The sequence below is a fragment of the Lolium perenne genome, chromosome 4 (genome assembly GCF_019359855.2).
Source record: "Lolium perenne isolate Kyuss_39 chromosome 4, Kyuss_2.0, whole genome shotgun sequence".
NCBI lineage: Eukaryota > Viridiplantae > Streptophyta > Magnoliopsida > Poales > Poaceae > Lolium > Lolium perenne.
The window spans coordinates 74284758-74356846 of NC_067247.2; the positions used below are offsets into that span (position 1 = coordinate 74284758).

General features: G+C 42.7%; 5 protein-coding genes across 5 annotated transcripts in view; 4 read left to right on the plus strand and 1 right to left on the minus strand.

Annotated features, from left to right (window-relative positions):
* Nucleotides 1-4555: 4555 nt before the first annotated feature.
* LOC127292972 (uncharacterized) lies at nucleotides 4556-8220 on the plus strand. Its single transcript, XM_051322523.2, has 8 exons — nucleotides 4556-4887; nucleotides 5776-5856; nucleotides 5940-6028; nucleotides 6123-6197; nucleotides 6326-6429; nucleotides 6503-6763; nucleotides 6871-6936; nucleotides 7668-8220. Exons 1-8 carry the CDS (start codon nucleotides 4765-4767, stop codon nucleotides 7913-7915), a joined length of 1047 nt encoding a protein of 348 aa, XP_051178483.1. The 5' UTR covers nucleotides 4556-4764; the 3' UTR covers nucleotides 7916-8220.
* Nucleotides 8221-24253: 16033 nt separating this feature from the next.
* On the plus strand, nucleotides 24254-25897 carry LOC127292975 (putative pentatricopeptide repeat-containing protein At3g28640). The gene has a single exon (XM_051322525.1). The coding sequence runs from the start codon at nucleotides 24339-24341 to the stop codon at nucleotides 25818-25820; it is 1482 nt and encodes a 493-aa protein (XP_051178485.1). The 5' UTR covers nucleotides 24254-24338; the 3' UTR covers nucleotides 25821-25897.
* Nucleotides 25898-26179: 282 nt separating this feature from the next.
* Nucleotides 26180-31180, minus strand: LOC127292973 (WD repeat-containing protein PCN). Its single transcript, XM_051322524.1, has 11 exons — nucleotides 30863-31180; nucleotides 30642-30773; nucleotides 29977-30298; nucleotides 29842-29905; nucleotides 29539-29652; nucleotides 29298-29460; nucleotides 28898-29051; nucleotides 28232-28818; nucleotides 27490-27668; nucleotides 27133-27387; nucleotides 26180-26847 (listed from the first exon to the last, which is right to left on the minus strand). Exons 1-11 carry the CDS (start codon nucleotides 31034-31036, stop codon nucleotides 26544-26546), a joined length of 2448 nt encoding a protein of 815 aa, XP_051178484.1. The 5' UTR covers nucleotides 31037-31180; the 3' UTR covers nucleotides 26180-26543.
* A 3182-nt stretch (nucleotides 31181-34362) lies between these two features.
* LOC127292976 (glucose-1-phosphate adenylyltransferase large subunit) lies at nucleotides 34363-39008 on the plus strand. Its single transcript, XM_051322526.2, has 15 exons — nucleotides 34363-34670; nucleotides 34754-34867; nucleotides 34986-35159; nucleotides 35273-35365; nucleotides 35738-35821; nucleotides 35903-35958; nucleotides 36177-36270; nucleotides 36432-36544; nucleotides 36813-36885; nucleotides 37275-37355; nucleotides 37728-37814; nucleotides 37992-38096; nucleotides 38190-38296; nucleotides 38391-38451; nucleotides 38661-39008. The coding sequence occupies exons 1-15, from the start codon at nucleotides 34503-34505 to the stop codon at nucleotides 38760-38762; spliced, it is 1512 nt and encodes a 503-aa protein (XP_051178486.1). The 5' UTR covers nucleotides 34363-34502; the 3' UTR covers nucleotides 38763-39008.
* Nucleotides 39009-70012: 31004 nt separating this feature from the next.
* Nucleotides 70013-72089, plus strand: part of LOC127292977 (GATA transcription factor 19) — a 4981-nt gene continuing 2904 nt past the window's right edge. The window contains exon 1 of the mRNA XM_051322527.2: nucleotides 70013-70263. Within this exon, the coding sequence (XP_051178487.1) occupies nucleotides 70099-70263 (165 nt within the window). The 5' untranslated portion in view covers nucleotides 70013-70098. The remainder of the gene's footprint in view (nucleotides 70264-72089) is intronic.

The window sequence follows — 72089 nt, forward strand, 5'->3', positions numbered from 1 at the left end:
AAAGCATTTCAAATTGGGATCAAAAAGGAGCCGCTGCAGCTGAATAGCAAACTCCGAATCATTCTCGGATGAGAAGGTTGCCGCTCAATCATCAGCGCGGTCGCCTTGAGAACAACAACATATAATTCATACTAGCAGTTCGGACATGGTGGTGTTGAAAAACTGCATATAATTCCCAGGAAGTCTCATATGAGAACATGTTTATTATATTTCTCTCCGTTGATTCAATATGTCGTGCTGGCTGTACTAGTAGCTTACACTTTGGTTGTTGTAGAGCCTATGCACACTCCGACCAAAAGCTGATGTGGTGGCTCCTGGATCGTTGTGGTATTATCGGGAGAAGAGGTGTAGGTCACAACAAATACTCCCCCCATTTTGAAAAACCTAAAAAATTAAATTAAATATTTAATGTTTCTACTTGTATTTCTAGAAGAACAGAAGAACTTCGATTTACTGCAAAATAGCAACACTAGAGTAGGCAGCTTTGACTCTCACTTCCTGGCTACGCCATGCCACCTAACCATCATCTACCCCCTCCTCACAAAAATGTAAGACATTCTGGCCATTTTATGGATTCACTCACTTTTGTTTGTAAGTAGTCTACTTTTAGTATGTAGGATCACTTTTTAAGTTCGTATCTAGTCTATTTCAAAAATATCTTAAACATCTTATATTAGTGCACGGAGGGAGTAGATAAAAATGCAATTAGCCTAAGTTAGAAAATTCAATTAGCCTCAAGTCAAACTTTCCTTCTAGTAGTTCTCCGCTTATGTCATCCCCTCCTTCTGTTTTCATTTCCCTTTTTTCTAGATCAGTGGTTTTTTCCCTTTGTTTTCGATCAGTACGATTTTTCCCTTGTTTTTTTATTAGTGCGACTAAAAAACCCAGTTTTTTTTCGTGCCTCGGTAGTCTAAATAGGAATTACCTTCATGGGCCTTACAAACAAACTGTTAAAAAGACGGGCCTACATTTTCTGTCTGGTTCTGTAACAAGCTGCCAAAAAGCTTGGTTTGTTTCTGTGGCTGCTTCCCCATTACCATTTTTTTTTCTTCCTCGACGCGGGAGAGGGGGGGGGGGGGGGGGGTCACACAAAAAAGGAGGGAGAAATCCACAAGAGCAAGGAATGCACAATGGAGGGGAATGAGAACACCTACCGCAACATGAAAGAATTCGCAAATGGGCAAGTATGTGGCCTCTCTTAATTGTGTTGATTTGCACAAAAATGATCGAAAATTTTATCCCTTTAATGTGTGAAAACCTCTAATTAAGCTAACTAATGGTATTTTATACATTCATGCATGTATGAAAAGTGATGCTACTTTATCACAGCCTAGTACAAAAAATATTAGTCGATCATCTCATATTGCATCCTTGAGATCTCTAGCTTGCTTTATCACAGCAGTACCAAAGAATGTACTGATGTTAGGAAATACATGTTCAGTTTATACGATTTCTGCGAGGAAAAGAAATTCTGGAAAAAAACTCGCAAAAAGGAGAAGTCCTGATATTCCATTACTGAAATACGATACATATGACAGAGTGAAAAAAGAAATATGTAATGAAAGATTAAAGTAAAAATGAGGGTAGAGAATGATGGAGAATGTAGAGCAACCGAAAACATATGAAGTAATAGGATGCTAACATAACATAGGCAAATTATACACCACAATAGGCAATAGTTGTTTTCTGAAGATTGCCATCTTTCTAATACTACAAACTAAATTTTGTGATCGGTCGTCTGTATTTAGGGGACAAAGGGAAACACAACAACGAGATGACTAATAGCTTAACAAGTATGTTGTCCAAGAACTCCGACGACATAAAGTTAATGGCCTACAAAGCCACCAAAGTTGACGGCACGCCCAACTCTAAATTTAGCATCACAGTGGAAGACGGCATTCAACATCCACAAGGTGAAACCATGGTAAGAACTACATTTCTCCCTATTTTGTATGGACAATGGAAGACTAACTAACGTACTGTAATATATGTATTTGGTTTTACTTTGAGGCAATGATAAATCTTTTTGGCAGGATCAAGAGTTCTCGGAGAGAAGTGGTGACAAGGAGGAAGCACTACCACCTGATCCGCGAGGCGAAGCGACATAACCACACAAGCCATGGAGAACCTTCCTTGTCCCAGAAGGCCACACTTTTGTGGTGGAATGTGTTGGTGACGAGCTCAAAGTGCATGTTTGGTCGGCCTTGCATGGCGGCTTAGAGCTCAGCCCCACCAGAGACAGCAACCAACAGCTCCCTTTCACCTGCGGACATCTGCCGGAGGCGGGAACGTCATCCTTCTACGACGGTGGTTCTTACCGCATGTTGTTCTGGTCGCTGCCTGAGCCGGGCGAAGGCCTGGAACGCATCTTGCCGATACCATGGCCGCGGTGGGAGAAGCTGATGGCATCGATGCTGGAGGGCACTAGGCCCGTTAACCACCTGGTGGTAGAGGAACTTACGTCACATGGGTTTGTGACGCTCTCCATCGATGTGGCGATGTTTTACAGGTCGTTGGATGGGAAGACGAAGTTGCTCACTGTTGCAAGAGAGGATCTGGATCATATATACAACACGGAGGAACAAGGAGGTCTGGCGGTGACCTCTCTCGCGCGGTACTCTATTCTCCCACTGTATTTTGGGCCTGTAACTTCCAAAGCATTTTTTCTTGATGAAAAAGAGGATAGCTTCCGAAGCATTTTTTCTCGAAAACTAGGCCAACTTTCAAAACAGAAATGTACCTAGTAGGTAGCATCAGAAGCATTAAGATATTTTCCCCTTCAAGTGTATTTGGATAGAATCTATAATCAAACGAGGATATGCATAGAATAGAAGACAAGAGTCCAACTGGTACTTTCTTTTGCTTACTATAAGTTCTACTCCATGATGCACTTTAAATATGGTACATGATACAAATCATCCATCGATCCAATTGTTTGATCGGCGTGAAATGTTGGGCCTAATGGAAGGGTCCGGGCTTGGGCTGGATTTGGCGCTGACGAGGCTCTCGTGAGTCTGATTTGTCGCGATCGAGCACAATCCAGTGAGGTCGGTGCTCTTGTGGAAGGTTAATACTTCGCATTTTATGCTACACTGGTGTATTCACATGTTACCAACTTGTGTGCATTGTGTTGTGAACACATGAGCAATATATTGCAATTATTTGGGTGATTGCTGCCAGATGTTGTGCGAATGCTTTCGTGGGGTGCTGCAAGCCTTTTCCTACCATCTTATATACGCCATACGAGCTTTGAATTTTTTTATCGTTGTTTGCTGTGACCAATGAGGAATTTGTATGACTAGTGCGGATTCACTATATAGTCATAGTTCTTTTGATGCATTAGTGTTTTTGAATTGACGCGACGTTCATTGTATAGTTTTGATCCATTGTAGGAAAAAATGTTGAGATGATGGTGTAAGAGTGCAAAACTGTGATGCACGGATGGGGTATGATGCAAAGCTCATACGAGTGAGATTCCGCGTTTAATAAAGATATGGCAACTGGAATGTGGCCATTTTCTCCTCCAAATCTAGAGATTGACGCATATGACTATTTTTCGGATAGTCTTGTACTACCTCATGGGCCTTTGGATATTCTTATACAACATAATCAATGTTGCTTGATTTGTGCGCAAGTGCACCAACAAAATTCTTCAACTTGTAACCATTTGGCATGAGCAATATTTGATGTTGGCATTGGTGGAGGTTCACGAAAAGACCAAAGATGAAAAGATTAAGTATGTATCATGCCTAAACGGACTATGCAACAAAACAAGATATTTGGTGGAGGTTCACGAAGATAAACATTGGTATCAAATACACACCAGTAACGTGAATGTACGGTCACTCCACCCAAAATAGTCAATGCGTAGATCATTGATAAATGTGGCCCATTTCAAGTTTCAAACTCGTGTCCTTTTCTACTATAAAAGTATGGCATCCGTGCAGCAATAGAACACATAAAATACAACAAGGATCATAGTTCACTCGAGTTGTATGTCAAATTAATTCACTATGATGCGGTTGATGAGATGGTCTCACGCCGAGACGAGAAAGGCTAGAAAGTATGTGGGCGAAGAACCACCAACTTGAAGTTTATAAGCAGAAAACTAGGCTTCGGACATTTTCACCAAATGTATCATAACCATCCATAAGTTCCACCGGATATATTTTAGAACGGGCCAAGAAGAGTTGCGAGGTTGTTTATTATATATACCTACACAGGTCGCTTGCGTCTTTAGTGTTGCTTTCTTTATAGAACACCCCAGAAAGAGTTCCTCACATTGATCCGTATGATCCGTGTAATAAAGAGAAAAGAAATCACAGAGTATCCTTTTTCTTGAGAAAAAATCACACAGTTTCCTTGACCGCACAGTTGGAAGTTGTTGTTACCTATCGAGATTCTAGAACCTAGTGCCAGTCGGCAGGCCTGGAAACGGCCCAACCCGCGAGAACCACAACCCCGAAGGACCTGCGGATTTCCCAAACGATCTTTTCTTACTCTTTTTTTTTTTTCTCGTCCCTGGAAAATAAAATAGGGGCGACCCTTTGCCCGGTTTCGTGCAAGCCGAGCCCTCCCACGAGCGCGCACGTATCGTTGCCTCCGCTCCGCCTAGGGTTTTAGCCCTTCCCACCATCGTCCCACCCCGCGCCGCACCCCTCAACAAATCCCCCCGCCCCGCACACCCAATCCCCTTCCGCCCCCTACCCTACCACCACCCGCCGGGCGACCCGCGAGGCGGCGGCCGGCGCCGGGAGAGCCGAGATGGACAGGTACCAGAGGGTGGAGCGGCCGCGGCCCGAGTCCGCCATCGCCGAGAACGAGATCCGAATCACCGCACAGGGGCTTATCCGCAACTACGTCTCCTACGCCACATCCCTCCTCCAGGTCCGCTCCCCTTGGCCCCCCCTCCCCCTCCCATCCCCGTCGGTTCCGTATCTGCGTTGGTTCGAATCGGCGCGTTGTTGGTGGTTGCGGTGTGTGTTGTCCGTTTGGGTTCAGAAGAAGTGATGGCGTGATTCGCACGGCTAGGTTGGTTTGGTCTAATGGCGTGGTGAGGCTGCGTCCAACCGGTGTGTGTAGATTTGAACTAACTAGGCCGATTGACGCACCAATTCGATGTTGGTATGTTGTGTGGTGTTCGGATTAATGGGTTGATGCTTTGAGATAATACTAGGAAGGATGGGTGGAGTCTGTACGATTTAGCATTTAATAATCCATTGTAAATCTGGTCCGATGTGTGTGATATTGAGATTCCTAAGTACGCGCCACTGGGTTGATATAGTCAAGGTTAATGCGCCTCAATCTGATACGTTGGTTCGGATTATTATTGCATACAGGGGATAGAAATTTAGCAATGTGTGGCTGTTTGTATTATATATTATCTGGGGTCTTCAATTGCTAATGCCTTGGAAACATAATTTCAAGTGTCTAATGGTGATGTTACAAAGTCTGTGGTGACGGTTGACTGCAGTTGGAGATCAGTTGTAAAACGTGGTGCCAGCCTACTGTGATATGGTGCAGTGGTGTGTTTTGTTAGTTTTTCTGTCAGTTGCTTACCCCCTTGGGATGCATTCACGATATGTGGGTGGCTGTAGGATGCGTAGCAAAGGAGGTATATAATTCTATGCTGGGTTTGGATGATTCGGAATTTGATGCTGTTGCTAGTGCTGTATTCCCTGTGATACAATAGCTGGACTGGCATTGGTAGCTTTGTATATCTCTGATATTTTTTTACTGTTTGATTCTTGACTCATGTTTAATATTTTGAATCAGGATCGAAAGATTAAGGAGATTGTTCTGAAAGCCATGGGACAGGCAATCAGCAAGTCCGTTGCTGTCACAGAGATTATCAAGGTGATTCTTCAGTTTTGTTTTTCTCATGTTATTACATGTCGCATTGGCCAGAAACCATATTTGACAGCTTTCTTTGAAAACAGAAAAGGATCCCTGGGTTGTACCAAGATACCAACATCAGTTCTGTCAGCATAACTGATGTCTGGGAACCTATTGAAGAAGGCCTTGTCCCGTTGAGTCTCCTTTTCTTTCTACCATCCTACCATCACATTAACTTCTGTTGCACCGAGGATTCTAATTTATTTCAATGTTTGCTTGTTCTGCAGATTGGAGATGACTCGACATGTTTCGATGATTTCAATAACTTTGTCTCCAGTAGATCTGGACCAGAACTCTCCAGGGTAATTTTGATGAATGCCTGTTATTATCTCAGAAGTCATGATTCTGTTTCAAATTACATTTCTAATTTATAAGGTCACTGTGCATGCATCCTGTTATGGATTTGGAAGATTAATATATTTTCTTGTAGGTATCAAACCCCATCTTATGTTGAGCAACCCAGGCAACAGCAGCGCCTTCAGCAGGCGCCACCACAGCTGCGTCAACCTCGCCAGCCACCAGCTGATTATGAAGGTATAATAGTGATAATTGGCTGTGTTTTTTGTGATTCAGTTCCTCAAACTTATGGCAATCCTGTTTTTGTTAGATTCCTATGCGCGGGGTCGTGGCAGAGGAAGGGTCCGCGGACGTGGTAGGGGTTGGGGTAGAGGAGGTTATGGTGGATATGGAAATAACCAAGGTGGGTATAACCAAGGAGGGTACAACCAAGGTGGATACAATCAAGGTGGATACAACCAAGATGGTGGCTACTATGATAATGGATACAACCAAGATGGTGGGTACTATGATAATCAAGGTGGATATGGTGGTGGATATGGCTACAACCAAGGCCGAGGAAACTACCAAGGTATATAAGGGTAGCTTGTAAATTTCTATTGCTTTTTTTAGAGGAATTTCTATTGCTGATATTGCTTATTTAAGATATTTGGATGCTCAATTGATTCAATGAACCAGAAAATGGTGGATATAATCGAGGACGGGGTGGTATCCGTGGAAGAGGCAATTGGAGTTACCGTGGGGGTATGGCCTGATATAACATATTTGTGTTTCTTGATTGAGTACTTTTATGAACTCATGTTCTGATCGGGTATTCCATAATGCATTTGCTCTTGTTTAGCTCTAGCCTTCCACATTGAAATCCTGCCCTTAAAATCACAATGTGTGAACATTTAAGTAACTCATGCATCCCATTATTCTTCACATGTGGTAGTTCCTCTTCTGATTGAGGACCTGATAATGTAACTGTCATGAATATACTCCCTCCGTTTCAAAGCATAAGGTATCCTCGTTTTATGTGCTTTTTATTTGACCAATAATCATAAAGGTGAAGATTGTTTGTATGAAATTAGCATCACTAGGAAGTGCTTTTCAATACGAATCTAACGATACTAACTACATATAATATAATCAAAATTTGGTTGCTCAATTTTTATGGTCAAAGCTTGTCTTGGAATACACGTGCGCCTTATTCTTTGAAACGGAGTACCTGTTCACTGTGTAAAAGGTTCGATGTCCATTTGAATATGTTGATTTTGTTCGACACACTCTGTTTACCTGTTAGTTTGTCATGCAAACCACCTAGTATTGTCCTAAAAATAATGACCATTTGAACTTCCTTTGTGGGTAATATTAATTCTGTATCTGTTCTGTTAATTTTTCTCATGTTCCATTTCAACTAGATATGTCAAAGGTTTTTTTTTAATATTGATCTTAATTTTTCTCATGTGCCATTTCATCATATCTGCTTGCAGGATATGAACGCGGCAGAGGTGGTGGTGCTCCAGGTGGGAGGGGATATGAAGGTGGAAGGGGATATGACCAAGCTCCTGCTGGAAGGGGCTACGGAGGCGGAAGGGGATATGACCAAGCTCCTGCTGGTAGGGGTGGATATGAAGGCGGAAGGGGATATGACCAAGCTCCTGCGGGGAGGGGTGGATATGAAGGCGGAAGGGGATATGGAAGGGCACGGGGAAGAGTAGCTCGTGGGCGAGGGTACTGAGCAAAGGCAGAAAATCCATGGGCTTCTGGTTCTCTATTTAAATGCATGCTTTTATAATATCAGGGGAAAGTGAAGTTATCCGAGGAATTTGTGTTGGAAGCTGTTGGTCGTGTGGGTCTTAGTAGTTTCCCCTGAGCGCGAGATTTCGTTGTGAGCACAATGCTTTTCCCAAGTTATCCTGTAATCATCTTTCAGTGTTGCTGCTGGCGAGGTTTGCTTGTTTTCCCAATGGTTAAAGAATGCTGAGCATGCAGCTCTATGTTCATGCCCGTCGTTATCTGATGGAACTATTACCTTATTGTTTATTCTATTTGTGCAGTTGTTTTTTTGTCCATAAGTGTCTATTCATTGAAACTACGAAAACTCAAATGGTGCACGCTCTATTGTTTAGGTTTGAGATGCATTTTTTTTCCAACTTGTTAGCTTTTGACCATACTGGCATGATGGCGTGCATTTCTTCATTGCAAGATTTATGTTGTCGTTGTCACTTGGTTGGATTTTGTGTAGCTTAACACTTGATTGTTACTTGGATGGATTTTGTGTAGAGAAGTACTCCCTCTCTTCCTTTTTATAATCTTTTTATAATGCGTATAGATTTTTGGTATTTGTTTCAGAATATAAAATTGTAGCTTGGCTTTTTTTTTCATTACCCCCTCTACCGGTTAGCTTCCACACGACATGCATGAAAAAAAACCCATACAAAAGGGAAAAAATTAATTGAGATTTCTAATGCATGATCCCAACGATTCCTTAGATTTAGAAAGCATTGTTCTTCTTTTCTGAATAGTAGAACTTGACTTTGTTAATTTAGAAAGTCATCGATTTTCCTCATTTTACTCTGATCTCAAATCGTTAAGCCAGGAGATCTTATGTAAATAATACTCTTGCGCTAATTTCCGTGCCAAAAAATTATAGGCACTATAGAATGGAACGGAGAGAGTATATGTATTTATAACTGGAAAACCGTAGTGATTGTTGAAGCTTCTTTTCCCAAGCTAGATATGAGGGGGATACAGACAGGTGGATAGGTGGTCCATCAGCAGCTGAGATTGCGCCAGCCATGGTAGGAAACTAGGAATGGTGCCCACGAGAAGAATTGCCGACATGTCGTGGACGCCCTGACGGAGAAAAGTATTTCAGATTACAAAGTCTGGGGAAGTGGGGAGTACACTACAAAGAACTATGGGATGCTCTGCCAAGTGCCAACGAGGTAGACGGTGGCCACAAAACCCATCTAGAGCAGCATACAGTAGCCAGGAGCGTCTCTGAGATTTCCGGCCCCATCCCGAGCCCCTCCAGCGGCGATGCCGGCCGGAGGTGGCGGAGGGGAGGCGCCGGAGTAGTTTTCCTAGGATAGGAGTAGATCGCGGCGTTTTGCCGGTTGTTTCTGGAGGTGGAGCTCTGGTTTCCCGGCCAGATCCAGGGCTGGCGGTGTGCTGGAGGCGCTCCTTGCTGCTCCGGCGGCCGGAGTCCAAGGCGCCTCTACCTCGTTCGACCTCCACAATAAGGCTCTCGCTCCTCCTCTCAAGCTTCTCACGGCGGTTTTTCTTCCGCTCCTGGCCGGCCTTGGTGGCGAGGAGGATCGGCGGAAGTCGTCGTCGATGCTTGATCTGGAAGTGGCAGGGGCTGATTGCCTCTTGGTGCTCCGGCGCGGCACCATCTGGCGTGTCGCCGGCAGCCTCCCTCCAGATCCGTGGTGGATCTTGGATTGGAGCCTACCGACGGCAAGGCCCTTCGATAAGGCGCCTAGGAGTTGGTAGCAGAAGAAGAAGACTGCCTCCTTGCCTCTTTGGCCGGCCATGGTGGCGGTGGAGGTTGGCTTGGAGGCGGACATTTGGGTATTTCTCACCTGGCCGGCCGTGGAGGCGAGGGGGTTAGTGATGCCCAGCAGTCCATGCTTCTCCCTCTTGTTGCCGACGCAGTTCTTATCACTGCTGGCTCTCTCTCGCGTCTATCAAACCCCATGGTGGTGGCTTGATCTCGGGATTTGAATGCTGGAGGTGATGTTCGATGAGCAGCTTCTCTCCGACGTCTCAATGGAGGTTTCTTCGTCTTCACGTCGGACCCAACGACAGTAGGGTTGTCGCTCCACTGCTGCTTTGCTCTGGATGGCGGTGTTCTCCTGTGCTGCGTTTTCCAAGTGGCATGATCCCCGGAGACGCGGCTGTAGTCCGTCGTCGGAGCGCAACCTGGAAGAGGAGGAAGAATGAGGACTTGATTGCGTTTTCTAGATTTCTCTAGGGGCCTCTTTGCTTTTTCCTACATCCCTGTGTAATTCCTTGTACTCTATAGGGTCTATTAGTACTCCAGGTTCTTTAATAGCAGCTTTTCCGGGTGTTCCCACCCGAATATTGTTAAAAAAAAACCCATCTAGGGTTCCGTTCCCTTTGTCGAAGACATCGTTTCACCACTGTTGGTCTTGGGCCCTTGGAGGTGTGGCGGACCATGGCCTCTCGCCGGCTGGAAGTTTACTTTCATTTTTCAGGTTGTTTCTCGGTGTCTTTTGAGGGATGTTGAGGCGGCGGCTACATTCTGAAGTCAGAATAAGGTCTTTCTCGTTCTATCTTAGCTCCAGCAGTGCGTCTAACACTAGCGGAGGATACATGGAGCCGTGTGCCTGTCTGATCTACTGGAATCCGGTCGGTTTTCGTGTTCGTTCATCTAGTTTCATGACAGTCTCTTCCGATCTACGGTTATCATTATTGGTGATAGTTGCTTCTCTGATGCGCTGGTTCTTTGGGGTCTTAGCATGATGATTTCTCGTTCGTCTACTACAACATGTTTTACTCTGACAAACTTTGACCGACTCTAGCGGTGATGGAGGGGCGAGGACGGTGATACGTCTCCAACGTATCCATAATTTCTTATGTTCCATGCTAGTTTTATGACAATACCTACATGTTTTATTCATATTTTATATCGTTTTGATGCATTTTCCAGAACTAACCTATTAACAAGATGCCGAAGTGCCAGTTCCTATTTTCTGCTGTTTTTGGTTCCAGAAAGGCTGTTCGGGCAATATTCTCGAAATTCGACGAAACAAAAGCCAAACATCTTATTTCACCAAGACGGACCAGAACACCGAAGGGGACCCGGAGAGGAGGCCCAGGGCCCCCACACCATAAGGCGGCACGGGTGGCCCCCTGGTCGCGCCAGCCTATGGGGTGGGCCCCCAGGCACCCCCTTGCGCCGCCTCTTCGCCTATAACGTCCCTCGCGACCTAAAAACCCGATACCAATTGACGAAACTCCAGAAAGACTCCAGGGGCGCCGCCGCCATCGCGAAACTCCGTTTCGGGGGACAGAAGTCTTTGTTCCGGCACACCGCCGGGACGGGCAAGTGCCCCCGGAAGCCTTCTCCATCGACGCCACCGCCTCCATCATGCTCCGTGAGTAGTTCCCCCATGGACTACGGGTTCTAGCTGTAGCTAGTTGGTACTCTCTCTCCCATGTACTTCAATACAATGATATCATGAGCTGCCTTACATGATTGAGATCCATCTGATGTAATCGGTGTTGTTATTGTTGGGATCCGATGGATTGTTACATTATGATTAGTCTATCTATATAAGTTTGTGAAGTTATTGTTGCTGCAATCTTATTGTGTTTAATGCTTGTCACTAGTGCACGAGTGGCATGATCTTAGATTTAAGCTCTATAATTATTGTTTAGATTGTATCTACAAGTTGTTTGCACATGTCTATGTCCGGAACCCGAGGCCCCAGAGTGACAGCAACTGGGATATCTGGAGGGGAAGGCGTAGGTATGAGGATCACATGTTTTAACCAAGTGTTAATGCTTTGCTCCGGTGCTCTATTAAAAGGAGTACCTTAATTGCCAGTAGATTCCCTAGAGGCCCGGCTGCCACCGGCTGGTAGGACAAAAGATGTTATGCAAGTTTCTCATTGCGAGCAGGAATGACTATATATGGAAAACATGCCTACATAATTAATAGACTTGATGTTCTGTCTTAATGCTATTTCAATCCTATCAATTGCCCAACTGTAATTTGTTCACTCAACACTTGTCACTTGTTATTTGAGAGTTACCACTAGTGTAGATAGCTGGGAACCCTGGTCCATCTCTTATCATCATATACTCGTTCTATATGTCATTGGAAGTAGTATCAACTATTTTCTGGTGCCATTGCCTCTGTGTTACTGTTACTGCTGCTATGTTACTGTTACTATTGCTCTATTACTGCTGCTTTCACATCACCCCTGTTACTAGTGCTTTTCCAGGTGCAACTGAATTGACAACTCAGTTGTTAAGGCTTATAAGTATTCTTTACCTCCCCTTGTGTCGAATCAATAAATTTGGGTTTTACTTTCCTCGAAGACTGTTGTGATCCCCTATACTTGTGGGTTAATAGACGGCGTCGGGCTTTCCGCGCATGCTAGTGTCTTTAGTCATTGCTAGGTGGTCCGAGCATATAATAATAATTGTTATTATTCTAAAGCTATTTATACTAATCGTACTATTGTTGATTATTAATAGAACGGAGGAATTTTCGCTAAAAGAAGTACATCCACAACATTGCAAACTCAATATAGAAATCGGGAGGGAAGCAAATTTGGTGCACATGAGCACCAGTGCTCTCAGTTTTTAAAATATTTTAAAACTGTGTTTATGCATTCGAAAAAATCATCACATTTATTCCATGAATACATACACATATTCTGAATATTCATGCAAAGTTTCGGTAGAAATTGCATTGTATTTTGAGCTACAGGAAAAAAACAAATTTGTGGCTACGTATATAGGTATATATTTATCAGAAATTTGTGTTTTTTGTATAGCTTAAAATATAACATATTTTTCTTCAAAATTTCTACCGCACCTTCAGAATGTTTATATGTATGTGGGTATTTAATTTCATATTTTTTCAAATCCAAAAAATATGATTTTTAAAAATCAGGAGCACTGGTACTCATGTGCCAAATACATTTTTCGCCCCTTTGAAATGTTTCTTTTTATGGCTAGCAATCAGGTACAACATATTGTGGAGTCTGACGGAAGATTTTGGCACGGGCTGCAGAGGCATGCTTTACATGTGTGGCTGGGATGTTTACAACGTGCAGGACAACAACTTGAGGAGCCAACATCAATCTAGCGGATGCAATTGCAAGGGCTAGAGTTCAGAAAAGGGGTAGAAGGAAATTTGATATCTTGCTCATCCTCACACACGCCATGGATTTTGTGGAAACAAAGAAATGCACGATGCTTTTGCGAACACAAGGGGTCAATGCACCAACGAGGCAACGAGCACCAACGTAGCGGCTCTTATCAAGGAGAACATTGCTCAGAGGGCGTACGGCATACCCAAGATCTTGGAGATGGGATTGTAGCCTAGAATTGTTAGTTCCTCTTTTTGGCCTTTATGTCACCTGACCCGCTTGCGGATCTTCTGTAATTAAAACTCTTCTTCTATCTAATCGATTGGCAGTTCGACTGCCCGTTCCTCAAAAATAAAGAGATAAGTTCAAACTTTAGAAGTTACCGGCTTCCGAACTTCCGAAGGAAGAGAACACATAGTGCGAGAGTAGGTTTAGGTGTCAGTGGAGGCCTAGCTAAGAGCATTTCTAACCGATCCCCAAAACTAAAACGAGTGAAACACCTCCCTGTCATATATGTACTCCTCTAAAAAAAATGGTTCCTAACTGAACTCTTAAACTTAGAGGAGTAAAATGTTTTTCTCCTCATTTACAATATAATAGGTCTAAACATACGCATATATAATCATAGATTAGTAGTGCATGCAACCCGATACAACACAATACATATCGACACAACCACCCGATACAATCGGTACATAGCCATCTACCTTCGATTCAAACAGATACAATCCGATACAGTCGATACAGACAGCTAAATATGCTGTAATTTGGATACCCGACAGCTCTTTGCAGCGGGTATTCTGGAGCTCATGGATGCGGGTCATCAGTGCTTCTGTCGCCGTCTTTTCTTCTTCGGTAGCTTCTGCGTCCCAGGATCGGCGACGAAGAATTTTTGCGCTACCGTCAAAAGGAGCGATGTTGTATTCCAGCGAGTCGGCGCATTCCTCGCGGACATATAACCATCTTTTGCACCACCCTTGGACCGAGTCAGGGAATTTGACGTCAAAATACTCGACATCAGGGCGAACGCAAATACAAACACCGCCTATATTGTAGGCAATGTTGTGAGAGCCATTACGGCGGAGTAAGAAGATGCGCTTCCATAGAGCCCAATTAGGATGGACTCCAAGGAAGCACTCGCAAAGGGTAATGAAAATAGAAACATGGAGGATGGAGTTGGGAGTAAGGTGATGAAGCTGCAACCCGTACACAAAAAGAAGTCCACGGAGAAAATCGTGGATAGGAGCAGAGAGGTCGCGAATGAGATGGTCAACAAAGCTAACCCGATATTCCATGGGAGGCATCGGGTAGCTCTCCTCGCTGGGGAAGCGCACTGCATCCTTCTTCTTCGTCAGGCCAAGCTTCTTAATCAGATTCACATCTTGGCCTGAGATTTTGGATCTTTCCCACTCCAAAGTTCCCAGATCTTGCGCCGCCATGCAAGCTTCGGGAGTGCTATGCCTCGTGAGTCTTGGGCGCGGAGGCATCAACAATGGCGTTGGAAGAGGTAGAACAGGGCGTGTGCACTGGACTTTGTGGTTGCAGAGAGATTTTGGCAGAGGAGATGTGAGCGCGGCGCAGCGAAGGGGATTGACTGAGGAAGACGATGACTATTTATAGCAGGTTAAGCCCAAACGTCGAACCGTTGGATGGTATGAGAATGGATTCGATGCTTTACACGTGGCTAAAGGGGTAAAAAGTATTTTCACCGTGATGAAACTGGACAGGCGCTACAGCGCGCGTGCCAGGAAAAGCGGAGGACATGTGTCCCCCACTTGCGTAACGTGTCAAAGTGGCGCAGATTTTGGGCCCGCAGGTCAGTGACAAGATAGAACTCGCGTTTTCCCGATACAGTTGTCGTGGCTATCGTCAGCAATGATGTCACTTTATAATGGAAAAATTTCGGTTGTGGTATATGAAGACTGGCGACAACAATGGCATAATGGTAATCTCGAGAGCTTTTGACCAAACACAAGTTTTTGATCAAAATGCTCGGGGGCTACTTTAAAAACCTCGGGTATGGCAAGAAAGAATAGGCGAGAGCCTATGATCAAATGCAAGCATTTGTTCATATGCTCGGGGCTACTCTTATCAGAAGTATTGTCTATACTTCTGATAAGAGATAAACATGGACAATAAAAATATAGAGTTTTTCAGTAATGCAAGTTGAGCCTATGATGACGTGTAACTCACACGTTCGTTGGGAACCCCAAGAGGAAGGTATGATGCGCACAGCAGCAAGTTTTTCCTCAGAAAGAAACCAAGGTTTATCGAACCAGGAGGAGCCAAGAAGCACGTTGAAGGTTGATGGCGGCGGGATGTAGTGCGGCGCAACACCAGGGATTCCGGCGCCAACGTGGAACCTGCACAACACAACCAAAGTACTTTGCCCCAACGAAACAGTGAGGTTGTCAATCTCACCGGCTTGCTGTAACAAAGGATTAACCGTATTGTGTGGAAGATGATTGTTTGCAGAAAACAAGAGAACAAAGATTGCAAAGTAGATTGTATTTCAGTATAGAGAATTGGACCGGGGTCCACAGTTCACTAGAGGTGTCTCTCCCATAAGATAAACAGCATGTTGGGTGAACAAATTACAGTTGGGCAATTGACAAATAAAGAGGGCATGACCATGCACATACATATCATGATGAGTATAGTGAGATATAATTGGGCATTACGACAAAGTACATAGACCGCCATCCAACTGCATCTATGCCTAAAAAGTCCACCTTCAGGTTATCATCCGAACCCCCTCCAGTATTAAGTTGCAAAGCAACAGACAATTGCATTAAGTATGGTGCGTAATGTAATCAACAACTACATCCTTAGACATAGCATCAATGTTTTATCCCTAGTGGCAACAGCACAACACAACCTTAGAACTTTCTCACATCGTCCTGTGTCAATGCAGGCATGAACCCACTATCGAGCATAAATACTCCCTCTTGGAGTTACAAGCATCTACTTGGCCAGAGCATCTACTAGTAACGGAGAGCATGCAAGATCATAAACAACACATAGATATAACTTTGATAATCAACATAACAAGTATTCTCTATTCATCGGATCCCAACAAACGCAACATATAGAATTACAGATAGATGATCTTGATCATGTTAGGCAGCTCACAAGATCCGACAATGATAGCACAATGGGGAGAAGACAACCATCTAGCTACTGCTATGGACCCATAGTCCAGGGGTAGACTACTCACACATCACTCCGGAGGCGACCATGGCGGCGTAGAGTCCTCCGGGAGATGATTCCCTCTCTCGGGCAGGGTGCCGGAGGCGATCTCTGGATCCCCCGAGATGGGATCGGCGGCGGCGGCGTCTCGGAAGGTTTTCCGTATCGTGGCTCTCGATCGGGGGTTTCGCGACGGAGGCTTTAAGTAGGCGGAAGGGCAGGTCAGGAGGCGGCACGAGGGCCCCACACCACAGGGCCGCGCGGCCAAGGGGGGGCCGCGCCGCCCTATGGTTTGGGCACCTCGTGGCCCCACTTCGTCTCCTCTTCGGACTTCTGGAAGCTTCGTGGCAAAATAGGACCCTGGGCGTTGATTTCGTCCAATTCCGAGAATATTTCGTTACTAGGATTTCTGAAACCAAAAACAGCAGAAACAAAGAATCGGCACTTCGGCATCTTGTTAATAGGTTAGTTCCAGAAAATGCACGAATATGACATAAAGTGTGCATAAAACATGTAGATAACATCAATAATGTGGCATGGAACATAAGAAATTATCGATACGTCGGAGACGTATCAGCATCCCCAAGCTTAGTTCTCGTTTCGTCCCGAGCAGGTAAAACGATAACACGTATAATTTCGGAGTGACATGCCATCATAACCTTGATCATACTATTTGTAAAGCATATGTAGTGAATGCAGCGATCAAAACAATGTATATGACATGAGTAAACAAGTGAATCATATAGCAAAGACTTTTCATGAATAGCACTTCAAGACAAGCATCAATAAGTCTTGCATAAGAGTTAACTCATAAAGCAATAATTCAAAGTAAAAGCATTGAAGCAACACAAAGGAAGATTAAGTTTCAGCGGTTGTTTTCAACTTGTAACATGTATATCTCATGGATAATTGTCAACATAGAGTAATATAATAAGTGCAATATGCAAGTATGTAGGAATCAATGCACAGTTCACACAAGTGTTTGCTTCTTGAGGTGGAGAGAAATAGGTGAACTGACTCAACATTGAAAGTAAAAGAATGGTCCTCCATAGAGGAAAAGCATCGATTGCTATATTTGTGCTAGAGCTTTGATTTTGAAAACATGAAACAATTTTGTCAACGGTAGTAATAAAGCATATGTATCATGTAAATTATATCTTATAAGTTGCAAGCCTCATGCATAGTGTACTAATAGTGCCCGCACCTTGTCCTAATTAGCTTGGACTACCGGATCATCACAATGCACATGTTTTAACCAAGTGTCACAAAGGGGTACCTCTATGCCGCCTGTACAAAGGTCTAAGGAGAAAGCTCGCATTGGATTTCTCGCTATTGATTATTCTCAACTTAGACATCCATACCGGGACAACATAGACAACAGATAATGGACTCCTCTTTTATGCATAAGCATGTAACAACAATTAATAATTTTCTCATATGAGATTGAGGATATTTGTCCAAAACTGAAACTTCCACCATGGATCATGGCTTTAGTTAGCGGCCCAATGTTCTTCTCTAACAATATGCATGCTTAACCATAAGGTGGTAGATCTCTCTTACTTCAGACAAGACGAACATGCATAGCAACTCACATGAAATTCAACAAAGAGTAGTTGATGGCGTCCCCAGTGAACATGGTTATCGCACAACAAGCAACTTAATAAGAGATAAAGTGGATAATTACATATTCAATACCACAATAGTTTTTAAGCTATTTGTCCCATGAGCTATATATTGCAAAGGTGAATGATGGAATTTTAAAGGTAGCACTCAAGCAATTTACTTTAGAATGGCGGAAAATACCATGTAGTAGGTAGGTATGGTGGACACAAATGGCATAGTGGTTGGCTCAAGTATTTGGATGCATGAGAAGTATTCCCTCTCGATACTAGGTTTAGGCTAGCAAGGCTTATTTGAAACAAACACAAGGATGAACCGGTGCAGCAAAACTCACATAAAATACATATTGAAAACATTATAAGACTCTACACCGTCTTCCCTGTTGTTCAAACTCAATACTAGAAATTATCTAGACCTTAGAGAAACCAAATATGCAAACCAAATTTTAGCATGCTCTATGTATTTCTTCATTGATAGGTGCAAAGTATATGATGCAAGAGCTTAAACATGAGCACAACAATTGCCAAGTATCACATTACCCAAGACATTTATAGCAATTACTACATGTATCATTTTCCAATTCCAACCATATAACAATTTAACGAAGAAGAAACTTCGCCATGAATACTATGAGTAGAAACTAAGGACATACTTGTCCATATGCTACAGCGGAGCGTGTCTCTCTCCCATAAAGTGAATGCTAGGATCTATTTTATTCAAACAAAACAAAAAAACAAAAACAAATCGACGCTCCAAGAAAAGCACATAAGATGTGATGGAATAAAAATATAGTTTCAGGGGAGGAACCTGATAATGTTGTCGATGAAGAAGGGGATGCCTTGGGCATCCCCAAGCTTAGACGCTTGAGTCTTCTTGATATATGCAGAGGTGAACCACCGGGGCATCCCCAAGCTTAGAGCTTTCACTCTCCTTGATCATGTTGCATCATACTCCTCTCTTGATCCTTGAAAACTTCCTCCACACCAAACTTAGAACAACTCATTAGAGGGTTAGTGACAATAAAAATTAACATATTCAGAGGTGACACAATCATTCTTAACACTTCTGGACATTGCATAAAGCTACTGGACATTAATGGATCAAAGAAATTCATCCAACATAGCAAAAGAGGCAACGTGAAATAAAAGGCAGAATCTGTCAAAACAGAACAGTTCGTATTGACGAATTTTATTAGGCCACCAGACTTGCTCAAATGAAAATGCTCAAATTGAATGAAAGTTGCGTACATATCTGAGGATCATGCACGTAAATTGGATTAATTTTCTGAGCTACCTACAGGGAGGTAGACCCAGATTCGTGACAGCAAAGAAATCTGGAACTGCGCAGTAATCCAAATCTAGTACTTACTTTTCTATCAACGGCTTTACTTGGCACAACAAAACACTAAACTAAGATAAGGAGAGGTTGCTACAGTAGTAAACAACTTCCAAGACACAAAATAAAAACAAAGTACTGTAGGTAAAAACATGGGTTGTCTCCCACAAGCGCTTTTCTTTAACGCCTTTCAGCTAGGCGCAGAAAGTATGTATCAAGTATTATCAAGAGATGGTGTGTCAACCTTACCTTGGGCTTTACCCTTACCTTTCTTATTGTTTTTCTTTCCCTTTGATTTAGGAAATATATGATTTCCCCCCGGTATAGAGGTGAATTTCAGAGTGCCTGCTCCCACATCAATGACTGCTCCCAATAGTTTCAGCAGGGATCTTCCGAGTGTGATTTTTCCTGTCCCTACACATTCAATAACAAGATAATCAATGGATATTGTTCTTCCAAGAATGGTTGTATGCACACCTGCAGCTATTCCCTTAGGAATTATAACAGAGTTATCAATGAAAGTTATTTCTTCTCCTCCTTCCTCGACTCCCCAAAGTTTCAAAGATTTATAAATGCTCTCAGGCATAAGGCAAAATTCAGACATAATATCACAGTAGGCATGAAGAGTTCGATCACCGATAACAATTTTAACAGTAGGATCCCACAATGAAAGTTTAGAGTTCACTAAAACTTGTTCAAGACGATTACGAACATGGCAATAGTTATCATCCAAGCGAGATGTACTTATCTCGAGATTGTTTAATCTATTATATATGCTAGTGAGGGCTGAATCAAAGTTATTAGCTGAATCATGTGATGCAACCAACTTCTTTATGGCATTAAAAGCTTGATCTCCATTGCAATGAAGGAAATCTCCTCCCACTAAAGTATCCAAAGCATATCTATAGCGAACCATAAGACCAAAATAAAAATTACTAAGGAGCAAACTTAGAGTCATTTGAGGTTCAGTTTTACGATAAGAAGTAAAAATTCTAGACCAAGCATCCTTAAAACTCTCCTCATCCCCTTGTTTAAAAGTGAAGACTAATTCTTCAGGCGAAGAAGTAACAGGTTCAGAGCTAGACATGGTAACAAAAGTAACTAATTTTTTTGTATTTTTTTAATATAGAGTGCAAGACAATAAATAAAGCAAACTAGATAAAGTAAATGCAAGTAACTAATTTCTTTGTGTTTTTGATATAGCAAACAAGATAGCAAATAAAGTAAAACTAGCAACTAATTTTTTTGTATTTTGATTTAGTGCAGCAAACAAAGTAGTAAATAAAACTAAGCAAGACGAAAACAAAGTAAAGAGATTGAGAAGTGGAGACTCCCCTTGCAGCGTGTCTTGATCTCCCCGGCAACGGCGCCAGAAAAAGAGCTTGATGGCGTGTAACTCACACGTTCGTTGGGAACCCCAAGAGGAAGGTATGATGCGCACAGCAGCAAGTTTTCCCTCAGAAAGAAACCAAGATTTATCGAACCAGGAGGAGCCAAGAAGCACGTTGAAGGTTGATGGCGGCGGGATGTAGTGCGGCGCAACACCAGGGATTCCGGCGCCAACGTGGAACCTGCACAACACAACCAAAGTACTTTGCCCCAACGAAACAGTGAGGTTGTCAATCTCACCGGCTTGCTGTAACAAAGGATTAACCGTATTGTGTGGAAGATGATTGTTTGCGTAAAAACAAGAGAACAAAGATTGCATGTAGATTGTATTTCAGTATAGAGAATTGGACTGGGGTCCACAGTTCACTAGAGGTGTCTCTCCCATAAGATAAACAGCATGTTGGGTGCATAAGTTACAGTTGGGCAATTGACAAATAAAGAGGGCATGACCATGCACATACATATCATGATGAGTATAGTGAGATTTAATTGGGCATTACGACAAAGTACATAGACCGCCATCCAACTGCATCTATGCCTAAAAAGTCCACCTTCAGGTTATCATCCGTACCCCCTCCAGTATTAAGTTGCAAAGCAACAGACAATTGCATTAAGTATGGTGCGTAATGTAATCAACAACTACATCCTTAGACATAGCATCAATGTTTTATCCCTAGTGGCAACAGCACAACACAACCTTAGAACTTTCTCACATCGTCCTGTGTCAATGCGAGCATGAACCCACTATCGAGCATAAATACTCCCTCTTGGAGTTACAAGCATCTACTTGGCCAGAGCATCTACTAGTAACGGAGAGCATGCAAGATCATAAACAACACATAGATATAACTTTGATAATCAACATAACAAGTATTCTCTATTCATCGGATCCCAACAAACGCAACATATAGAATTACAGATAGATGATCTTGATCATGTTAGGCAGCTCACAAGATCCGACAATGATAGCACAATGGGGAGAAGACAACCATCTAGCTACTGCTATGGACCCATAGTCCAGGGGTAGACTACTCACACATCACTCCGGAGGCGACCATGGCGGCGTAGAGTCCTCCGGGAGATGATTCCCCTCTCCGGCAGGGTGCCGGAGGCGATCTCCTGGATCCCCCGGGATGGGATCGGCGGCGGCGGCGTCTCTGGAAGGTTTTCCGTATCGGGGCTCTCGGTACTGGGGGTTTCGCGACGGAGGCTTTAAGTAGGCGGAAGGGCAGGTCAGGAGGCGGCACGAGGGCCCCACACCACAGGGCCGCGTGGCCAAGGGGGGGGGGGGCGTGCCGCCCTATGGTTTGGGCACCTCGTGGCCCCACTTCGTCTCCTCTTCGGACTTCTGGAAGCTTCGTGGCAAAATAGGACCCTGGGCGTTGATTTCGTCCAATTCCGAGAATATTTCGTTACTAGGATTTCTGAAACCAAAAACAGCAGAAAACAGCAACTGGCACTTCGGCATCTTGTTAATAGGTTAGTTCCAGAAAATGCACGAATATGACATAAAGTGTGCATAAAACATGTAGATAACATCAATAATGTGGCATGAAACATAAAAAATTATCGATACGTCGGAGACGTATCAGCCTACAGTCAAGTATAAATACTTGACTGTAGCCTCGGGGGCTACTCCCATTGGGAGCGCTGGTCGCGCACCCGATAAAGATGGAAGAATTCGAGAAGAAGACAAAATGTGACAAAGATGTTACAAGGTGAGCCTACAACCAAGTACGAGCACTTGGCTGTAGCCTCGGGGGCTACTCCCATCGGGAACGCTGTTCGCGTGCCCGATGAATTTAGAAACGGCATGATGAGTATATTTCGAGTTATACAAATAACTCTTCATATATTCCCATCGGGAGAACAAGATAAAAATATACAAGTCATTCGTTGACTCGAATAAATGAGCTATTCCATCAGCCGAAAAAGGCACTCGACAATATATTCTCAGAACGCCTCAGTCGCGAATAATCTCTGAATGCCGCAAAACTTTGCGAAGGTAAGTCCCCGGATCCGTCCTGTGCGGTGTGGCACCGTCTCTGACGACGGTTTGTACTTTTTCCGTATCAACAGATACGAAGAAAAATCCTAACGGACGCGTTAGGTACCCGATAAAAACATGACCGGAACTCGGCATCTGGTAAGACCTTAAGCGGCGCATGTCGAGTTACGCCAGTATCCCGAGATCGTGTCCAGGGACGTGATCTTGAAGTAGGTTTTTGCGGATTGCCACAAGAGCAGTTAACTAGTACCTGATCCGTTAGATGAACTAGCCCCAATTACCGTTATCCCTGTACAATATATGTTTGTTTTATTAAAGATATGAGTTAACTCGAAGAAGTTATATGGTAATTGTTAAGTTGGAGATTTTTCCTGATTCTCCGACTCAAGCAAAATCTCGGGGGTTACTGACATATGCATTCCCAATGGGCCTGCCGAAGATGGTACCCGGTGTTTACTGAAGGCCCATGAAGTCGAAGAATATGAAGATCGGAAGTCCAATTAGTTGATAAGGAAAGATAGAGTTGTATTACGAATAAAGAGATTTGTAACTTTACGGGTTGGACTCAAAGAGTCTCCCGGAATCTGTAAACTTGTGTAATACGAAACCCTCGGCTCCGCCTCCTATATAAGGGGGAGTCGAGGGACAAATAGAGAATCGAATCATTGTTCACGCAACCCTAGTTTTTATAAGCAGTCGAGTACTTTTTCCAGCTGAAACCCTCGAGATCTACTTGCCCTCTACTTCCAACAAAACCCTAGTCTACAACTTGTAGGCATTGACAAGTCGATACCTTGTCACATAGTATTCAAGTTATGCATTAGAACGCATAACAAGAATGTGCCATCTATTCATGATCGACGATATCGATCTACCTTCTCCGCTTGTCTTTTCATCGAAATTCTCATGTTTTTTCCCTAAAATTGTAGGAATGGTTGATAAATGCCACTCTCTTCATATATTGCTTTCGAAAGTCCTTGATGGTGCCATGCAAAATACAACTCTTTGTCCTCGTCCCTCGGCCCACTTAGGGTTTCCATTACTTCATTTGTAAACAAAAGGTCCAATAAGCCACAACTTCTACTACATTCTACAAAAAGAAAAAAGGATGAAAATTACCTTTTTCCCAAATGTGTAGCGGTGTCGGTGCTCCATCGCCAGAGCTACCTCCTCCAACTCTGGCCAAAGATCCCGCGCACAGAGGCCAGTTCCAGGTGGAAGTACCGGCGATCCAACGACTGGCAAAGCCAGCCATAGGCCGCACGGGATCTGCGGTGAGCGAGGAGAAGGGGGCGAGCTTCCACGTGGCATCGGTAGTGGGTAGGAGAACCGCCAAACCGCAAAGGCGAACGACTCTAAATTGGAACAAATCGATGCGGTGGCGTGGGCGGAGCTACAACTCGATTCCGGAGATTTGGCTCACCGCCGGCAAGCGACTAGGAGTTGGGCAGGAGGGTGTCGTCTGCGAAGATGCAGGTCGATCGGGAGAGTTCAGCGACGCAGGGTGGGGTTAGGTTTTTCTAGTGAAAGCGGAGGTTGATTATTTAGGGATCAGCGGAGCGCGGGAGCCGAAGATTGAAAGTTTTTCTTGGCTAAGGGTTTTAAGAGTTGGGCTAGATCCGGTTGAAGAAACGACGAAACCGAACTTTGTTAGAGATGCCCTAATCCAATGTGTTTGATCAGCCACTCAGCCCTTTTGAAGAGGCTGAGGAAGTATCCCATTCCCGCTGCTTCCTCCAGCTCCAGCGAAACCAAACCAGACGAGGATGCGCCCCTACATCCCCAAGACAACCTTCGCCTTCTGCCACTCCCTCCTCTCCTCCCGCTTCCGGCCATCCGCCGCCGGCCCCGCCGCGCCGCTGCTCCCCGTCCAGGCCCTCCTCACCACGGCCGGACTCTCCCCGCGCCACCCCGACCTCTCCCTCGTCTCCCTCAACTCCCTCCTCCGCATCCTCTCCCGGGGCGCCTCCTCGCCGGCCCACCCGCTCCTCGCCCTCCGCCTCCTCCTCCTCATGCTCTCCCCCTCCTCGCCGCTCCCCTCCCCGGACCACCTCTCCTTCCCCTTCGCCCTCTCCGCCGCCGCCGCCGCAGCTCCCATCACCCCGCCCCCGGGGCCGCAGCTCCAGGCCCTCCTCCTCAAGAACGCGCTCTTCCCCTCCGACCACTACGTCACCACCGCGCTGCTCCAGCTCCACGCGCCCCGCCCGGCCGACGCGCGGAGGGTGTTCGACGAGCTGCCGAGGCGGGAGGCCATCCACTACGACCTGCTGATCGGCGCCTACGCGCGCGCCGGGATGGCCGCCGAGGGGCTGGCGCTGTTCCGGGCCATGTTCGCGGACGGGGTGGCCCCGGACGCCGTCGTCCTCACGACGGCGATCGCCGCGTGCGCCCAGTCCGGCGCGCTCGAGTGCGGGGAGTGGGCGCACCGCTACGTGGAGCGCAACGCGCCCGCGCTGCTCGCGGACGCGTTCGTCGGGTCGGCGCTGGTGAGCATGTACGCCAAGTGCGGGTGCCTGCGGGAGGCCGTGAGGGTGTTCGAGGGAATGCCGGAGCGGAACGAGTTCGTCTGGGGCACCATGGTCGGCGCGTTCGCGGTGCACGGCATGGCGCGGGAGGCGGTGGCGTGCCTCGAGAGGATGGCGGGGGAGGACGGCGTGCGCCCGGACGGCGTGGCGGTGCTTGGGGCGCTGTCTGCGTGCGCGCACGCCGGGAAGGTCGAAGACGGGCTCGGCCTTCTGAAGGAGATGCGCCGGCGGTACGGCGTCGCTCCGGGGCACGAGCATTACAGCTGCACCGTCGACATGCTGTGCCGGGTCGGGCGGCTGGAGGAAGCGGTGGAGCTGATCGGGAGGATGCCGATGGCCCCGCTCGCATCCGTGTGGGGATCTCTCCTGGCAGGCTGCCGAATGCACGGCAACGTCGAGTTGGCAGAGGTGGCAGCCAGTGAGCTCGAGAAGCTAGGAGCCGGTGCCGACCAGGGCGTCCACGTCCAGCTCTCCAACATTTATCTCGATGCCAACCGCAAGGACGATGCGCGGAGGGTCCGAAAACTGATCGGCAGCCGGGGACTCAAGAAGGTCCCGGCGTATAGCGAGGTGGAGGTTGATGGCGAGTTAAGCTCGTTCGTCGCTGACGACCAGGCGCATCCACAGCGCTTCGAGATATGGGACGTGCTTGGGCTGCTCGCAGAGCAGATGGGGCCGAGTCCAGAGGAGGAGGAAGGAACAACCTTGGTTACGCTCTTGTAAGTTGTAAGTTGTAACAGGAAATCGAAACAATGTTGCAATACAAGCGTTGATACTGAGCAGTAAACGGTATTTATTCATTAACTGGCCAGGATATAAATATGAAGGTAATAACAGAAAAGAATTCAGCTCAAGTTCGAGCTCATGCGCCTCAAAGCAGGCTGTACGCGCTGATTTACGGAGGCACTTTATTTGAGCTTCGGTTCAATACAGCTGTGATAAATCGTGGTTAAGAACACATGTACACATAACAAGGGTGTAATACAGTTCCAACTCTGCAATTAGCATATTAGTTTCTGTTTTGGTGTAGAGCAATCAAAGTTCTGCCATGTGCTCGCTTACACGCAGCACAACAGAAGGCATAGACAAACGGCAGTAGTGACATAACAGTAGTACTGATACATTGTTTACATGTGACAAAATTTGCGCACTTTCACACAGTAGAACTTGTGCGGTGAGAAGTCCACTAAAGTACTTAATACTCAACTGAAGAAGAAGAATACAAAGAGGCTACTCAAGAAACACAAGCCACTAGCAAAAAATTTAACCCAGCCTACTTCCTATCATCAGATGATACCAGCGCACATTATGTACTGCTACATCTTGGGGGTCACCGAGTGTCATATCAGATAGCTTGCTTGGGGATGGGAACATTTCATGGCTTCAACGAAAAAGAAAGAATTGGCTGCCTGTTACGAGTGCCACAAGTCCAGACGCTACTGTGGATCATGTCCCATAGATGTCTCTATGAACCGGTGCGCCGAATCCTTTGACAACATCCATCCACCGCTTCTCTATTAATAGAACTGAACTGTCCAATAGGTGACCAAGAAACAGCACCGGATCTTTGAAAGCAACGAATTCAAAATTATTCCATTTCTCCTGTTTCAAATCTTCGTCACGATCTTTTCGCTTAACCTTTGTTTTTGTGGCCTTATGTAGGCCTGACTTTTCTGCCGATACAACTGAACCATGTGGCAATTGGCCATCCTGACCAATTGGCAATCGAAAATCAATAAAGCACATTGCCCTGCGAAAGTAAAGAAAATTATGATCAGTATCATGTTGATGGCAGTCTCCTAGCAACAGATCAAAAGCTAGCACAGAATACTTATCCACACATACTCAGAATTTCTGAAAAATGAATACAGAAGGCAACATGGCCTGCGGAGTAGTGGGGTCACGACATCAAAACACAGACAGCAAATGCAAAGTAGCAAAAACAATTCAGCAATAGAAAATAGTTACACTCGTCAAAACACTTTAGCTATAGACCATACTAAATTAGCGGAACACTTGAGCAGTAGAAGATTACCTTGTACTGTAGACCACAACTGAAGATGAACATAGCGGCGGAAACGACAGGCCAATGACCTCTCCTGGAAATTCCTGGAAACTTCTGGGTAAGTGATGTGTATGGCGCTTGGACCATTCACCTAGTTGTTTTGCTTCTACATCAAATACATAAACCTCATTTTTGGAGGTAGTTATGACAAGGGCATTGTTCTTGGGACAAAAGCCACCAGATGTAACCGAACCCTCATTCATTCTGGGTATGAACCAGTGTTGCCTGCAGACAGTAGAAAAAGTTCAGGTATGGTACAAAATGCATAAGTATGATAATTAAATCACAAGCAAAAGGACGGCAAAATTACACTATCATGAAGCATACCTCTGAACCTCCAGGTTAAATACGTAGATATCCCCAAAGCAGTTAACTGCTGCCACCCACTGCCCATCTGCGCTCAGAAACATTTTTGTCACAGGTGGTTCTTTGGAAGGTTGTGTTCCATCCATCGTTCTCGTAGGTTGAAATTCAATTGAAAATTTTCCTGCTGCAATATCAAAAACCTGATTTGTGCAGCAAGAAAGAAGTTAAAAGACATAAAATAACATAGAAATGAGAAGACACACAAAAAAACATTACTGTGGACTCAACAGTCAAGATCTATACTGATAAAATATGCATTTCTAACAAATCGGTCAAAAGATTGAGGGTGACATCTCATTATACAGCATACGTCCGAATTCAAAACCTGGTGATTTCACCATACATGCTAAATTCAACAGTAGCCAAGGGACAATTCGAGAGAAGTGAACCTCGCATCAATTTGCACAATCAGTTTAGTTAGCCATGTATGATAATAACTAGGTCCAACATCTGATAGTACTATACTGAGTGTACAGAACTTAAAATGTAATTTTCTCTAACTGTATATCTTTAATTTACAAAAATAGGTTCTTGTGAGCTAGAGCAAAAATAGTCTTCAGGCGCAAAGCAGCCGCAACAACAGTAACAGAAACACACTACTTACGTGAAGCAAACTTACATTGCAGAGAAACAATGGAAATCATCTAATCATCATCTCCTACGACTGTAAAAGTGGCGAGAGCGAGATCAAAGAAAAACTTACGTATATTTTTCCATCATGGCAAGATAGTATCAGACTGGACGAGTCAGCAGTAAACATCATACTCTGAGCACAACGGATTTTCTTCTCCAAATTTATTTTATCTAGGGAGTACTTCTTTCCACCCTTCTGTTTTAGTGAGAAAAGGCGAGGCTTCACACAGTCCGAATAGGCAAAGAGTGTTCCACTGGGGGAGATAGCACTAGAAATGATTTTACGGGACCCGTCGCTTTTGAGATGAACAACTTGACGTCGTATTTTAGCATCTCCTCTGGACGATGTACTTGGAATCAGTTTGTTCTGAACTGACACAAGTACAACATCCAAGCAGGCCGCAGACTGGACAAGCATCAGATAATCCCCATCAACTGTGCTATCTCTTGCCAGATTTATCAATGGGCGCTGAGGTGCAGGACAGAAGTTATGAGGTGCAAATTGAGTAAACTCCCGTGCTGAATAAGCAAACAGCTTGGTGTCGTCCCCACCAGAAATGAGCATTGGTACACCCAGATGTGCCCACTTGTGGTAACTGAATTCAATGGGCTTTTCGCGCCGGCGACTCTTTACTGCCTTTTCCTCTGGTAAATCATCTACAGAATACAAGAACAGATATATCAGTGTTAGCCCAGTTGGAGGTAAGACTATTACAGTATAAAAGAAAGCACAAACCTTCTTTGCAAACTGGTACGGCCATAGTCAATGCCCTTACATCATGAGAATGGGCTCTGACATATCCCACATAGACCCACTTGTGGGATTGCTCTTCGGCAACCTTCTGATTGTGAGCACTGAACTCATCCTTTGATGCTTTGTACAAAATTACCTAGAGATCCACCATCAAATTAGAAAGAGGGAAAACAGTAGGTATATGCTTGACTCAAAGATTTTTGAATTGCAATAAAATGAAACACCCTATTTAACTGCCAAGTCTATTTCCAATGCATATGTGTTGTATCTACTGCACCTATATCATTTTAAGTGTTCGAAGGCAAAACACAAACTGAGAAAGACAGAAGTTTTCGCAAGTGTAGTTAATCCACCTAACAGCTGTTTCAGCAATGCTACCAACCTGCCCATCAGATCCTGCAGAAAATACCCGGTTCTGACTAGGCACAGTTGCTAGTGCATTCACATCACCCTTATGGTAAGTGTGAGCTTGCAAAAGAGTTCCATGGCGGCTATCCCAAAATTGTACGCTCCCAGAACTGTCTCCACTAACAAGGGTTCCACACCTGCATAGCAACAGAAATAATCAACAAAAGCTAGTTGAGGGATAAGAAGATTGAACCTAAGGATACGTTTTATCTCACCTCAGAATTAGCAACGATAATATACAAAGATCACGTCCACTACCAACCCCTCCTAATCCGGCAGTGATGCGATACTTTTCATGGAATAATGCTGAATCCCAGCATCTGATTAACCTGCCAAAGATAATACAAGAGAATATCACAAATAAACCCAAGGTGATTACACTCTCGCATACATGTGATGACCCAGAACTGAGAATTATCTATAGAACAGAAGGGAAGATGCTGAACAGTCCACTTATATACACAAGGAATGAATCACCCAATCAATCATAAAAAGGAAAACAGTTGAGGTTAACATACCCATCGCTGCTTCCAGAAAATATGAATTTGGCATCATTACTCCATGTCACACTCAAAACTCGTCCTGTAAGGAAGCACAAAAATAATGACCAAAGTTGAAATAACTAGCAGAACAGGGAGATGACAGACACATACCGCTCACTCCTGGAAGAGATCTGTAGTAAGTCAATGCACCAGATTCAGGCACATTATACAAGCGCACAGAGCCATCGTCACATGCCAGGGCCAAACGCTGAAACTCATTCACACGGTACGAAGAGCTAGTCTTGGCAGAGTCGTCTTCATCATCAGAACTGTCCCCATCATCAACATAGCTTAACTCAGAGTCGGCGCGGCCATTCTGATTTGCGTGGCCATTTGCGGCGCATTCTGAGCTTTTACTTCCAGGAAACAGTTGATCGTATCCAGGCTCCATGGCCATCTGCCAGACCGCTCCTCTGAGAGTGTCTAGTACAGTCTACAAAGGAGGACAGTAAAACCATCATGAGACATCCACAGACTTACAAGGACTACTGGAAATATATACACGTGCAAACAGCTAATGGAATTTACGCCGATAGACAACTAGGAAGCTGCATTTGCTGCGCCAAATACGGTAGAAGACCCTGGTATTTTGACAATACAATCACATGCTTACGGCTGCTATTATGGATAAACATCAACTTCAGGTCATTGCTACATATTCGCAGCAAAGCAAGTTGGAAGCAAATCCCCCCATGTTTGTAAGACGGCAAGTGCATTTGAATTGGAACTGAAATTGAAATGTAGGATAAGCATGGTATATTCAGCAGCAGTGGCACCTTTTGCTTTAGGTTGAAGAGATCCCATTCTGCCACCGACCCATCGACGCTGGAAGAGAGCAGCCGGCCCCCCGCGCCGGTTGGGACCCAGACAAGCGACGTGACCCTCGGCTCCGTGCTCCCCTGTATAGTCTGCGGCCACAGAAACCCCAAAATCAGGTCACAGCGAATTTTCCCAGGTTGCTCGAACGGCGGGGCGTTGAGGGTGAGGGGATGCGTACGAGCTGGTGGTGCCAGCCGACGGAGCCGGGGGAGACGAGCCAGAGCTCGAGGGAGCCGTCCTCCCGCGCGGCGGCCACCTGGGAGGCGCAGGGGGAGGTGGCCAGCGCCACGACGGGGGACGGCGTCCAGGCGACCGCGCCGCCGCCGAGGCGGTGGACGCGGTGCTTCTCCATGGGCGATCCGCGCGGTGTGGAAGGTTCCGGGAGGGAGGCCGCCGCGGAGTGGGATGGTGGTGGTGAGGGATGGAGAGAGAGGCGGCTCGCCGCACCGCTCGTTTAGGGTTTTGCGGAGGAGAGGTGAAGTAGGGTTGGCTTTGGGAGACGCAAAGCAAAGCGTGAGGGCCACGGGAGATGACGGCCATTTTAAGCGGCGGGACGGCTTAGTGGGCTTTGACGTGTCCACGACCTGGTTTTGGGCTTCCCAACCGTTCCAAACTTCCCAACAGGAAAATGTGTCTCGGCACGAACGGGAAAAAAACGTTCTCAAAACAAAAAAAACGAACGGAGAAAAAACGGGATTAACGATCGAGAGTTTGAGACTATGGAGTCGCCGGTTAATGCTAAACGGCATTGTACTCCATCATTGCCAAATGTAGCACATATAAGTTTCCTCAAAAGTAAAACAACGCAAAGTTTTGATCAAGAGCTCAGAAAAAGTACTTGTCAACATCTAGAATAGCAAATTGATACTATTACATTTATCAGAATGTGTATTTTTAAATGGTATACATTCGATATTCTAGACATAGATAATTTTATCCACAAACTTGGTCAAAAAATCATACTTTCACTATTAAAAAATAATATGCACTACAATGTGGTAAGGAGGGATCATTAAATTTAGAGAAAAAATATTTACGGAAATATAACCACTGAAGCAAAAAAAAATGTTCGTTGGCCAAGAAAATTTAATTTCGGTGATGGGAGTACAGTTTCTATTTCGTTGATCATGAAAAATGGTACAAGAAACTGCTCGGTACTTACATAAAGAATAAGCTAAGACCCTCGAGCCAAATTGTAGATATAGATAAATTTCTTCATAAACTTGGTCAAAAAATCCTCCTTCCACTATTAACAAAAATATGCACTACAATTTGTCGAGTCATGGTTTCCCTTGCTATTTCGTTGATCATGAAAAATATGGTACAAGAAACTGGTCGGTACTTATATGGTTACAACTAATATGTGTTACAAAAGAGACAAATTCGTTTAGCTGGGCTAGTGTTTCCCAACATGGTATGTTTGGATCAGTAGGCAGTGAGAAATGCCCATGACAGGGAGAGAGGGAAATGTCTACCATACTATTTGCCTAGTACTACAATAATCCGAAAGTTGATGGTGCATAGGCAGTTGGTCAAAAAAATACTCAATGGATGACCCTGCATTAGAACCTCCCTAACCGATAAGGTAGGCCATGTACAAGTCCTTAGAGAAGTGCTTACTAAAATAAATCAAGGATCGGTCAAACCATATTTCGAGATTCATGACTAAAAACCATGACGACACCACCACCAACTTCTTGGGCCCATTCCCTAAAATTGGAGGCATTGAGCCGGTGGCAATTGTAGAGGTTTCTAGCTAGGACACTCGCTGCTTTCAAGTGATGGATCAACCATCTCATTTTTATAGGATTCGATGGTACCAAATATATCTTTATCTTCAACTATTCTTTCTAATGGGTCATACATGATTTCTTTTCAACTGGATGAATCTCTCCTCGTCGATTTTTCATTAACCATGACAACACCAACACCAAGTTCTTGAGCTTGTTCCTCAAAAGTGGAGGCATTGAGTCGGTAAAAACTGTAGAGATTTCTAGCTAGGCCACTCACCGCGTCAAAGTGGTTGATCGACTATTCCATTTTTATTGGATGCATGTAATTAATATCTCGATGGTACCAAATACATCTTCATCTTCAACTATTCTTTCTAACGGGTCATACATAATTTTTTTAACTAGATGAATATCTCCTCGTCGATTTTTCATCAACCATGACGACACCAACACCAACTTCTTGAGCTTGTTCCTCAAAATTGGAGACATTGAGTCGGTGGGAACTGTAGAGGTTTCTGGCTAGGGTGCTCACTGCCTTCAAGTGGTGGATCGACTATTTCATTTTTTATAGGCTGCATGTGATTAATATCTCTATGGTGTCAAATATATCTTCATCCTCGACCGTCCTTTCTAATGGTTCATACGTGATTTGTTTAGACTAGATGAATCTCTCCTCGTCGATTTTTCATTAATGAAATTGCCATTGCTTTATAAAAAATAAACAATAAACAAAAACAACTCATGTAGTTCACATATTTTGAAGCGTGGAATTATGGCATGTATTACATTGTATAATGTGGATTCAGAATTACAAATTGTAATGTGCAATCAAGTAGTTACCATATTTTGAAGTATCGAAATATTTGCATACCAAGACAAAAATTGTAGAAAAATATGTGCAACCTTTGGCTTACAAATAGGAAACTAGCAAATCGAGCTTTCTCATTTAATCAAAACCGCGTAATAATTATATGCACATTTTGACTCAATGATATATAAATTGCCAAATTACATATTTCTAACACTAGGCAAGGTTCTTGTGTTACTCTACCCCTTTTTTCACATTATGCCCTAGTCTAGTTTAGGACACCAACTCTAAAAATGGTCACAATTCACCTCAAAACTTCCGATATTGTGGTTTCGTTCTTACGTGGCATGGCAGTGAACAAGCCTAAGCCGATGGGGCATTTTAGTCGGTATAAAATAAAAATAAAAAATAAAAATACTACTGGAAACATGCCGATCCCGCATGTCATCCTAAACCAACTCTAAAAATAGTCACAATTCATCTCCAAACTTCTGATACCGTGGTTTCGTTCTTACGTGGCATGGTAGTGAACAAGCCTTAGCTGATGTGGCATTTCAGTCGGTATAAAATAAAAATAAAACAAAGAGAAAATACTACTGGCGCCATGCTGGCCCCCGCATGTCATCCTAAACCACCTCTTCCTCTCATGTGGCTCATGACTGATGAGTCACCATTGCCCCCACCCATTGTCTCACCATCACAACCCAGCATGCAAGCTTCCAAACTCCAAACCCACAAAGATCTCGAGCAGATGTCTCCAAAAGAAATTTGCGCACGAAGATCTGGAATATGCCACCCAGGCCTGAAGAAAGGCCAGACCCATTTCGTGGCTGCCGGCTGCCGTGCCGTTGCAGGCAGTGGGCCCACGTCCTCATGAGGCACGAGAGCTCGAAAAACTACAGCAAACTGGATCGGCAGAGGCTTGCTGGGAGAGCCGACGTGTGGACGCCAGGCCCTCGCGCCGGATAGCGTGGCTACGCCGAGCCGAACCTCACGACACGCTCAGCTACCCGCACGCCAACTGACAGGGGACGCCCCACGGCTCATATGGCCCACATGTCATTGGCCGCATCACGACGGAGCTGTAGGTGAGAAAGGGTTTAAAGCGTCGTCTAGCTTCCTATTCCACCATTCCCATGCTGCCGCCGAGCACTGGAAAGGTTTGAGACTCACGAGGAGCGTGGTAGGATTGGACGCGCCCACCGCCCACCTCCGTGGCATTCTCGAGGGGAGGCTCCCGGCCGGCTGGATCGATCCTCGGCGGCCGCGCGCGCTCCATGGACCTGCGCGTCGCTGCCCCCGCCTCCGTGGCCGCGGCCGCGCGCCGGGGCGTGCTCGGCGGCGGATGCGCGAGCCTCCGGGCGCTCGGCGGCCGCCGGCGCAGCCTCTCCGTGCGGACGTCCGTCGCGACCACGGAGCCCGCCGCCACCGCCGCCGTGGGCGCCGTCAGTAACACATCTTCCGCACCCTGTTTCAGTCCGTCACTAGCTCTGTTCTTAACTGTTTGTGCGGGCGGGGGTTTCTGCAGACGGAGGATGAGGACGTGGACACGAGGAACCCGAGGACGGTGGTGGCGGTCATCCTCGGCGGCGGCGCCGGGACCAGGCTCTTCCCGCTCACCAAGCGCAGGGCCAAGCCCGCGGTCAGTACTCGCCCGATCAAGCCTCTCCGGCGGGTCGATGCCTTCCTCTGCGGCAAATGCGAATAGATTAATCTCATGGCTGTTGAATTGTTGCTACGTTCCCTCCCTGTCCCTGCAGGTGCCGATAGGGGGCGCGTACAGGCTGATCGACGTGCCCATGAGCAACTGCATCAACAGCGGGATCAACAAGGTGTACGTCCTCACCCAGTTCAACTCGGCCTCCCTCAACCGGCACCTCTCCAGGGCCTACAATTTCAGCAATGGCGTCGGCTTCGGAGACGGTTTCGTCGAGGTGTGAAATTCTCGAATTCAGACCACGTATACCTGTACTATGGACACCACTGCTGCAATGAATTTTTTTGGGTGTTAATTTGATCAGCTGAAATGGGGATAACTGTCTTTCAGGTGCTGGCTGCAACTCAGAGGCCGGGGTTGGAGGGGAAGAGGTGGTTTCAGGGCACCGCCGACGCGGTGCGGCAGTTTGATTGGCTTTTCGATGTACGTTTTCTATTGGTGTGTGGGATATATGCAAGGTGTTTAGCTTTTCAGCAATGTGGTTGGTACAGAAAAATGAGCGTGGTTTCATTGTAGTGTCAAATGCACAATGCCTTTTACCTTTTTTTTTTTTTGAAAAACACAAAGCCACCTAGACACGGACACTTGTGTTTGGTAAATTTAGTCCGTTGAATACTCATGTGATGAGCATTGCTTGTGCCCCTATTACGATGATTCAGTTCGAGAATCAAGAGACTGTTTGTGTTCAGATGTACTTTTCGATTCCTTGTTTTGTTTTATACTATTAGTATTCTACTGAAAATCCTCATGCTGCCACTTACATGGCGGTAACACCGTGTGTTTTTGCTTTTTTAGGATGCCAAATCTAAGGACATAGAGGATGTGCTGATTCTTTCTGGTGATCACCTCTACCGTATGGACTACATGGATTTTGTTCAGGTAATTACTGCATATGGATTATTTTTCGCAGTTGTCTGTCAAAGTGCATGGTTAAATTGTTCTTGCCATTTTGATATGCAGAGTCATCGGCAGAGAGACGCAGGCATCAGCATCTGTTGCTTGCCTATTGATGATAGGTGATTTCCTTTCCATCTCAGTAGTTAATGGCCTAATGTACAAGAAGTCGCAAGTGGCCATCCAGCATCCATACAAAATGAAGTTTGCAATTCAATAATTGTCCTTGCTTTGTTCAGGCAAAAGTTTGATTTTGAGCATATAGTAAACTATTTGATGTAATACTCTGTTAGTTAGTTCCCTGCGGATGCAGAACGGATAATTCTTTTTTCCATGTCAGCCGGGCTTCTGATTTTGGTCTAATGAAGATAGACGACACAGGAAGAGTTATTTCATTTAGTGAAAAACCAAAAGGAGCTGATTTAAAGGCAATGGTAAGCTGTATTGGTTTCTTCATGCAACTCACCTCTCCTGTCTAAATTATAATGGTATTCTAGATGGCCAAATGCACAATGTTTCAGTTTGTTCACACTTGAAAATGAGCATTCAAATAAAACAAAACCGAAGTTCATGATGCATTCTCTTTTTTTGGCAGCAAGTTGACACCACTATTCTAGGCTTACCCAAGGAGGAAGCAGAAAAGAAACCATACATAGCTTCAATGGGGGTATACTTATTTAAGAAAGAGCTACTTCTAAATCTTTTAAGGTATGTCAATTCAACTTACTAGACCTCAAATTAATTTCAATTGAATATTTAATTCTATTCTTCCTGGAAGAAAAGTTTATTATATTCTCTTAATAAAAGGTGAACTTCCAAAGTTCTAGTGAAATGCCATTTGACATTTAAAGTACCAATAAAGCTGTTTAATGTTTAGATAATATCTTATGTTGCGGTAAGGACGTAAGGTGCATTTTCCATAGAACAACTTAATCACAAGTAGATCTTAATATCTAGTGCATTGTTGTTAGGTCAGATGGCGTTTTCCCACTGCAAATGATTTTGGGTCTGAAATAATTCCTGCTGCAGCGAAAGAGATCAATGTAAAGGTACGTCAACATTATAAGTGCCATCACTACTAGGCATGCTGTGTAAGCTTGTTTCACTAGTTCAAGAACATAATATTTGTCACTAGTTCATTCATGTTTCTGTTATTGCCTGTAAAAGATTAACATACCGCATACCTAGCATGTGTTGTTGTCAGCAACTCAGCATGATATACAGATCCATTGTTCTATTGCAGCCAGACACCTAAAACTGCACAACGGAAAAAATAAATTGAATGATGTTATTACCAGAGTATTGGCATTATAATTCTCTGTTACTGCACTAGTTATTTAAGTTTCAAAAATGTTAATACTGTGTCTTTACGCTATAACATTTCATTAAACCTTAACTTCCATATGATGTCACTGGTATCTAATATTCAACTCTTCAGGCATATCTATTCAACGATTACTGGGAAGATATTGGAACTATCAAATCCTTCTTTGAAGCAAATCTTGCCCTCGCTGAACAGGTATGCCTAGTCTGTGCAAATTAATAGAAAGCTGTCTCTTTACTTATTAAATATTTTATCAGTTCTAGCCCTTCTTCTTTTCCTTCACCTACTCTTCTACATTCTCGGTCTTGATATTAGTGTTATTCAATCTGTGGTCTAATAGTAGCTGTTATGCAATATGATTGTCAATTGCTATGGCCCAATGGGGCAGTACATATATAGTCTGTACAAGATGGAAGAATTGCAAAGAGCACTCTACAACCGAGTAAATTCAATGTACTAACACAAATAATAAGCATCAAGCAATGAACTTTATTTTTTTTGCAAGAAGTCAAGTAAAAACTTGGAAGCTTCTGTAACATGTGATCATCTTTTGATTAAACTATGCAGCCTCCAGGGTTCAGCTTCTATGATGCTAGCAAACCGATGTACACATCACGGAGAAACCTACCACCATCTATGATCAGCAGTAGTAAGGTTATATAGTATGACTCCCATTCTGCAGTCCTTTTTTTCTTGAAATTCTGTCTCTACTATTTTAGTAGCAAATATTTGCAATTCATCATCATTAGCATGGTACTTTCCCTTCACGTTCTTAATAATATAGAAATATTTGGCTCCCCTGCCATCTGACATTTAGGAGGACCATTGCAGATCACAGATTCAATCATTTCCCATGGATGTTTCTTGGACAGCTGCAGGGTAGAGCACAGTGTCGTTGGTGTCCGTTCTCGAGTAGGCTCCAACGTGCACCTCAAGGTCAGACCACTTACTTGCATAAAGCATAGAAAACCACTACAATCAAATATAGTCTTCCACAATAACAGCAAATGTGGCGTTTCATTTCTGCAGGATACGGTAATGCTCGGCGCTGACTTCTACGAAACTGACGGGGAAAGAGGCGACCAGCTGGCAGAAGGAAAGGTTCCGATCGGGATCGGGGAGAACACATCGATTCAGTATGCACGCATATTTACTTCCTAGCTCATCCCGCGCCACATTAGACATCGTGGTGTATCATGACTCTAAATATCTACATCTTGTTCTGCACAGAAAATGCATTATTGACAAGAATGCGAGGATAGGGAAGAATGTGACAATCGCTAACGCTGAGGTATGCCTGATGATATCTGTCACCTTGTTTCTTGAACAAGAGTGGCATAGTGATCTGACTACATGTCTACATACTAACTATGATTTCCACAATGTCACTCTCGCCATAAGCTGAAAATATCAATTTCTAGTGCACCACTCTTCAGAGTTTGTGCCATCAGAATATGTACTGGACTACTGAACCTGTGGTTCGTTGTTTTGTTTTTGCAGGGTGTAGAGGAGTCAGACAGGACATCGGAAGGGTTCTACATCCGATCCGGCATCACGGTGGTACTGAAGAACTCAGTGATTGCGGACGGATTAGTCATCTGAGCTGAAGAACAGGTGCTCCAGTTCAGCGAGAGAAGCCTGACACAAGGATTCGCGACCGGAATAGAACAATCATTAGAATCCGTTGTACTCTTCCAATAAGATGTGTAGCAGTCGTGAGCTGTTCCTTGTGCATACAATATCATTTGTCTCACAAATTCATGTGTCTCGCGATACTGCTGTCAAACTAGAACATCGTTGTGAAACATGACATCAATAATGCTGAAAAACCTCAGCCTTTCAGTTTTATGGGTTATTGCTAGTTGAACAATGTGCATTAGAAGCTTTAGTCAATTTTATGTTCTGAATATTTCTTAAATAGAAATCTCTAGTTACGGTGGCAGAGGTTATGGGTAGCACACTTCTGAATATTGAATGTTGCCTTTAGGACGTCAGCTTGGCTCCATTTGGTTGAATGGTTAATGTCAGTCCACCTATCTAAAGAACATGATAGCTTCATGCGGAAATTACATGTTAGCGGGGTCTTTTCGGTTCCTAGCTTCATACAAGAATTATGCAACGGAGGGACTACTTGAACATGACAAATGAAAATCTTTTTTTTTTTTTTGCAAAAAAATTATTTGGAAACTTAGGGCACCTCAGAAAATAAAGATTTTGTCTGGTTCCTTTGGAAAAGAGTGGTTCTTACTAAGGACAATCTAGCTAAGCGTAGTTGGAATGGGAGCATGAAGTGTGGTTTTTGTGATGTGGATGAAACAATATGACAGTCTGTTTCTCAATTGTTTTTATTTTATTTTTGTGCCCCGCTTTCATTAGTACTACTCAGTTATGCTCACCATGTAGCTTTCCTCACTTTTCCCTCCAGACTCCATACTAGCCTCACGAAATGCCCACGGAACGGTACTTTGTCGAGTCAAGGGCCCTTTGATTGTTACTTGGTTGTTTTCCTGACATGAGTGAGACCTTAAATCATTGTTCAAAAAATCGGCTGAGATACCGATTTATATTTATCGTGAATCGGAGGGTAACCGATAAGATTTTGGCATATCGGCTGATTTATCATGGTGTCATATTGTAAGTTTGGTATTTTTCATGACAACTAAGCCACTTATAAGAACTCCATACGAATGTATTACATTTGTATTTTATTTTTTATTTTTTGTTATTTATTTAAAATGGGGTCAAATTGTTGGCATGTCCATTCATAGTAAGGGGTTGAGTCTGGCTACTTCCAAATCCTATTAGGGTACTTATTTTGACAGTCTTAGGAACAAATTGAAGCACGCTTGTAGTTTAAATTTAAACTAATTTTAGAAAATTTACAAAACTCATTTAAATGGGCAAACGTAGCCGTAAATTGAGAAAAAATCATCACATGCGAAGTAAAATTGGAATGATGCTATTTTGCATCATGTTCTTTGCATTTGGTTTACAAAAAAAACTTGCATTTGGTTTACTGTGACAAACATTTTTTGGAAACTTAGGGCACCTCTGAAAATAAAGATTTTGTCTAGTTCCTTTGGAAAACAGTGGTTCTTATTAAGGACAATCTAGCTAAGCGTAGTTGGAATGGGAGCATGAAGTGTGGTTTTTGTGATGTGGATGAAACATGTAGGGATTCGTTGCATAGAAAACAAAAAATTTCCTACCGCGTACACGCAATCCAAGCCAAGATGCAATCTAGAAGACGGTATCAACGAGGGGTTTATCGAGTCTTACCCTTGAAGAGATTCCAAAGCCTACAAGAGTAGGCTCTTGTTGCTACGGTAGACGTTCACTTGCCGCTTGCAAAAGCGCGTAGAAGATCTTGATCACGATCGCTTCCGGCGCCACGAACGGGCAGCACCTCCGTACTCGGTCACACGTTCGGTTGTTGATGAAGACGACGTCCACCTCCCCGTTCCAGCGGGCAGCGGAAGTAGTAGCTCCTCTTGAATCCGACAGCACGACGGCGTGGTGTCGGTGGTGGTGGAGAAGTCCGGCGGAGCTTCGCTAAGCGTGCGGGAAGTGGAGGAGCGGGGCGGCTAGGGTTTGGGGAGAGGGGGGCGCCGGCCACTATGGGGTGCGGCCACCTTGGTGGTGTTTGAGGTGGCCGGCCCCCTCCCCCTTGGCCCTCATTATATAGGTGGAACCCCAAGAGTTGGTCTCCAAGTCTTCGAATAAGACCCGAACCAAAAACCTTCCATATGGAGGGGAAACCTAGCCAAGCTAGGACTCCCACTAGAGGTGGGAGTTCCACCTCCCATATGGGGGGGTGGCCGGCCCCCTAAGGGGGAGTCCACTTGGGACTCCTCCCCCACTAGGGTTGGCCGGCCATGGAGGTGGAGTCCCATGTGGACTCCACCTTCCTTGGTGGTTTCTTCCAGACTTTTCTAGAACCTTCTAGAACCTTCCATAGAACCTTCCGCGACATTTTAATTCACATAAAATGACATCCTATATATGAATCTTATTCTCCGACCATTCGGAACTCCTCGTGATGTCCGGGATCTCATCCGGGACTCCGAACAAATATTCGAACTCCATTCCATATTCAAGTTCTACCATTTCAACATCCAACTTTAAGTGTGTCACCCTACGGTTCGTGAACTATGCGGACATGGTTGAGTACTCACTCCGACCAATAACCAATAGCGGGATCTGGAGATCCATAATGGCTCCCACATATTCAACGATGACTTTAGTGATCGAATGAACCATTCACATACGATACCAATTCCCTTTGTCACGCGATATTTTACTTGTCCGAGGTTTGATCTTCGGTATCACTCTATACCTTGTTCAACCTCGTCTCCTGACAAGTACTCTTTACTCGTACCGTGGTATGTGGTCTCTTATGAACTTATTCATATGCTTGCAAGACATTAGACGACATCCCACCGAGAGGGCCCAGAGTATATCTATCTGTCATCGGGATGGACAAATCCCACTGTTGATCCATATGCCTCAACTCATACTTTCCGGATACTTAATCCCACCTTTATAACCACCCATTTACGCAGTGGCGTTTGGTGTAATCAAATTACCTTTCCGGTATAAGTGATTTACATGATCTCATGGTCATAAGGACTAGGTAACTATGTATCGAAAGCTTATAGCAAATAACTTAATGACGAGATCTTATGCTACGCTTAATTGGGTGTGTCCATTACATCATTCATATAATGATATAACCTTGTTATTAATAACATCCAATGTTCATGATTATGAAACTAATCATCCATTAATCAACAAGCTAGTTAAGAGGCATACTAGGGACTCTTTGTTGTCTACATATCACACATGTACTAATGTTTCGGTTAATACAATTATAGCATGACATATAAACATTTATCATAAACATAAAGATATATAATAACCACTTTTATTATTGCCTCTTGGGCATATCTCCTTCAGTCTCCCACTTGCACTAGAGTCAATAATCTAGATTACATTGTAAAGATATAACACCTTGGCCTTCTGGTGCTTTATCATGTTTTGCTCACGGGAGAGGTTTTAGTCAACGGATCTGACATGCTCAGAACCGTATGTATTTTGTAATTCATTTGCGTCTCAACGCATCACTCATTTCCAAATGAGTTGGCATTAAATATGTTTGATCTTCTGGTGGAACCTTAATTCCGCGGTCTGAAATAAGTCACTAATATTGTCACATACAATATAGCTCCAAAATTCTGACACTATCGGAACTACACCAAGTTCTCAAAGAACTTCTTGACTTAACATCCTCAGTCATTGTCAAAACAATGACATACTCGCCTTTTCGTTTGTAGAATCCGTCACAATATTTAGAACTCTTCTAAATCTAACATAGACAACTTCTAGCTCATTGTGCTACCTTTAAAACAACACTTCGTCTAATTTGAGATTGAAATTCTATTTTTATATGTGACAAAACAAATATCGGTGTAATCACATTACAGCGATTTGTTTGTCATTTCTCCATACAAAACTATATATATATCCTTGGTTCTTCTAAAGTACTCAAGGATACTCTTACTGTCGTCCAATGATCATCTCATGAATCATTCTGGTATATGCTCATAACATTTTAGCGCACAGGACATCTGATTGTGTACATATTATTCGTGATCCATAATCACTCATGTGTTTTTACTCATTGAGTATCAGATACACTCAAGTCTTGTTAAAACTTCACATGACAAGAACATTTTCTTAATATTTCTATATTGAACTATTTCAATATCCATTCTATGTACTTTGACTTAAACTTATTTTGTGTTTCAACCTATCTTCATAGATCTTGACACTAGATATGTTTTAGTCCATATCCTTTCATTGAAATTAATTTCTCAATGAAATCTTTTAATCAAGTATATAATTACATCATTTATAACCAACTATATGTCACCTACATAAAGTATTATAAATGTGTCTTAGCGCTCCCACTTAATTTCTTGCAAATGCAAGCCTCTTCATCGTCTCTGATGAAATCAAAAACTCTTTGACTATTTCATCTGGTGAAGATTCCAACTCCGTGATACTTACTTCATCCAATTTGAAGTTCGTATACCTATCTAGTATTCCACGGACCAGCAAAACTCTTGGTTGTATCTTGTATACACCTTTAATACACACTTCTGATAAGTAATGTATTTTGCCATCCTACTAACATATCTCATAAAAGAAATATGTAGTGAATACTAGAATAATCCACATAGACTATAAGCATTGCTACGGAAGATCTAATCTTATCGTAGTCAACTCTTTGAACTTTGTTGTAAACAACTTTTCAACAAGTCAAGCTTTCATCAATTTTTATAGATCCATTTACTTTCAAAAAGTATTTATCTATCTTGGATTTCATGACATATAGCCATTTTAACAGAGTCAGGGCCCATCATAACTTCTTTGTTTGTAGTTGGTTTATCATTGTTCAAAATCAATCCTTTGTTCACAAATCATTTATTTGATCACAAAGTAAACCATACCTACAAGGTCCAATATGTACTTCGATCTCCATGACTAAAACACTTTGTAGTCATGGGAGCCATGATCGTTGTGGCCGCTTCCGAAACCAATTCCGATGATGCGTTACTCTGATAATTATGCTCAGGTTCATAAACCTTATCAAATTATATTGTCCTCCCACTCAAATACTTCACTAGAAACAATTTCTCGAAATAAGAAACATTGACAAACACTTTTGTCTTTGTCTTGTGGGAAGAATTCCCAATTAAATCTCTGGGATAACCAACAAAGACATTCATCCGATTTTGGTTGTAAACTCTTAGACCAAAATTTAAAGAAAGGACTATTAGGGTTTATACCCATGCCATAACTCGTATGGTGTCATTTCTACGGATCATGATGATGCTCTATTCAGTGTAAAAGCGGTAGTCACTAAAGCATAATCCACAAAATTATAATGGCATCAATATTTTATCTCATCATTAATCCAACAAGGTTTGGATACATCTCTCGGATACCATATCTTCATTATGATACTCCAAGAAATGTGAGTTGTAGAACAATTTCATGACTCTCTTAGATGTTCGCTAAAAATCGTAATTCAAATATTTTCATCATGATCCAATCATAGATATTTGACTTTTGTATTACAATGATTTTCACTTCATGCTGAAATTTATTTGAATCCATTCAAATGTTTCAAACTTCTTCCTTATTGAATATATCCACATATATACTCAATTCATTGTTGAAAGTTTTCATGAAGTAGAAGAATCTCCCGCACACAACTATGCTCAGTGAACCACATACATCATTATGTATTTTTCACTAAGTTTGTTGCCCGTTCAACTCTTGGCCTATGAACGGTATTTTAATCATTCTCTTTAGAAAAGATTTGCAAGCGCCAAATGATTCAAAAATCAAATGACTCCAAAAATCCATTTGCATGGAGTTCCTTCATGCGTTCCTTTCTAACATGACCTAAATGGCGGTTCCACAAATAAGTGGAATTCAAATCATTTGCCTTATGACATTTTAGCGTCAGTTTTATGTACGTGTGTTTCACAATTAAGATTTATAATAACTTATCCATCGTACATGGAGTAATGTCATAATTTGAACAACTCATTGTTTTCATTTGACCAGAGCAAAATAACAATTATTAAGTTCTTTATTATAAATTCTAAGGGCTAGATAGAATGCCAACGACGAACATAATAACACTTTATTTTGTTCCAGACGTGCATTCCTATCATATTCCTTGTCAGTCACTGATACGTCTCCGACGTATCGATAATTTCTTATGTTCCATGCCACATTATTGATGATATCTACATGTTTTATGCACACTTTATGTCATATTCGTGCATTTTCTGGAACTAACCTATTAACAAGATGCCGAAGTGCCGATTCTTTGTTTCTGCTGTTTTTGGTTTCGTAAATCCTAGTAACGAAATATTCTCGGAATCGGACGAAATCAACGCCCAGGTTCCTATTTTGCCCGGAAGCATCCAGAACACACGAGAACCGCCAGAGAGGGGGCACAGGGCCACCAGACCCTAGGCCGGCGCGGCCAAGGGGGGGCCGCGCCCCCTATAGTGTGGGCCCCCCAGAAGTCCACCGACCTTGCCCTTCCGCCTATTTAAAGCCTCCGTCGCGAAAACCCTGATACGTTCGACGAAAAAGCCACGGTACGAGAAACCTTCCAGAGCCGCCGCCATCGCGAAGCCAAGATCTGGGGGACAGGAGTCTCTGTTCCGGCACGCCGCCGGGACGGGGAAGTGCCCCCGGAAGGCTTCTCCATCGACACCGCTGCCATCTCCACTGCCATCTTCATCACCGCTGCTGTCTCCCATGAGGAGGGAGTAGTTCTCCATCAAGGCTCGGGGCTGTACCGGTAGCTATGTGGTTAATCTCTCTCCTATGTACTTCAATACAATGATCTCATGAGCTGCTTTACATGATTGAGATCCATATGATGAGCTTTGTATCGCTACTAGTTGTGTGCTACTCATGTGATGTTATTAAAGTAGTCTATTCCTCCTGCATGGTGTAAAGGTGACTAGTGTGTGCACCATGTGGTTCTTGTCATAGGCTATGATCATGATCTCTTGTAGATTGTGGAGTTAATTATCATTATGATAGTATTGATGTGATCTATTCCTCCTTCATAGTGTAATGTGGACAGTGTGTGCACTATGTTAGTTCTTGGTTTATTTTGCAATGATCTATTATGCTCTAAGGTTATTTAAATATGAACATTGAATTGTGGAGCTTGTTAACTCCGGCATTGAGGGTTCGTGTAATCCTACGCAATGTGTTCATCATCCAACAAAAGAGTGTATGTAGCACATATGAGAAAGAGTTATTTATTATGCGATCAATGTTGAGAGTGTCCACTAGTGAAAGTGTAATCCCTAGGCTTTGTTCCTAAATACTGCTATCGCTGCTTGTTTACTGTTTTACTGCGTTACTACTGCTGCGTTACTACTGCTTGTTTACTGTCCTGGGCAAAGCACTTTTCTGGTGCCGTTGCTACTGCTTATTTATACCACCTGTATTTCACTATCTCTTCGCCGAACTAGTGCACCTATTAGGTGTGTTGGGGACACAAGAGACTTCTTACTTTGTGGTTGCAGGGTTGCATGAGAGGGATATCTTTGACCTCTTCCTCCCTGAGTTCGATAAACCTTGGGTGATCCACTTAAGGGAAACTTGCTGCTATTCTACAAACCTCTGCTCTTGGAGGCCCAACACTGTCTACAGGAAAAGGAGGGGGCGTAGACATCAAGCTATTTTCTGGTGCCGTTGCCGGGGAGGAAAGGTAAAAGGTACTCACACTCCGGATCTCGGCTACTAAGCTATTTTCTGGCGCCGTAAGTACTCGAAGCTATTTCCTTTAGATCCTGCAATTGCAACTTTTTGTTTCTTGTTTACACTAGTTAGGCATAATGGAAAACAACAAAAATATGAGAGATCTTTATGAACTTTATCTTGAATTAGGACATGATGTGTTTGAAGAGAGAATTAAAAAACCCATGGAACTTTATATGCATGCTAATGGGAATGTTATTAATATGAATGCTTTGAACACTATTGTTGCTAATGCTATGGAAAATTCTAAGCTTGGGGAAGCTGGTTTTGATGAGCTTGATCTTTTTAGTCCCCCAAGAATTGAGGAGAAAATTTACTTTGATGATACTTTGCCTCCTATTTATGATGATTATAATGATAGTAGTCTTTTGTTACCACCTGTTATGGGGGATGAATTTGATTATGATTACAATATGCCTCCTATATTTGATGATGAGAATAATAATGATAGCTACTTTGTTGAATTTGCTCCCACTAGTACTAATAAAATTGATTATGCTTATGTGGAGAGTAATAATTTTATGCATGAGACTCATGATAAGAATGGTTATATTGTTGAGTTTTCTCATGACACTACTGAAAGTTATTATGAGAGAGGAAAATATGGTGGTAGAAATTTTCATGTTACTAAAACACCTCTCTATATGCTTAAAATCTTGAAGTTGAGCTTGTCTAGTTTTTCTATGCTTGTTGCATTATGCTTCTTGAATTTGTTTATTTACAAGATTCCTTTGCATAGGAAGCATGTTATACTTAAATTTGTTTTGAATTTGCCTCTTGATGCTCTCTTTTGCTTCACATACTATTTCCCGCGAGTGCATCATTAAAACTGCTGAGCCCATCTTAATGGCTATAAAGAAAGAACTTCTTGGGAGATAACCCATGTGTTATTTTGCTATAGTACTTTGTTTTATATTTGTGTCTTGGAAGTTGTTTACTACTGTAGCAACCTCTCCTTATCTTAGTTTAGTGTTTTGTCGTGCCAAGTAAAGTCGTTGATAGTAAGGTTCATACTAGATTTGGATTACTGCGCAGAAACTGTTTTCTTGCTGTCACGAATCTGGGCCTAATTCTCTGTAGGTAACTCAGAAAATTATGCCAATTTACGTGAGTGATCCTCAGATATGTACGCAACTTTCATTCAATTTGAGCATTTTCATCTGAGCAAGTCTGGTACCATTTTAAAATTCGTCTTTACGGACTGTTCTGTTTTGACAGATTCTGCCTTTTATTTCGCATTGCCTCTTTTGCTATGTGGGATGGATTTCTTTGTTCCATTAACTTCCAGTAGCTTTGGGTAATGTACAGAAGTGTTAAGAATGATTGTGTCACCTCTAAACATGTGAGTTTTTGATTATGCACTAACCCTCTAATGAGTTGTTCTAAGTTTGGTGTGGAGGAAGTTTTCAAGGGTCAAGAGAGGAGGATGATATACTACGATCAAGAAGAGTGAAAAGTCTAAGCTTGGGGATGCCCCGGTGGTTCACCCCTGCATATATCAAGAAGACTCAAGCGTCTAAGCTTGGGGATGCCCAAGGCATCCCCTTCTTCATCGACAACATTATCAGGTTCCTCCCTTGAAACTATATTTTTATTCGGTCACATCTTATGTACTTTTCTTGGAGCGTCGGTTTGTTTTTTGTTTTGTTTTGTTTGAATAAAATGGATCCTAGCATTCTTTGTGTGGGAGAGAGACACGCTCCGCTGTTTCATATGGACAAGTATGTCCTTAGTTTCTACTCATAGTATTCATGGCGAAGTTTCTTCTTCGTTAAATTGTTATATGGTTGGAATTGGAAAATAATACATGTAGTAAATTGCTATAATGTCTTGGATAATGTGATACTTGGCAATTGTTGTGCTCATGTTTAAGCTCTTGCATCATATACTTTGCACCCATTAATGAAGAAATACATAGAGCATGCTAAAATTTGGTTTGCATATTTGGTTTCTCTAAGGTCTAGATAATTTCTAGTATTGAGTTTGAACAACAAGGAAGACGGTGTAGAATCTTATAATGTTTATAATGTGTCTTTTATGTGAGTTTTGCTGCACCGCTTCATCCTTGTGTTTGTTTCAAATAGCCTTGCTAGCCTAAACCTTGTATCGAGAGGGAATACTTCTCATGCATCCAAAATACTTGAGCCAACCACTATGCCATTTGTGTCCACCATACCTACCTACTACATGGTATTTCTCCGCCATTCCAAAGTAAATTGCTTGAGTGATACCTTTAAATTTCCATCATTCGCCTTTGCAATATATAGCTCATGGGACAAAATAGCCTTAAAAACTATTGTGGTATTGAATATGTACTTATGCACTTTATCTCTTATTAAGTTGCTCGTTGTGCGATAACCATGTTTCTGGGGACGCCATCAACTATTCTTTGTTGAATATCATGTGAGTTGCTATGCATGTTCGTCTTGTCTGAAGTAAGAGAGATCTACCACCTTATGGTTAAGCATGCATATTGTTAGAGAAGAACATTGGGCCGCTAACTAAAGCCATGATCCATGGTGGAAGTTTCAGTTTTGGACATATATCCTCAATCTCATATGAGAAAATTATTAATTGTTGTTACATGCTTATGCATAAAAGAGGAGTCCATTATCTGTTGTCTATGTTGTCCCGGTATGGATGTCTAAGTTGAGAATAATCAATAGCGAGAAATCCGATGCGAGCTTTCTCCTTAGACCTTTGTACAGGCGGCATAGAGGTACCCCTTTGTGACACTTGGTTAAAACATGTGCATTGCGATGATCCGGTAGTCCAAGCTAATTAGGACAAGGTACGGGCACTATTAGTATACTATGCATGGGGCTTGCAACTTGTAAGATATAATTTACATGATACATATGCTTTATTACTACCGTTGACAAAATTGTTTCATGTTTTCAAAATCAAAGCTCTAGCACAAATATAGCAATCGATGCTTTCCTCTTTGAAGGACCATTCTTTTACTTTTAATGTTGAGTCAGTTCACCTATCTCTCTCCACCTCAAGAAGCAAACACTTGTGTGAACTGTGCATTGATTCCTACATACTTGCATATTGCACTTATTATATTACTCTATGTTGACAATTATCCATGAGATATACATGTTATAAGTTGAAAGCAACCGCTGAAACTTAATCTTCCTTTGTGTTGCTTCAATACCTTTACTTTGATTTATTGCTTTATGAGTTAACTCTTATGCAAGACTTATTGATGCTTGTCTTGAAGTACTATTCATGAAAAGTCTTTGCTATATGATTCAGTTGTTCACTCATGTCATTACCATTGTCTTGGATTGCTGCATTCATTACATATGTTTATAATATGATCAAGTTTATGATGGCATGTCACTCCAGAAATTATCTTTGTTTATCGTTTACCTGCTCGGGACGAGCAGAAACTAAGCTTGGGGATGCTGATACGTCTCCGACGTATCGATAATTTCTTATGTTCCATGCCACATTATTGATGATATCTACATGTTTTATGCACACTTTATGTCATATTCGTGCATTTTCTAGAACTAACCTATTAACAAGATGCCGAAGTGCCAGTTGTTGTTTTCTGCTGTTTTTGGATTCAGAAATCCTAGTAACGAAATATTCTCGGAATCGGACGAAATCAACGCCCAGGTTCCTATTTTGCCCGGAAGCATCCAGAACACACGAGAACCGCCAGAGAGAGGGGGCACAGTGCCACCAAACCCTAGGCCGGCGCGGCCAAGGGGGGGCCGCGCCCCCCTATAGTGTGGGCCCCCCAGAAGTCCACCGACCTTGCCCTTCCGCCTATTTAAAGCCTCCGTCGCGAAAACCCTGATACGTTTGACGAAAAAGCCACGGTACGAGAAACCTTCCAGAGCCGCCGCCATCGCGAAGCCAAGATCTGGGGGACAGGAGTCTCTGTTTCGGCACGCCGCCGGGACGGGGAAGTGCCCCCGGAAGGCTTCTCCATCGACACCGCTGCCATCTCCACCGCCATCTTCATCACCGCTGCTGTCTCCCATGAGGAGGGAGTAGTTCTCCATCGAGGCTCGGGGCTGTACCGGTAGCTATGTGGTTAATCTCTCTCCTATGTACTTCAATACAATGATCTCATGAGCTGCTTTACATGATTGAGATCCATATGATGAGCTTTGTATCGCTACTAGTTGTGTGCTACTCATGTGATGTTATTAAAGTAGTCTATTCCTCCTGCATGGTGTAAAGGTGACTAGTGTGTGCACCATGTGGTTCTTGTCATAGGCTATGATCATGATCTCTTGTAGATTGTGGAGTTAATTATCATTATGATAGTATTGATGTGATCTATTCCTCCTTCATAGTGTAATGTGGACAGTGTGTGCACTATGTTAGTTCTTGGTTTATTTTGCAATGATCTATTATGCTCTAAGGTTATTTAAATATGAACATTGAATTGTGGAGCTTGTTAACTCCGGCATTGAGGGTTCATGTAATCCTACGCAGTGTGTTCATCATCCAACAAAAGAGTGTATGTAGCACATATGAGAAAGAGTTATTTATTATGCGATCAATGTTGAGAGTGTCCACTAGTGAAAGTGTAATCCCTAGGCTTTGTTCCTAAATACTGCTATCGCTGCTTGTTTCTTGTTTCTTTGCGTTACTACTGCTGCGTTACTACTGCTTGTTTACTGTCCTGGGCAAAGCACTTTTCTGGTGCCGTTGCTACTGCTTATTTATACCACCTGTATTTCACTATCTCTTCGCCGAACTAGTGCACCTATTAGGTGTGTTGGGGACACAAGAGACTTCTTGCTTTGTGGTTGCAGGGTTGCATGAGAGGGATATCTTTGACCTCTTCCTCCCTGAGTTCGATAAACCTTGGGTGATCCACTTAAGGGAAACTTGCTGCTGTTCTACAAACCTCTGCTCTTGGAGGCCCAACACTGTCTACAGGAAAAGGAGGGGGCGTAGACATCAGTCACTTAGGCCATTGTATTCTTGTATTGCGTTGTTTTGTATGACACTTCATACCAACCAATATGGTACTAATACCCAAGAATTTCATTGTGTGACTTAACTAGGAATACAACCATAACATGTATATCATTTATATACACCTGAGCTAGAATTTCTAGTCTTTTCTTTTCTTTTTGCCAAAATATCTTTTGCAGTTTCTCTTTTAGCTTTCCTCATTATTCAGAAAAACACTTCAACATTAATAACTTCTAGGTTTGTTGGTCAAATACCAATAACCTTGAGGTTCTTACTTTGAAGTTGATCATCATATGACAAGTGTTCCAGATTTCACTATTAGTAACTTTGTAATATGATGAACAATTTCACTCATAATTTTATCCATCATATCATGACGACTTTCCGAGACCGTGTCTGTACATGCTAGGCTCGTAAAGTTTTAACCTTGGTATTTGCATGTGCAAATCTAGCTTGCACCCGTTGTATGCACACGTAGAATCTATCACACCCGATCATCACGTGATGCTTCGAAACGACGAGTTTTAGTAACGGTGCATATTAAGGATGGTCACTTCATGGATATGCGAATATCGTTAGTGCCCCAATAGTTGGAGGATTGTGACGCCTTGCGTCTTCAACCTTCGTACATTCCCATAAAACTTATGAGTTCATGTAGTCTCACCAAATTATATTCTATCATCTTGCAATAAGGTCTTAGATATCACATATATCTCATACCTTGATTATTTCTGAAAACTAAATTTTCAGCTCCTTACTTTTCAAACAGATTTGAACTTCAAGTTTCACGGAGACAAGATAACTTTAGGTACTAATTGAAACCATAGCTCTTTGAATCAACAATGTGAGGTTTACTAAAAGTTTGCAATGGGACTTAATCAATTCTTGATTCTTTAACAATACGGTACCAATCCGTAAAGTTTCTTGTCAGATTTTAACAGTATTTCTATCTCAATTATAAGACTAGCGCATAGTAGTAAACGGATGCCAATACTACAAAATTAATTCAAAATACTACTCAGACTATGTTTATGATAATTAGTTCATGTTTTAATCTAATTACTAATGAACTCCCACTTAATACAACATCCCTCATAGTTGTTAAGTAGTACACGATCCAAATTCACTACACCAAAAACCGATCATCACGTGAGATGATGTAGCTTCAATGGTGAACATCAACATGTTGATCATATCATCCATATGACTCGTGTTCAACCTTTCGGTTTCCGTTGTCCCGAGGCCATGTCTCAGACATGCTAGGCTCGTCAAGCAAACCCAAGTATTCCGCGTGTGCAACATGGCTTACACCCGTTGTATGTGAATCATTGAATCTATCACATCCGATCATCACGAGATGCTTTGAAACGCATTTAACTGTTACAACGGTGCATACGAGGGGAGAACACTTTATTATCTTGATATTAATGTGAGGGATCATCTTATAATGCTACCGTCGCGTTCTAAGCAAAATAAGATGCTTAAAGGATTAACATCACATGCAGTTCATATGTGATATGATATGGCCCTTTTGTCTTTGCGCCTTCGATCTTCATCTCCAAAGCACGGACATGATCTTCATCATCAACGGGCATGATCTCCATCATCGTCAGAAGCGTCAAGGTTCATGGCGCCGTCTTCATGGTTGTTCACCTCATGTAGCAACTATTACAACTACTTTGAAATACTACTCAACATGAAATTTAAAGACAACCATAAGGCTCCTGCCGGTTGCCACAATACAATAATGATCATCTCATACATATTCATCATCATATTATGGCCATATCACATCACCAAACCCTGCAAAAACAAGTTAGACGTCTCTAATTTGGTTTGCATATTTTACGTGGTTTAGGGTTTTCGAGTAAGATCTAATCTACCTACGAACATGAATCACAACGGTGATACTAGTGTTGTCAATAGAAGAGTAAATTGAATCTTCACTATAGTAGGAGAGACAGACACCCGCAAAGCCTCTTATGCAATACAAGTTGCATGTCAAACGAGGAACAAGTCTCATGAACGCGGTCATGTAAAGTTAGTCCGAGCCGCTTCATCCCACTATGCCACAAAGATGCAAAGTACTCAAACTAAAGACAACAAGAGCATCAACGCCCACAAAACCATTGTGTTCTACTCATGCAACCATCTATGCATAGACACGGCTCTGATACCACTGTAGGGATTCGTTGCATAGAAAACAAAAATTTTCCTACCGCGTACACGCAATCCAAGCCAAGATGCAATCTAGAAGACGGTAGCAACGAGGGGTTTATCGAGTCTTACCCTTGAAGAGATTCCAAAGCCTATAAGAGTAGGCTCTTGTTGCTGCGGTAGACGTTCACTTGCCGCTTGCAAAAGCGCGTAGAAGATCTTGATCACGATCGCTTCTGGCGCCACGAACGGGCAGCACCTCCGTACTCGGTCACACGTTCGGTTGTTGATGAAGACGACGTCCACCTCCCCGTTCCAGCGGGCAGAGGAAGTAGTAGCTCCTCTTGAATCCGACAGCACGACGGTGTGGTGTCGGTGGTGGTGGAGAAGTACGGTGGAGCTTCGCTAAGCGTGCGGGAAGTGGAGGAGCGGGGCGGCTAGGGTTTGGGGAGAGGGGGGCGCCGGCCACTATGGGGTGCGGCCACCTTGGTGGTGTTTGAGGTGGCCGGCCCCCTCCCCCTTGGCCCTCATTATATAGGTGGAACCCCAAGAGTTGGTCTCCAAGTCTTCGAATAAGACCCGAACCAAAAACCTTCCATATGGAGGGGAAACCTAGCCAAGCTAGGACTCCCACTAGAGGTGGGAGTTCCACCTCCCATATGGGGGGTGGCCCCCCTAAGGGGGAGTCCACTTGGGACTCCTCCCCCACTAGGGTTGGCCGGCCATGGAGGTGGAGTCCCATGTGGACTCCACCTTCCTTGGTGGTTTCTTCTGGACTTTTCTAGAACCTTCTAGAACCTTCCATAGAACCTTCTGCGACATTTTAATTCACATAAAATGACATCCTATATATGAATCTTATTCTCCGGACCATTCCGGAACTCCTCGTGATGTCCGGGATCTCATCCGGGACTCCGAACAAATATTCGAACTCCATTCCATATTCAAGTTCTACCATTTCAACATCCAACTTTAAGTGTGTCACCCTACGGTTCGTGAACTATGCGGACATGGTTGAGTACTCACTCCGACCAATAACCAATAGCGGGATCTGGAGATCCATAATGGCTCCCACATATTCAACGATGACTTTAGTGATCGAATGAACCATTCACATACGATACCAATTCCCTTTGTCACGCGATATTTTACTTGTCCGAGGTTTGATCTTCGGTATCACTCTATACCTTGTTCAACCTCGTCTCCTGACAAGTACTCTTTACTCGTACCGTGGTATGTGGTCTCTTATGAACTTATTCATATGCTTGCAAGACATTAGACGACATCCCACCGAGAGGGCCCAGAGTATATCTATCCGTCATCGGGATGGACAAATCCCACTGTTGATCCATATGCCTCAACTCATACTTTCCGGATAATTAATCCCACCTTTATAACCACCCATTTACGCAGTGGCGTTTGGTGTAATCAAAGTACCTTTCCGGTATAAGTGATTTACATGATCTCATGGTCATAAGGACTAGGTAACTATGTATCGAAAGCTTATAGCAAATAACTTAATGACGAGATCTTATGCTACTCTTAATTGGGTGTGTCCATTACATCATTCATATAATGATATAACCTTGTTATTAATAACATCCAATGTTCATGATTATGAAACTAATCATCCATTAATCAACAAGCTAGTTAAGAGGCATACTAGGGACTCTTTGTTGTCTACATATCACACATGTACTAATGTTTCGGTTAATACAATTATAGCATGACATATAAACATTTATCATAAACATAAAGATATATAATAACCACTTTTATTATTGCCTCTTGGGCATATCTCCTTCAAAACAATACACAGTCTGTTTCTCAATTGTTTTTATTTTATTTTTGTGCCCCGCTTTCATTAGTACTACTCAGTTATGCTCATCATGGATAGCTTTCCTCACTTTTCCCTACAGACTCCATACTAGCCTCACGAAATGCCCACGGGACGGTACTTTGTCGAGTCAAGGGCCCTTTGATTGTTACTTGGTTGTTTTCCTGACATGAGTGAGACCTTAAATCATTGTTCAAAAAATCGCTGAGATACCGATTTATATTTATCGTGAATTGGATGGTAACCGATAAGATTTAGGCATATCAACTGATTTATCATGGTGTCATATTGTAAGTTTGGTTTTTTTCATGACAACTAAGCCACTTATAAGAACTCCATGCGAATGTATTTCATTTGTATTTTATTTTTTATTTTTTGTTATTTATTCAAAATGGGGTCAAATTGTTGGCATGTCCATTCATAGTAAGGGGCTGAGTCTGGCTACTTCCAAATCCTATTAGGGTACTTTAAAATTATTTTGACAGTCTTAGGGACAAATTGAAGCACGCTTGTAGTTTAAATTTAAACTAATTTTAGATAATTTACAAAACTCATTTAAATGGGGAAACGTAGCCGTAAATTGAGAAAAATCATCACATGCGAAGTAAAATTGGAATGATGCTATTTTGCATCATGTTCTTTGTATTTAGTTTACAAAAAAAAACCCAGCTTTGGCACTAACAAAATGGGAACTTATTTTAGGGGGTAATGGAAACACATTTTACTGTGACAAAAATTAGAACCTCATTTTTAAACTTTTATTTACCATGCTAAGATGCACCTCTCTGCCAAATAAAGGCACGATGTCATAAACTACACCATGGACATGGTTCTCCCCGTGGTCATTTGTCTTGAAAGTCAAGATAGCAATACATTTTGAGACCACCTTTTTTTTGAAAACAATTTATATCGTAAGTTTGATATTTTTCTTCGCAACTCTGGCACGTAAAAGGACCCTATGCGAAAGGATTTTACGAATTTTACTTCATTTTGTTAAAATGGGGCCAAAATTATCAGCATGGTCATTCATAGCAAGAGGCTGGATCTTCCAACTTCATTTGTGGCTAATGTATAGAATCTTACTTGGGTACCTTAAACTGAATTTGGTAAATTTTATGACCAAAGTAGATCACACTTCTAGTTCAAATTTTGAGTTAATTTTTAAAAATGTCCAAAAACTCATTCTAATGGAAAATATCTAGAAATCGAGAAAAAAATAATATATGGAAATTGGCCATCGCATATGGTCTAGTTTTCATGAAAATTAGAAGAGTTTCATTTTGCACCATATTATTTGCATTTGCTTCATAGAAAAAATGGACTCTCATTTTTGTGACAAAAATTTGAAAAATCCTTCAAGTTTTTTGTTTGCTATGCCAAGATACACCTCTCTACAAAATATGTGCACATTATCATGAAGGATATGTGAAAGGACACGGATGTCGCCTAGAGGGGGGGGGTGAATAGGCGATTTAAAACTTTTACGAGATGGGCTTAACAAATGCGGAATAAAACTAGCGTTTACTTTGTCAAGCCCAAAGCCTATATACTATGGTTCACCTATGTGCACCAACAACTTATTCTAAGCAAGAGTTCACCTATGTGCACCAACAACTTATGCTAAGCAATACAAGCAAGTATGTGATAGCAAGATATATATAACTTCAAGCACGATGGCTATCACAAGGCAAAGTGCATAAGTAAAGAGCTCGGGTATAGAGATAACCGAGGCACGCGGGAGACGATGATTTATCCCGGAGTTCACACTCTTGCGAGTGCTAATCTCCGGTGGAGAGGTGCGGTTGCTTAGTGCTCCCGAACGCCACAAGAGGCTCACCTTGAGGTGTGGTTGCTCAATGCACACCAACGCCACAAAGGCCTCACCCCAAGATGCGGTACTCACACCACACACCGAACGCCACGAAGGCGCCTCACCTAAATCTCCGGTGACCCTCGCCACAAAGGCCTAGGTCACGGTTCCACTAAGGGATTTCCTTCAAGGCGGAAACCGGGCCTTACACAAAGATTGGGGCACACATCCACAACTTAATTGGAGGCTCCCAACAAATCGCCACAAAGGCCTAGAATCCGTCTAGGGTTCCAAGAACCCAAGAGTAACAACTTTCTTGCTTTCACCTCCACGAATCACCGTGGAGAACTCAAACCGATGCACCAAATGCAATGGCAAGAACACCACAAAGATGCTCAAGTCCTTCTCTCTCAAATTCCAACAAAGCTACAAAAGCTATTGGGGGAATAAGAGAGGAAGAACAAAGGAATTCACAAAGAACACCAAGATCAAGATCTAGAGAGTTCCACTCACAAAGAGATGGATTTGATTGGTAGAAATGTAGATCTAGATCTCCTCTTCCTTTTCCCTCAAATGGATTCAAGAATCATTGGAGAAGTAGAGGGATGTGGAAAGCTCTCAAGGTCAGCAATGGTGGAGAGCCAAAGGAGGAAGAAGAAGTGAGGAGGAAGAGGAGGAAGAAGGCCTTAAATAGGGGCCTCAGATTTCTGCCCGTTGGGGCAAAAATCGCGACAGGCCGGCAGTGCCGGCCTTGTGCCACCGGCAGTGCCGGGGTGGCCGGCAGTGCTGGCCATTTTCCACCGGCAGTGCCGGGGTGGCCGGCAGTGCAGGCCTTGCGCCACCGGCAGTGCCGGGGTGCTCCCGGCGGCAGTTCCGGCGGCAGTTCCGGCCCCCCAGTTTTTGCCAAACACCCGATACGAAAACCTCAAGAACTTTTGCATCCGGACTCCGATTTTGATGATCTTGGGCTCGTTTCGAAGCTAGTAACAAGCTCTACAAGATCATGCAGGGAACCATCATAGTCCAGTAAGGTAGGATATAAATAAAAGACGAAAGGTTTGACCTATCTAAAAAAGACATACCGGTAAAACCTCCAATCTTGAAAATGCAACAAGTTGCCCGTGCAAAAACCATTCTTGATGAACTAGAGCTTGTCATGAGAATAAGCACAAGCTCTAAATCATCACATGGATAAGATCCAAATAATAACCAAGAAAGATGATGAACCAAACTCGAAAACGCAACAAGTGATCTATGCAAAATCCGTTTTCGATGAACTAGAGCTTGTCATGAGAATAAGCACAAGCTCTAAAACATCACATGGATAAGGTCCAAATAACAACCAAGAAAGATGATGCAAGGATGCAAAGGTTTGAGCTCTCTCCGAACGATACGATCGAGTTACTCACTCGAGAGCCCTCTTGATAGTACGGCAACTAAACTATAAACCGGTCTCCAACTACACTATGAGACCGGTGAGAAAGAAACCCTATCAAGAGCAAACCTTATACTTGCGCATTCCACTTGAGCTTGATGACGACGATCTTGAACTCAACAAGATGGAACGCCTTTCTTGCTTGTGCTTGCTTGACGAAGTCTTGTAGATTGCTCCCCCATAAACCACCATGGGAGAGCTACTTCTTCGGCGCATCTTCACATAACCATGACCACCATGTGGATGGCAAGACTCAAGCAAAGGATCTCTTCGAGATGGCTCATCTTGAACTTGCACTTCATTTCTTCATTCTTCATCATGTTGATGTCTTGAAGTAACTTGAGGGCTCAATTCATCTTCATCTTCAAGACATACTTGACACTTGATATCCTTCATCAATTTCTTCTTATTGCAACCTTGAAGCCAACATATGGTTCAAGAATTGCCTATGGACAACTCCTACAAATATAACTCAATGCAAACATTAGTCCATAGGGATTGTCATTAATTACCAAAACCACACATGGGGGCTCCATACACTTTCAATCTCCCCCATTTTGGTAATTGATGACAATCTCTTTGAGAGGGTTTATATAAGGAATTTAAGTAACAAATAAGTTGAATATATAGAGCAAACTCCCCCATAATATATGCATGTGTGAATGATCTTGACTTTCATTGCATATATTGGCATTCAAAGCCTAGTGGAGTTTCCTCTAAATATTGAACTATGCAAAGCAACAAGATGCAATGCAATAAAGGCACATGCTTAAGCACAAAGCAAAGACATAACCAAATTCCCTTAAACCCTCCAAACTTCTCCCCCATTGGCACCAATTGCCGAAATGGGTGAAAAATTTAGAAGGCCAATATAGTGAGAGTTCCTCCATAGCGTGTGCATTTCTCATAATTTGAGTGGAATCAAATGCACATATCCAATGACGAATATTCGGAAGGAATCACACTATAGATAGGATCAAAGATTGCAAAAAGATAACAAAGTCAAGAAGCTTCAACAAATGAAGCAAGCAACCAAATGAACCACAAAGAGGATACCAAAAGAAAGATAGATATTATGATAAGATCAAGAAGATTGCTCTGAATAATATGAGGAAGCTCCCCAAGGTTTGTGCACAAAACTAGACAATTTGCATTAGAGTATAAAGTGCACAAACATGGAATCACCACTCCCATAATATCATTCAAAAACAAAAGATACCAAGTGAATCAAACTCTAATGATCGCTACAAGATAGTGCTCTAAATCAAATGAGGAAGCTCCCCAAGGTACATGCATAAATTAAAATGTTGTATTTGAATACAATATGCATAACATGGAATCCTCACTCCCTCATTTAAAACACAAACATTTGTAATAGATCATAGATAGAAAAGTAAGCTAAACACTTGCAACAAACAGATAGTTGAGCAACAAGTAAGAGGCACCATAATAAAAAGGCTCAACCAAGAGGATATGTGAAAGGCATGATAAAGCATATTATAAGACTATTACAAGGATGAGCAAAAAGCATCATCATAGTCTCCAAAGAATTATATTGCTTAGCATGACCAATCAACACGCAATAATAAATAAGATATCAAACGGAGATGTATCATCTCTTATGTGTATAAGTTTCTCTAAGTGGGCAATATCACAAAGATATTTATCCACAAAGAAACATGCACACATAAAATAGATACGCAAGAAAAATAGTATGATATCCAAGACGAAGTCATGCAATATACCAATAAGAATTTTTGCTTAATAGCATGGCCAAAGGCTCAATTTTATCTTATTGTACATTCATGAACTTCAACCACAAACAACTAAAATACATTCACAAATATCAACAAGGGATAGAAGATAGTTGGGATGCATTTGAGAAAGGCAACAAGTATCACAAACGGGGATACCAAAAGAAGTAACTAAATTTGCACTTTCATCTATATTGCACATGTGAGAGCCTTGAGGAATTGATATGCAACAAAATTGCTAGATAGGCATAGTTGGGATGGATGAATTAAGAGCATAATTTAAAATACTTCCCAATAAATGCACTCATCTCAAATTACTCACATTCACAATAAAGAGGTTTCATTAAGACTTTTGCAAAAAGCACAACATTTGCAAATCAAGAGATTCATGCCAAGATGCAACCATAAGGTTGGATACAAGAAAAGTATGCATGAGAAGATACTTGTTACCAAGATAGCATTGGTGTGGATGTAGTAGATATGTGTTCGTTGACCATCCTAGCTTGCCTCAAGTTACCATTGAGTCACCACTTCTTTCCAAGAGTGAGACAAGCATTCAATGCATATCCATTGTACCTAACACAAAGGTAAGTACAAAATGGTCCCCAAACTAATTGGGTCCGAAGTAGTTAGACACACTACAACATATAGGACAAACTCCACAATTCTATGTTCATATAGATATGAAATTGAATTTCATGCACATCTTAGCCAAATTAGGATTTGATGGAGTTTACCCTATATATTGGATCAAAGAAAGTGACACATGCCATAAGATATACATATATTAAATATGCATGCACAATACTTTCAAGAACCAAAGGAAGATACAATTTGGACAAAACACCAAATAAACCAAGAGACAATGGTTGTCCAAATTATATCAAAGAATCAAATCAACACAAGATTGACTCCAAAGACTTATCTCATTATAAGAAGCTAATTAAACCTAAACACAAAGGAATGAGATAACCAACTCCCAAGAGAGCAAGGTTCCAACAAATAAACCAAACCCTCGAAACTTTTTATGATGGCACAAAGTACCAAAAAGAAAATTTTATGTCTCCCAAAACCAAATTTTTGATAAAGATCAAGAGATGTTAAGCATTCTAATAATATAGAAGAGCTCCCCCAAGTTTGGTGCATTATCTAGGATTTTTTATATGAATACAAAATGCACAAAACTAGGATCATCACGCTACCTATATCTTCTAACAATGCTAAGAAAGTTTGAATAGACAACTTAGATCCATAAGATGCAAGGAAGACACATGGGAGTCAAAGCACAACAAATTCATGGCAATAAATAAGGAAATATAAATACAAGAGCCGATGTAGATATGATCAATAAATATCTACCTCATAATTGATTACCAATTGTCCTAGGACAAGAGGTATTAGGAAATATTTAACTTTGGAAGTTTGTTAGTATACATAAGATCATATTTACAACGAACAAAGCATATGGTAAAAGATAAGAGTTAACCATCATGCAAAGATAGTTTCTTGATAGCTTCATTTAGTCATACCAACATGCAAGGCAATTAATAGTATTCATACCAACATGCAAAGCAATTAATATTATTCATACCAACATGCAAAGCAATTAATAGTATGACTTGAAGCACATGGTTTTCCAAAAATGTATTGAGGGACACGTTGGGAAAAACCATGCCAAGAAAAACTTTCACAAATAAGATCCACAAAGATATTAGCAATGAAGCCATTTAAGCAAATTGGAGCTTGTTTGAGCAAACATGCCACATAGGAGAGAGATAATTTACGGTATCAATTCTATGTGACACAACCTCAAATGTTCACATTTTCTAGGCTTGTAATATGCACAAAGCTTATTACTCCCCCATAATGTGATAAGGAATTTATTTTCACAAGAGGCAAATAAGATCCAACTAGAGATATTAATGAACATTAGAATTTGAATTTCTCATGAAGATGACATACCACATAGAGACTAGATAATCTTGCAATATCAATTCTATGTGATATTCCTCATGTACACACATTGTTAGGATTGTGAAATTCCTAAAGGAATATCACTCCCCCAAAATGTTATAGTCCATTAATCTCTCATAAGAGCCATATAAGATACAACAAGATGCAAAGAGGCTCCAACACAAACACAAATACATGGTGTGCAACCCAACATGCATAGACTTGATTTCTCAAGAAAAAGCAAGTAGGAAGCACAACATATACAAACACATGTTAGGAACAAAACTAACACATGCAAAGGGGCGAGTAACTTTCAATATAAATGAGTTGAGCACATGTTACCGTAAGGAGGAACATTGAATATATGATAGAAGCAAGATAACCAAGACTTGGCTTGAGATAATATAAATGATGAAGATCCCTTAATTCTTCATGATGTAGCCAAGTCTCCAATGCCCTCCAAAAAGCACCTATTGATCAAGTTTTGGATTGTTGGTCCCCAACTAAGTTGGGTCCAAAGAGGTTAGTCACAATAGGCTTGGCAACCCAAATGGTTCTTTTCTTGACACCACTTTGAGCACCAACATATTTGGCAAACACATTGCCACCCTCATCCTTACAAAGAGAATAAACATCATCAATGGAGATAGAGTTGGATGAGGTACCAATAGTGCAAAAAGAGGAGATGTGGCCCTTCTCACGGCATATGTAGCAAGTTCTTTTCTTCTCCTTCTTCTCACTAGATTTCTCCACAATGGGAGCATTGGCTTGATTCTTCTTGGGAAGTGGAATTTCTTCAACTTGAGGTTGAATATGAGTTTGAGCTTGAGGCCGCTTCCCTTTTTGCTTCTTCTTCAAAGGGCAAGATCTAACATGGTGCCCTTCAATTTTGCACTTGAAGCAAACAATCTTGGCCGGGTCTTTGACTTGTACTTGGCCCTTCTTGTTGTTGTTGTTCTTGGACTTGTTCTTGTTGTTGGATTTGAATCCAAGTCCACTCTTGTCATTGGGGGATTGTTGCATACTCAACATCGTGTCAAGTTTGCATTTCCCTTCATGACCCTTTACCAAGTCATTCTTCAAAGAAGTGACTTGGGCCTTGAGCTCTTTGATTTCCTCTACATGGTTAGTAACAACACAAGTACTAGAGGAAGTAGAACCTTCATTGTTAGAGAAACAAGGCAAGGAAGATAATTCATCACAAGATTTAGCAATACTATGAGTGGATGAATTACAAGGACTAGCACATGGCAATATAGCATTTTGAGTAGTAGTGCTAGTATCCACATGAGGCTCACAAGGTGTTGCCTTAGATATGATAGCCTCATGAGCTAACTTTAGCCTATCATGAGAGGCTAGAAGATCCTCATGGGAGCTAGAAAGCTTTCCATGATTTTCTTCCAATTTCCCATAATTGCAAGTTAGCAAATCAAGTTGAGCCCTTAGCTCAACATTCTCCTTCATGATAGATGCTTCACAAGAAGTAGAGTTAGTAGCACAAGCATCATCACAAGACATATCAAGAAGAGAGGGTAACATAGCATGCTCTTTTAAATATGAAGCTTGTAGTTGCTCATATGACTTGGTGAGGATAGAGTGTTCGCTCTCCAAGGCCTTGTGGGCCTTGTCTAGATCATCTAGATCCTTAACAAGTTTATCATGGCCAACACCAACTTTGAACTTTTCATTTTTAAGCAATTTTAATTTAGCTTTAGCATGGTCTCTTTCTTTAGTGAGTTTAGCAAATATTTCATTTTGAGACACCTCAAGGGTTTGAAGTTGCTCCTCAAGAGAGGCTACCGTCTCTTGTTCTTCTTCAAGATCATTCTTTAAAGATGCTACATCATCGGCATACTCTCGTTCAAGAGCACCCTTTTTATCAATGGTGTTCTCATGCATCCAAATAAGTTTTTGGCTCTCAATAGCGGTAGTCAAGATTTCAAAGAAGTGAGAGCTAGCAATTTTATCTTTGTAAAGAACCTTGAATACACTCTCACCTTTATCACGTAGAGAGACAACCCAATCCTCTTCTTCATATTCATCCTCATTCTTATCACCACGAGACATATTAGGTTCCATGGTAGGAGGTACCGTGGAACCCTTGGCCATAAGGCATATATGAGGACCATGAAATAAAGATGAGGAGTTACTTGAGGCTCCTTTCAAGATCTTGTCTTGACCAATAGAATCTTTGGTTTCCTCTACATTGTTAGACACACAACAACTAGAGGAAATAGAATCATTTTTATCATGGCCACAAGACAATGCAAGCATATCATCATTAGATTTTTTCAAGCAACTTACACATGATATGCAAGGACTATCAACACAAGCATGTAAATCATTTCTAGTGCTAGATGTGTTTAAGTCCAAAGATGAACCATTGCAATGAGATATAGATGAAGGATCATCAATAGTAAGCTCAATACCAACATTGCAATTTCCATCACCACTCACCATATCATTACCTTGTGTCTTGAAACACTTTGGTGAAGTGGATGAAGATGAGAACTCATCACGGCCGGAAGTGGAAGCAATACAATCATCCTCAATGATATTGGACACATCATATTTATCTCGAAGCTTTGTCCATAATTCATGAGCGCTCCCAAAAGGCATGATTGAAGAAGTAACTACATTGCTCACAACAATGGAAAACACATGAGAAGCAAGAGCATCGAGACAAGAGTTTTTCTTCTCCTCATAAGATAAATTTTGGGGATCCTTAGGAGAAGAAAAACCCATGTCAAGAAATCGCTCCATGTTCGGGAAATACCCCGCAAAATATTAAGCACATAAATTTTCCATAGATCATAATTTGTGCCATCAAATATAAACAAGTTATTGTGATCTAATCCCCTAACCGACATCTTTACTCTCAAGGCGGTGAAGCCTAAGAATGAGAGACCTTGCTCGATACCAATTGAAAGGACACGGATGTCGCCTAGAGGGGGTGAATAGGCGATTTAAAACTTTTACGAGATGGGCTTAACAAATGCGGAATAAAACTAGCGTTTACTTTGTCAAGCCCAAAGCCTATATACTATGGTTCACCTATGTGCACCAACAACTTATTCTAAGCAAGAGTTCACCTATGTGCACCAACAACTTATGCTAAGCAATACAAGCAAGTATGTGATAGCAAGATATATATAACTTCAAGCACGATGGCTATCACAAGGCAAAGTGCATAAGTAAAGAGCTCGGGTATAGAGATAACCGAGGCACGCGGGAGACGATGATTTATCCCGGAGTTCACACTCTTGCGAGTGCTAATCTCCGGTGGAGAGGTGCGGTTGCTTAGTGCTCCCGAACGCCACAAGAGGCTCACCTTGAGGTGTGGTTGCTCAATGCACACCAACGCCACAAAGGCCTCACCCCAAGATGCGGTACTCACACCACACACCGAACGCCACGAAGGCGCCTCACCTAAATCTCCGGTGACCCTCGCCACAAAGGCCTAGGTCACGGTTCCACTAAGGGATTTCCTTCAAGGCGGAAACCGGGCCTTACACAAAGATTGGGGCACACATCCACAACTTAATTGGAGGCTCCCAACAAATCGCCACAAAGGCCTAGAATCCGTCTAGGGTTCCAAGAACCCAAGAGTAACAACTTTCTTGCTTTCACCTCCACGAATCACCGTGGAGAACTCAAACCGATGCACCAAATGCAATGGCAAGAACACCACAAAGATGCTCAAGTCCTTCTCTCTCAAATTCCAACAAAGCTACAAAAGCTATTGGGGGAATAAGAGAGGAAGAACAAAGGAATTCACAAAGAACACCAAGATCAAGATCTAGAGAGTTCCACTCACAAAGAGATGGATTTGATTGGTAGAAATGTAGATCTAGATCTCCTCTTCCTTTTCCCTCAAATGGATTCAAGAATCATTGGAGAAGTAGAGGGATGTGGAAAGCTCTCAAGGTCAGCAATGGTGGAGAGCCAAAGGAGGAAGAAGAAGTGAGGAGGAAGAGGAGGAAGAAGGCCTTAAATAGGGGCCTCAGATTTCTGCCCGTTGGGGCAAAAATCGCGACAGCCGGCAGCTGCCGGCCTTGTGCCACCGGGCAGTGCCGGGGTGGCCGGCAGTGCTGGCCATTTTCCACCGGCAGTGCCGGGGTGGCCGGCAGTGCAGGCCTTGCGCCACCGGCAGTGCCGGGGTGCTCCTGCGGCAGTTCCGGCGGCAGTTCCGGCCCCCCAGTTTTTGCCAAACACCCGATACGAAAACCTCAAGAACTTTTGCATCCGGACTCCGATTTTGATGATCTTGGGCTCGTTTCGAAGCTAGTAACAAGCTCTACAAGATCATGCAGGGAACCATCATAGTCCAGTAAGGTAGGATATAAATAAAAGACGAAAGGTTTGACCTATCTAAAAAAGACATACCGGTAAAACCTCCAATCTTGAAAATGCAACAAGTTGCCCGTGCAAAAACCATTCTTGATGAACTAGAGCTTGTCATGAGAATAAGCACAAGCTCTAAATCATCACATGGATAAGATCCAAATAATAACCAAGAAAGATGATGAACCAAACTCGAAAACGCAACAAGTGATCTATGCAAAATCCGTTTTCGATGAACTAGAGCTTGTCATGAGAATAAGCACAAGCTCTAAAACATCACATGGATAAGGTCCAAATAACAACCAAGAAAGATGATGCAAGGATGCAAAGGTTTGAGCTCTCTCCGAACGATACGATCGAGTTACTCACTCGAGAGCCCTCTTGATAGTACGGCAACTAAACTATAAACCGGTCTCCAACTACACTATGAGACCGGTGAGAAAGAAACCCTATCAAGAGCAAACCTTATACTTGCGCATTCCACTTGAGCTTGATGACGACGATCTTGAACTCAACAAGATGGAACGCCTTTCTTGCTTGTGCTTGCTTGACGAAGTCTTGTAGATTGCTCCCCCATAAACCACCATGGGAGAGCTACTTCTTCGGCGCATCTTCACATAACCATGACCACCATGTGGATGGCAAGACTCAAGCAAAGGATCTCTTCGAGATGGCTCATCTTGAACTTGCACTTCATTTCTTCATTCTTCATCATGTTGATGTCTTGAAGTAACTTGAGGGCTCAATTCATCTTCATCTTCAAGACATACTTGACACTTGATATCCTTCATCAATTTCTTCTTATTGCAACCTTGAAGCCAACATATGGTTCAAGAATTGCCTATGGACAACTCCTACAAATATAACTCAATGCAAACATTAGTCCATAGGGATTGTCATTAATTACCAAAACCACACATGGGGGCTCCATACACTTTCAATATGGCCATCCACTTTCTCATTTGACTAGAAACCAAATATAAGTCATACATGATAGCCCATTTTGAGAACACTTTCTTAAGAAAAATCGTATTGCAAGTTCGCTATTTTTCATGGCAATTAGGTTTTCACATAAAATGATTCCATGCAAAATGATTACTTTTTTCTAGTTTTCTTCATTTTTGTGTTATTTATTAAAAATGGGGACAAAATTGTGGCATGTCTATTCATAAAAAGGGATTGAATCTTTCACCTTACTTTGTGCATAGTGCATAGAATCCTACCTGGGCACCTTAAATAGTTTTTTATGACCAAACTAGAGCACACTTGTAGTTGAAATTGAACTGATTTAGAAAAAAATATTGCAATTCATTTTATCAATGGAATATAGCCAAAAACTCAAAAAATTGTAATATTTTGCCAGTAGGACTCCAATGGGTCTACTTTGTGTGAAAATGTTAATCATATCATTTTGCATCTTATTTGTGGCACTTGCTTCACAAAACCCCATTTTTTACACTTAGAAAATGGAAAATCATTTTTTTGTGACAAAAGAGTTGAGAACTCCGTTTGCCCTATTGTTTCTGATCCAATGTGCACCTATTTCACATGACTCTGGCCTAATATGGGGACATAATAATGAACTCTGCAGTTGCCATGCCTTGCGTGCGAGACAAAACAGACCCACCCGAGGCCGGACACATCTTCGATTTGTCATGGCGCCAGAGCTCCTCCGGGAAGTACTTACTCTACCATGCTAGGGATGGATAGCCCCGATTTGGGTAGGACGATGCCAACGAGCTCTAGTTTGGGGAGGACGATGTTGAGGATTTGAGAGGCTAGGCTTTGAGTGAGAGGTAGGAATAAGGAATTTTACGATGCAATTATTTATTTGGCATCATATATATACATGTTTTCAATGAGGCAATGTTCACAACTAGCCAAGTGGGCCCAACTCAAGGTAACAGTTGTAAATGACGATGCATGTCCAACTAGAACAAACAATTCCACTATCAACATTTGGTGTGTCCCACCTTGAATAATCGATCCAACTTTCAACAATTTTATGGTCCACCCATGTCCGTATCTCATGCTCACACATGTCAACATTTTATTGTCCCACTAATAAGGTCAAAGGGCATTGACTTGCCGGAAATGCTACATCTCATCAGTCATGAGGCTAGCTTGGAGGGAGGAGCGCAAAAATGAGGAAATATATCCGCAATGGGCAAAACTGAGTAGTGCTAAGTAACTAGGGGCACAAAAACAGATAACCATTTTTAATTAATTGTCCTTTTTTGCACGATTATCATGGTGTATGATGTTTGTTGCATATAATTTTCCATATCCAACTAGTGTTGAAATATGCTCAAAAATCTGTTGGTATGTATTAGCCAAAAAATTAAGCACAAGTCCGGGTGGGCATATGTGTTTTATGTTGGGATATTTGGGATGATTGGAATGATATCATCTTTAGCAACAAAATTTCCATTTTCTTATTGGCTATCCACACAAGTATCTATTGGATCCATATGTGATCCTTCTTCATCATTTTTGGAGTGGGATATTCGGTGCAACCGTATGGAGATGGTCCTTGTATCCTTTGGAAACTTTTTACACTAGGTAATATTGAATATATGTGTACTAGTCGGTGTAGAGGTCGGGAGCTTCCTTCCATTTTGAAAACAAATCCATTAAATAGTGCACATAACTCAATCGTCCACAACAAGAACATATACATGAACAATCGGGTAGTTTTCCATCCACATGTATCAATTCTCCCCCCCCCCCCCCCCTCCTCTCATCCTGATTTTCCTAAGGCAAGATGTACAATATTTTTTAATACTAAGGCAAGCTACATAGGTGATTAAAGCACGTTCCAAAAAATCATAGAATTATGATAATGTTAAAGCATATTAAACTACATACATTGTAATTTTGATATATTCTAAACCAATATCTTAAATTTGTGATGTTTAAAATGACAATTGAATTTTTCATGTGAAGTGGCACCCCTATCATGTAGTCCTAGATCCGCCACGGGCTACAAGCAAATGCAAGTTTAAGCCATAGTTCATGCCCTTTAAATACTTATAGAATTAGTGTAAAACTTGTAAAAAAAATGCCCTAAAATACTTACGAAAGTCCCTCCGAAGGTTATTGAGGTAATCAAAAGCGGTATTCAGTGTTTCACCATCTCATCCCCAGAAACCGCTATCCAGCTTTAGAAACGGAAACCCGAAATACGTAGCCCTTGGGCACACGGGCAGACACGTAAATGCGGTACATAATCCATCCATCACACGTGCGCGCTCCTGCCCATCCCCCACACGTGTGCGCCCGGCCCCTCTCTCCCGGGTCCCGGCCCATCCCGACCGTCCGATCCCCAGCCGATGGCGGCGGAGCCCGCGGCGGACGGCCGCGATCCCCCGGCGACCGCGGCTCCCGGCGACGACGACGCCGCCGCGGCGGAGGCGCTCCTTAGCGCGGCGTCGGAGCAGCTGACCCTGGTGTACCAGGGGGAGGTCTACGTCTTCGACCCCGTCCCGCCCCAAAAGGTCGCGCCTTCTGCACCGTTCGCTTCACTTTCTTTTTTCCGTTGGTGCCGTCGTTGAACCGTGTTGACTTTGTCTGGGATTGGCGAGCGCGGGCGCCGAATTGCGCTCAGTTGATATACCTTTATTGTTAGAACTCGATCGTTCCATCAATTATCATGTTCCCTACGGTCGAATGTGGCTATGGAGATGATTTCCCCGATTTTCAGCCGAGTAATATCCGTCGAATTGCACTGATGAAATGGTCTTTTATAGATTGAACTTTCAGAGGAATTGGTTATGTACTAGTATATGCATAGTCTTTCCTATTTGAAGCAACAGAGCATGTTTGCGCCTTTGCAGAATTGGATGACTTCGCCGAAAGATGTGTCCTCTATGGCTGTTCTGTCGTTCTAGCTTTTAGGGAAGGGGCAAATATGTGTGCTTACATTTGGTTAACTGTCATTACTTTGGCTATGCCTATCCTCTCTTGGTGGAATCGAGTTTTCTGTGCTCAATTGTTGAACCATGTGCCATTTTCGTTGATAGATTTCAGACATTCCTCGCCCCGGTACCATTGTCTGAAACCACCGAACTTACAGCATCCAGGTTTTGAAGTGCTCGGGGAGCTCAAAGTGTAACCCCCGGACATTTACTGAACTGCAGAAGCTAGTGCCAATAGAACATCACAGCAAACGATCTAGCAGAGAACACATCACTATTGACAGCTAAAGGAAGACAGGCACTAGCCCCTGGGTACAACCCTGAAGTGTTCCCCATCTCCAATCAGCACCAGCGCATTCCTCCAGTGTCCTTGCTAGATCAGCTGCAGTAATCTTCCAGTCATCTCCATCGAGCGAAGATGATTCTGCAACAGCACTTCCATCTGTGTCTTCGAGCGCTTCTCCGGTGTCAGCCAGGATTTGGCCACAACACCTGCATACCAGGCCATGGAGCACGGGCCAATGCCTCCAGAGTGTTCACCACTGCATTCAGACGTTTTTCCTGCTTGATGTGTTTTAATGATTGATGTGATGTGGTGAAGTGGAGGTTAAGTATGATTTTTTAAATAAATTTTGTAATTATCTCCTGTAGACTATCAAGTTGGTTTGCCTAACGTAACTGAAACTGCCATTCCTGTTGTCTTGTTTTTTTTTTTCAAATTTCTTACGTTTTTCTTTTGCTCTGCTAGGGTTATGCTTTATTGCGTTTGTGTATCCATTTGTCTGTTATTACAATGTTTTTTTCAGGTGCTATATTTGAGTATTAGGGTATGGTTGTTGATGGTCTTGGGACACAGTTATTGCTTCAACCATCTTAACATGTTAGCAGGGTATAGCCTACTAGGTGGTTGTACTGAATTGGGAAAAAATGGAAGTCCATTCTCTCTGTTTCTGTGCACACATGCGCTCTGGGGATATTTTCTTGGAGAAAAAAACGTAAGAAGCTCCGCGTCTTGATGCATTTATACAAGCGAGATGGGGGGTGATGTCACGAGACCCACTTCCGGCCTTCAGCCGTATCCGGCCCTCGTCCTGATCGGGTCGTGCAGGCTTGCGATGTTTCATGCGGCATCGATGACAGCAGCGTTGTGCTGCTTCCAGATATACCACGCCATAAGCTTGATCACCACAGAGGTTGCTCTTGCGTGAGGCAGGAGGGGAGTGGTGGACGGTCTGCTGTCACCAATGCACAACGTTTTCTCCAACAATGAGCTTGGATGGTCAATCGGACCCAAGAAAGCACTCGTGCCATAAGGTGCGGGAGAAGGTATACCCGTGGAGGAGGTGGGACATGGTCTCCTCCGGGTTTTTAATTGTGTTTTCTGGATCTAGCGTAACAAGTTTCCG

Coding starts and splice junctions, on each gene's coding strand:
- LOC127292972 (XM_051322523.2), top strand. CDS start 4,765: ATGGACAGGTACCAGAGGGTGGAGCGGCCGCGGCCCGAGTCCGCCATC. Junction 6,198..6,325: donor CTGGACCAGAACTCTCCAGG/GTAATTTTGATG, acceptor ATTTTCTTGTAG/GTATCAAACCCCATCTTATG. Junction 6,937..7,667: donor CAATTGGAGTTACCGTGGGG/GTATGGCCTGAT, acceptor ATCTGCTTGCAG/GATATGAACGCGGCAGAGGT.
- LOC127292975 (XM_051322525.1), top strand. CDS start 24,339: ATGCGCCCCTACATCCCCAAGACAACCTTCGCCTTCTGCCACTCCCTC.
- LOC127292973 (XM_051322524.1), bottom strand. CDS start 31,036: ATGGAGAAGCACCGCGTCCACCGCCTCGGCGGCGGCGCGGTCGCCTGG. Junction 30,774..30,862: donor TCGGCTGGCACCACCAGCTC/GTACGCATCCCC, acceptor CTGTGGCCGCAG/ACTATACAGGGGAGCACGGA. Junction 26,848..27,132: donor GTTGTGGTCTACAGTACAAG/GTAATCTTCTAC, acceptor TTACTTTCGCAG/GGCAATGTGCTTTATTGATT.
- LOC127292976 (XM_051322526.2), top strand. CDS start 34,503: ATGGACCTGCGCGTCGCTGCCCCCGCCTCCGTGGCCGCGGCCGCGCGC. Junction 35,366..35,737: donor AGTTTGATTGGCTTTTCGAT/GTACGTTTTCTA, acceptor TTGCTTTTTTAG/GATGCCAAATCTAAGGACAT. Junction 37,356..37,727: donor ATCTTGCCCTCGCTGAACAG/GTATGCCTAGTC, acceptor TAAACTATGCAG/CCTCCAGGGTTCAGCTTCTA.